Here is a 72,089-nt window from a genome sequence, read left to right on the forward strand (position 1 = left end):
GAGTCCCCCGAGGTGGGCCTCCTTTTAAATGAGGGAATAATGTGATTTTCACGGTAATCCGCTTTCCTTTTATCCCGATTACAGAACGCATACGGATGAAAGTTCCACAGTAAATCACCCTGCGCACAGGTGCAGGACACAGATCGGCGCTGGAACACAACTACGACAGGAACGTTTCCAAACGACTCCCTACGTGACCGTCAGCAGAAGTTCGGTAATCACAAATTGTGGAAATGAGACTGATATTTGAAATAAAGCAGCCAATAAACCAACAGGCGACGCAGGGGTTTCAGCTCATTATCCCTTCAATATTACAGGGACAATTCAGTGCGCATACTTTTGGAACAGAGTCTCGCAGAAAACGCGGGCTTGCACATCCACAGGAGAGAAGACGAGCTCCACGTCGCCCGGTGTAACGCGGGGCTGTGCGTGTTTGTCCACACTGAGTCTAAAGGGACACGTGCGATGGACATTAAACGCTCTCCTTTCTCTCCAGATTCAACAGTGCCGCTCTGTGCACGAAGAGGACAGAGCAATTCTTCATTCAGTTTGAACACAGCCAGAGAAAGGCACCGCTCCAAGCTGCTCGCACCGTCACTTGTGTGCCTGCTCTCTGTACACACGCCATCCCCGTCAACTGTTTAAAGGCGTTTCTCCAACAAAATCACGGCACAAGTTTCTGCGCATCAGTGAACCCCAAGCTGGATTCGTGCGTAAAAGGAACAACAAGGGGGAACGTGTGTTGAAAGGAGAGTTGTGCCGCTGCGCTCAGTGCGCACCGAGCTCCCGGCACCGCGCAGCGACAGGCAGGGCTGCGCACCGGGGCTGGGGACAGGGTGTCGTTCACTCACCTGGTTGAGAGGAGCTCGACCCAAACAAGAAGCAGGTCAGCAGGAAGCCGAAGCAACATGGGGTGGTCGTTGGTTTCATCGTTGTGCCTGGCGATTATCTCCTTTAAATTCACATGTCCAGCGGCGTATCCTTCCTTGAGACGACCGCAAAGGATGAGCGGCTCGCGTCTGAAAGCCTCTTCAGCCCGGGACTTTGGGGACTTTTGCCGCTTTGGACTAAGTTTACAGTTTTGTTCCGACCGCTCTGCGCCTCGCTGCTCGGCGCCCGCGGGCTCAAGTTGGGACTGACGTGACCGAAGAAATGGTCAACAAAATTAGTTTCCAAAACGCGCGCACTGGCGGGCTCGTCTAAACAGTATAAAGCAGTACACTCATGCCATTACTCCCGGAGTTGGATACAGTATGCAGCTGACGACTCGTGTTCCTCAGACACACCCCCGAGCCCTTTAACTCCTCCTCCGGACGCTGTGATTGGCACAGGTGCCCGACCATCACCCCGAATCCAACCAGACTCCGCTCCAGACGCGCCACCATTGGCTGAAAGGGAGACGCCAAAAAAAAAAACTGAATTTGTGCGTCGGCCCCTGATGCACCTGTCACGCTGAACACAGTGGAGATAAATGCTGAGAGGAGGATGTAGAGGTGTAATAGGTAAAAGGGAGCTGGGTGATACTAATAGGGGGCTTTGCATTAGCTTGTGAGGATCTAATCCAGAGTCCATAGACATTGGAAGTGCGTAAAACTGGATGTGACTGCTGGTTCTGTACTTTTTTGAGAGCATTGGCAACTCCAACATCACATATATATATATATATTTAAAGTGACTCAATTGTTCATTTCCTGTCCTCCCTCCACTCTAGATATTTGCTCCTGTACCCTAAAGTCACTTTATTGTGTAAAAGCTGTGATACAACATAATAAGGCAATCAAGAAAACATATTTTGACAGCCCCCCCCCCTCATGCTGCTTGTTAAAGTAAGGCTTCCCATTTTTCCTCACTTATCTGAGTGCATTACCGTTGAAGGCAATATCTCTCCATATATCCAGGGTAATCATTTCCCCGGGGGTTGGCTCGGTGCAAATGACACAAATAGAAGTCAAATAGAACGTTCAGATAGTGGCATCGCTGGGCTCGCCGAGCTATCTGTAACAGTTTGAGAGCAGTGACTTTGCGGTGACAGACACAAAATAATAACTAAGTTAATGGGAGCTTAGGAAACAATGTGACAAAAGGTTATTACTTTCTGAACCAGCTGCTGCTTGTGTCGAACTTTGGGAGGGAGAAGGTTGAAGGCCTCCCGGAGTTACAATATGTCCGCACATCTGGATGGAAACCACGCACTCTGACTCATGACTGTCCCCACCCCACCTTAGGTTCTGTCTCTCCTCTAGCTGCACACATACTAAGTAGCCAGCATCTGCAAAAGGCAAAAGACATTCATTAATAAATAGCTTTTTATTGTATCAATTTATCAGATTAATAACATCGAAGCATATTTACAGGCAGATACGGGGAAATATTTACCCTGAAGATGAAGCCAGTTTTAGGCCCAAACACATTAGACCGTAACGACAGCAGGTTTTTAAGCACCAGGAACCATCGGTTGGAAGTAAATTCTGTCATTATGGGTCTTTCAGGAGACACGAGGATGATATTTATGTCCCTTTCGGAAGCAGGTGTTCACTATAACTGGAAGAGGCGGTTTACCTTCCTTTTAATTTCACATTACATCAAAGTGAACGCCTGGGCAATAATCTACTCCAGTCCATAAACATCCTTCTTTTAGCTATAGGCAGGTCACTCCTCCCCAGGGACCTTTCAAGGCTTTTCGTGTGCTTCTAATAGGGAGGGAGACCACTCGCGAGCACACACACACACACAAACACACGAGCACACACACACACACACACACACACAAACAGACGCACACGCACATACACACAAGCCAGGACCAGTGCTTTTTTCTTGTCCTGGAACAGCCAGCTCAACGCCCCCTCCCCTGCCAGATACCTTACACTTTGAGAAAATGTGATGCAGACATTTTTCACTTTGAACAAAGTCAAACGTCTCTGTTTTTTTTTCTTCTTCTTCTTCTTCTTTTAGCTTGGTTGCAGAATGAATAGTGCACTGAACTGTGAGGGGCACTTCTTGAACCTCCGCTGCAGTATTGACCCTCCGCCAGTGGGGGGCAGTCCATTTCCTCACCTCATAGGTCAAAGCAGCGGCGCGGTGGCACAGTGGGGGAGGTGGGCAAATCCATGCTGCCACCTTCTAGTTTCCTGGCTCTCTGTGTGACATTGGCATGCCGTCACACGGAAGCGTTATTAAATATTTCTCCCGCAGAAATGAGCTTTTAATATCACTGACACCACAAATTTATTAAGAAATGTAGAAAAATGAGATCTGGCAGCGCGCTACGAGGAGAGGCTTCACTCTGAATATGCCCCCAAATGGCTGCCGTTTATCATTTTTAATACCAAAAATGCAATTTAGCGGTGTTGTGTATTTTCATTATACATTACGCTTTAAGAGGCACCTCCTGACAGCATCATCCTAATGCTGTCAATTAGGTAATTTATTCCGGGGGATTATGAGAGGCAACGAGACGAGGTTTCATGTGTTCTTCCCGGCGTTCCCCGGTGCCTGCTGTACGGCTAATCTAATACATAACCCCCTGATTTGTTTAATGGATGAGACTTTGCTGCTGCAAGAGGAACGCCAATAAAAGCCGGGGCCCCTCCAGAGGCTATTGTGCCTCATAATGATGCCAGACACACAATGTGAGAGTTATGAAGCAATTTTTTATCATGCGGCACATTGTTTTGCTCTGTTGGTGCCGTGCGAGTAAAGGCAATCTCTCCCCGCAGCACAGCACTTCTCCCCCACACTTAGATAAACCTTCAGTATGATAAACTGTCCCAGCCACATGTTGCAGAGATGAAGGAAGTTTAGGATTGAAATATGTGCCCCGTGCTGTTTATTTGCTGCCGAGACTTTTGTTTTTAAACTGATTTTATTGCACTTATATGTTGGTGTTGGAATATTCTTTATGTTTGAAACTTACAAAACACACCTCAAACTCCAGATCTTCAGTAGACACACCACCAAAAGAGATGTACTCATTTGGGGAAAGCTATGTTCCTTAGAAAAGTGTTACCGCGATGGAGAAAATGAAAACATGTGGTGATACTTGGTTAAAGGTCCAGTATATAGGGCCTGGGGTTATCTAGGTAGAAAAGGAATATTCAGATATTACATACATTACATATATGACAGGAGTGCAATATATATCAGTTTTTATTTTCCATGTGCAATATTGCCATTACTGTGCAATATGTGTAGTATGTTTTTAATTCTTTTTTAATCAGCATATTATTATTTCAGTATCATTTGCAATATCCCATACAACTATAACTCATTTGACTTTACTACTGACTGCCAATTTAGTTTAGCATTAGTTTCACTGTCTCACATAAAGACATACTTATAATATTAAATTATATTCACGTCTTTTTTTCTCTGTATTCTAATTTAAATTGTTGTTATTTTGGGGCAAGTTGGTTGAAGATTTAAAGTCTTATTTTATCTTGACTATATCTACTGTATATTATCCATAACACATTAATTATTCATGTTTTTTCTTTGCCTTACAATTAGTTTTTCATATTTACGTCTGGAGCGGGTCAGTCTCCTACGAGTCCTCCATCTTGCACGGCCATGTTTCTACAGTAGCCCAGAAGGGACAAACCAACCACTGACTCAACCTGAAGGCCATTGTCCTTTCTCCGACACGCTTGGACAGGGGAAGGTGAGGGGAAGTATTCATTAACAGCCTCCATGGACCTTTGTCTACATCCACATGTGACACCTTGTCCTTCAATTGGTATGTGAAGATAATAAGACTGGAAATTCAAATGGATTCAAACATGTGAAAGCCACCACTCTCCACCACACTGTTTTGTTCAGGACAAAAGCAACATTCAATTCACATGCGCCTGTACAAAAGACCTTCAGATAACAGATCGCACACCAACACGTCTTCTTTCATCCCTCTGCGAGTCCCTATCTTTCCAAAACAAAAAGAGAAAAGAAGTTGAATACTTCTTTTTGTTTAAAAGAAAAAAGAGGAAAAGAAATGCATTTCCATTCGGTAGACGCCGCGGCTGCAAACACTTACGGGCATTTGTTACTGTCAAAACAGAATGGCTTGTTGAATCGATAACGCTGAAGTTGTCTGAGGAACGCAATAAAAGGGCTAAAAGACTATCACAACACCTCAGAGTCTTTCAGTCTTTTTACACAGTGAGGGAATACTAAATCAATACCAGTATGGCTGCCTTCTCTAATCGCTGCAGACGCTGATAAGAAAAAGTTCCATCAACATTCACCTGGTTTTTTGACTCCTCCATCCCATTAAAAAATATAAATGCTCCTCTATTCAAAACGTGCATTTATAGAATTATTAATCATGTTTTTGATCAGATGTGAGGCCGCGGACAGATTCTCATTCTATAATGACAAGTACAAACAGCAGTGGTGAACATTTTCAGGTCGTAGATTGCCTTTGATTGTATCTGTGTCGGTCGACGTCTCAGGCTGCCGGCTGTTCTCCAGTCAGAGACGACAGTGGAGAGATAAACAGAGGTGACACATCATTTGACATGCTGACTGATAAAAAGGAAAAAAATCAATCAGAAACACCTCCCCGCTCATTTCCATCATATCATTATTCATCGTTAATGGACACTTTTAGGGGAAGATGTGACTGTAACATATCGAGTCCCATACATTTTTTTTTTTCTAAATCAGAATCAGTTCCTCAGATTTAAAGTGTGTTTCGAGAAAGTCTATTGCGACCTGCGTGGCAATCTTTAAATGTCAGAATCGCTGGCTCCTGGTGCTAATGGTGGCATTTGATTCTTTTGTTGGGGTCGCATTGTTAAAGGTCCAGTATGTAAGATTCAGGTGAAAGGGATCTGTTGACAGAAATTGAACATAATATAATCCTACTGATGTTTTCACTAGTGTGTTTCATCTAAATTGTACAAATTGTTGTTTTCTTTACCGTAGAATGGACCCTTTATATTTAAATACGTAAAGCGGATCCTCTTTACGGAGGCAGCCATGTTTTTTACAGTTGTCCAAACTGGATAAAGTAAAAACTGACGACTGAAGGCTGCCACAGGTTCGATCTCATGTTTGGAAGGGGAGGGCAAGGTGAGGGGTATTCAGCTGCAACTTGGGACATCAACACTAGATGTCAGAAAAAAATGCCACACACTGGACCTTTAAGCATGGCGTGAGTGCTGCAGCCCTAATCTGCTATTTCCCTGGGAAACTGAATCTTTTCATTTATCAGGTTTGGAGTATTTTAGTGCATTTGTGTCTTCTATCATGCTCTCTCTGCTGGGATGTGATTGAAAATAATTGTTCAATTGGAGATTTTAAGGCCTTAAATGTTTTGGGGCATGTTAGCCTATCAAACTGAAATTTATTTTATTTCTCTAATAATTTTTTTGACATTTGCTTGCTTCACCTCAGCTCGGTTCACTCTTCCTCTCTAGTGAGTCTTCTGGGCTCCAGCTACTTATTGAAGAACAATGTCTCTACTCACCTGGAACCCCTGCTCCTTTTTCAGTGACACCCCCCAACAATGCATGTGACTTCACAGAATGGAGTTAGGATGAAAAGGACTGTATCAACGAACAGGAAACCTAATATGGATGTTTATTTTTCATTAGAAAAATAATCCTCTTAACACCATTATTGATTGTTCAGCTTAAAAACAATGGTTTTTCAGGTATAATTTGAATTTGTTAGACGTCGAACTTTTTTAATTAAGTTTCTAAGAATTCATTTTTTACTGCTGGTATTATGCAAATCCATACTGCCTTTATGATCCTTTGTTCCGTCTGGGCAATGACAATTAAGGAACAAAATGAAAACATGAGAAACATTAGAGGGTTTACTTTGTTCTCACATTTTTAAACGTAATTCTAAAATGGTATAAATGCAACAAATTCGCTGAATAGCTTTGTCTGTAGTGAGAACCACAGTTTGTTGCTTCCTTTAACCAGAAGAATCTACTCACTTTAAAATAACTGACCATAAAAATATATATAAATATTTCCCAGACGACCACTTTGGACGTTGCCACTGGCTTCAATCTGAGCCTGTACGTTTCATAAGGAAGTCCCACCGTTGCTTACCCGTTGCATCAGCTTTGTTATAACTAACATGACATATGCAAGATCAGTAGTCAGACCAGGAAATGTTCTGTAACGGAGCCTAAATGAGAATATTTGTACAACAAACCAGTCTGAACTCTCGCGGGGGGGGGGGGGGGGAATCAGGAAGCTGTGTGATCCACAGCAGCAGATGAGGTCACATTCCAAAATGCAGATCAGCTGACAGCGTGCGGACATTGGGCGCAGTCAATTTAATTATGTCAAAGTGCAGCTGCTGACGACAGATAAGTGCGTTATCGGAAAAGACGCACTGATGTGATTAATTGTTCTCGTGCAGGATTGCAAGGCCTTCGACTTGTTGCATATGTTCAGGGGCATGAAATCCTCAAACGGCAACATTCAGGATAGCATCAGTTTATAATGTTTTTCGAAAATAACCATTTCTTTTAGGGCTGTGAAATGATTAAAATTTTTAATCAAATTAATCACAGGTTTCTATGGATTAATCATGATTAATCACATTACCGATTTTTTCGGAATATTTTTGTGAAAACAAGATTTATGACATTTAACTTTTCTTTTGTGCTGCAACTCAGCAGTTCTTCAGCAGTTATCATTGCTTTTCCATATGGAACATTAATATAATCTTCATCCTAAACAGAATTCGGGTTCCTTAGCCATTGTGTGGTTGAATAAAACTTTTTTTTAAAAATTAAACAGAAATTATTTGAGCTTCTTAGCCATAGGATGGTTGACATTTTTTATATTTTTTGTCACACAACCATTAACCACACCATGATACAATCTAATGCCTCTAAAGGCCCTCTTAGCTACTCGGTCTTTAGCCAGTTGGTGAGGCAAACTAACTTGTTCAAATTCTCTGACAGTAAAGCTAACCGCTTCTTTTGCACAATGTGTCCGGCGAGTGAGTCTGGTTTGGCGCATTCCACTTGAACGCCCCTCGCCGACCAACACATGCTTCGCGTTGCGGTGGTTAGGCGGGTATTGCTACGGTGAAACGATAACGTCTTCTCGCAGAGTGTGCATATCACCTTGGTTTTACTGAATGTTCGATCTTTGTTTTTTTGGAACACGATCTTCCCGTCCAGAAGGTCCTCAGGTTCATCAGAATTTTCCATGTTGTTTGTTTGTTTGAATGGCAGCTGCCGTCTGACTGCATTACGCCGGGTTCACACCGGACGCGGTAGCGACGCCGAAGCGAGGCGTAAGCGCAGTGCCAATCCTCTGGCTCCCATCCACTCCCATGTTAAACCGCAGCGCTGAACACACTGGAGGCTGAAGCGTAGCGTTGTGCCGTGGCTGCCTAGCGCCGTGAAGCGATCGTTTCGGCGTCGAGTCTATTTTTTCCGCTTGACGCGAGCGTATCGCGACAGGAAACACACTGAAAAATGATTTTAAACGATATTGATGACATATTTTATATGACATAAATGATCAAATATGCATCCCATACTTTGAATTCCCCTTCTGTTGTCTTGGAGTTTTAATTTTACCACTTTTACCAACCACATTATTTAATGTCCCCCTCTGCCCATCCACTACAGCCACACAAGCAGTCATAAAGATAAAAAAGAGAGGGGGGGGGGGGGCTACGTATTCTCCACATAGGCTTGAGTGGAGAATACGTAATTTACCCTCGACACCCGACATTTACCGGAGCAAACAGCGGAGAAGTTCTTCAACATGGATGACATTAAATTAATCATTGAAGTGGAGAAGTAACTTGAGTTGTTGATTCTCAGCATATGTTGTATAAAGACAACACCAAAAAAGACACATGTTGGGACGCTGTTGCAGTTAATGTTGGAGCAACAAGTAAGTATATGCTTGAAAAAAATGATTAAATGCCGTTTTTACTGCAGGCTGATAGCAGCAGAAGTATGTGATATTATTAGTAATGCGCGGCGCTTCGGCGTCGCTACCGCGTCCGGTGTGAACCCGGCGTTAGAGCGGCGACTAGTGCAGAGGCGGCGGAATTGGAAGGTCCTTCTGCGCATGCGTTAAATGCGTTAAAAAAAACAAAACAATTAATCCTGTAATTTAATCATAACGCGTTAACGCGTTATTTTTCACAGCTCTAATTTCTTTATACATTTGCTGAACTCCGACGTCACTATTTCTCCATAAGCTGAAAAGGAAATTCTGCATTTTTTAGCTGTTTGCAAAGGCTCAAACAAACTCTATTGATTATTTTGTGTTAAATAAGTAAAAAGGACATAAAAAATGTCAATATTACACTTTGACCTGATGGAAATGATACACTACTTCTACTCCCATCTGTGTGAACCCACTGGGATTAAGACAACTGAAGCAGTCTGAGTGGAAATGAAAGATTCTTTCACCAAAGCTGAAAACAATAACCTGCGTAGATGAGAAATTTGGGCACGTTCACGTCAGTGTAGCAGTCCAGCTGGATATGAATCATAAGAACAGGTATTGATTTGGCTTTGAGGGAGAGTTATTTGCATGGAAGCATTGGAAGTGACGAAATTGCAAATTTCTCAGAGGTGTACCCTTGTTTCCCTCCTTCTCATTTCTCCTTTCCACGAAACTCTGGTAGTGGCTGAAGAGTCGAGTCTGACTCAGTGAGCAATAAGCAGATTTAGCACATTACACACACATGATTATGTGGTCATTTCCTCAGTGAATGAGTCTCATCAGAAGTCACTGAAGAAGCCACTGAGTGTGTAATTGTTTCCCATTAGGGGTTGGGTGTGTGTGTGTTAGTGTGTGAGTGTGTGAGTGAGTGGGGGGTGGGAGGGTGTCGGCTGCCATCAAGTCGCATCTCGCTGCAGTTTGCTGACGAATGCCCGCTGTCCACTGAGTGTGTCGGGCTAATTCTTCAGTGGGCTGTAATGGAATTGCTCAAAACCCCAAAACCTCAGGATCAGTTTTAGGGTGAGGTCCATGCATCTTGGTTTTTTTTCACCCCCCTCCTATCGAGAAAGCAAGTGGGGTACAGGAGTTCAGAGATTTGTTGATCCACTGTGACCATGAACATTATCATCAGTCATGTGAGTGTGTGGATGTCTCTGCAGCTCCGATGCAGTCACTGACCACGTGGGGTTTTATGAACCGTGTTTTATTATGTGCTGCTTTTGCTGTTTTGACAATTATAATGTGGAGATGATCACAATTTTAAAATGCACACACACACACACACACACACACACACACACACACACACACACACACACACACACACACTTACAGAGAGTTCTGCACATCACAGTGATGAATGATGGTTGACACGAGCCCTTGTGTTGCTGTTGTAAACTGAAGAGCTGACATTGCAGATTACAGGCCGGTCAAAAGTTCAGAGACCGTGTCCAGTGAGACCCGAGGAGGAGGCGCAGAGGACTTATTGTGAAGTTAGTAATGGCCTGAAACAGACTGCACTGTGCTGCTGCTGCTGATGGAGATGAGAGACACACTATCCTCAGTGCGGCTGGGGGCTGTGTGCTGTACACTGCTGCCATCTACAGGAGAGAACTGGAAACCATCACTGTCAGACTGGGCAGGTGTGGGAGTGGGAGCTATGCGCTATGGAACCTAAGCTAAAAACATGGATGGATGAATGAACACACGACAAGTATAGACATGTTAACATATATTCTAAAAATGAAAACGTGATCAAGATTGAGGTAAAATAAACCAGTGCAGATAGTTCACTGGTAATAACTTTAACTTTATGGTTCATGCTTTAAATCTCATGTGAAATCATTTAGAAAAAAATTACAATTTAATAAATGTAGTTGTTAACTCGTTTGTTTGTTTATATCAAAAGGCTTGATCTGCTTCGGTGTGGCTCCCTTACATTTGATTGCACAAATTCACCACTGGATGGCAGTAAGAGAGAGCGTCTGAAGTCGGATAGTGATGGACATGAAATGGTTTCTCTCTCTCTCTGTGTGTGTGTGTGTGTGTGTGTGTGTGTGTGTGTGTGTGTGTGTGTGTGTGTGTGTGTGTGTGTGTGTGTGTGTGCGTGCGTGTGTGTGTGTGTGTGTGTGTGTGTGTGTGCACGTCTATCTAAAGTTATGAGGGACAATTTTGGATCTATACCATCATTGTGAGGACATTTTGGCTTGTCCTCGCAAATTCAAATGTCTTTTTGAGGGTTCATACTTGGTTTTAGGTTAGGTATTTAGTTGTGAAGGTTAGGGTTAGGGTACGGGGCCAGGGAATGCATTATGTCAATGTGTACAGTGAGATGTGTATGTGTGAGTGTGTGTGTGTGTGTGTGTGTGTGTGTGTGTGTGTGTGTGTGTGTGTGTGTCTGTGTGTGTGGTCCCTGACGTGTGTGAACAAATCCAGATATGTTAAATCATATTAAACCTCAGCCTTTAGCTGAAAAAATACAAAATGTCAATGCTTTCATTGACATGTTAAAACACTGGCGTTTTTGTGTTATGTAGAAATAACTCACCGGTTGAATTAATAGGACTTCCTTTTCCTGTTTTCATAGAAAAAAATGCTGTCAGACTTATTGTACTGTGCAGAACCACACGGTTGCTCATGCAAAAATATTTCCAGGAATATAAACTTTACAGAATGTGACGATCATGGTAAAAATCACTGTGCTTAAACAGCAACAGCCCAAAATGTCCTCTCTCACCATAAAACCTGTACAATAACAGAACAGGTTAGAAAGAGGTAAATAGATTCATGATTGTGTTTCTGGTGGCGATGTTTCAAATCCAAGCAATTTCAATGGATCAGCTTTAAACAAACCATCAAATGTTGTTCCTGGCCAACTATTGCGTTTAAAACCTGTATAACCAGAAAAGATATGAATATATCATCACCAAAAACAGACTCTCACCATAAACTGGCTTTAGAGGATTTTTCCTCCATTTTCCCTTGTCTCTTTCAGTGCTTTATGTGACAGGACTGAGGACATAACTGACTTGACGTGATGTCTTTTAAATGTTCTGTCGTGGTGGATAACTTTAATTAAACTGCAATTTGAACACAAGGAGCAGTCGTTGCTGATATCACATTAATGACCAGTGCATTACATTCAGTTTCTCTGTTTCTTTGGTCTCAGAGAACAGTGATGATAAGAGCGGTGGCCTTAGTGCAGGAGGGTGACATCAAGTTTAAAAAGACACCACAGTTCAGTGGGATCTTCTTTTTTGTTCTGGAAGAGGCCCGGCTGGCTGAAGGGCTCAGTGTGTGTGTGTGGGTGGGGTGGGGGGGGGGGGGGGGGGTTAGAGGTGTTTCAGTCTTCACTCTTGACCCGAGAGTCTGCCACCACAAGAGAAGCGCTGACATTTGAAAAGCAAAAAGGTGAGAAGCGTGCCAAAGGTAAGGGCACCGTTATTTTTCTCGACTCTCTTTCTCTCTCTCTCTCTTTTCCCTGAGTTGCAGGCTGAGCTGAGTGAGTGAAGCGATGGTTTCTCCATTACATGAAAGTAAGATAATTAATTAACAGCAGGATCTAATCTAATTACTATGGAGTCATTTGATTAATAATGGTATTTTTAGAACTTCTCAATCAAATTTCAACCTTCTCAAAAATGACCTCAATGCGGTTTACATTTATATTTAAAGTTTTGAGAAATCGGCTTTATGAACACCATTTAAAAAATTTTCTTTTTCTTTTGTTTCAGCACGTTCAATCTAATCTAATAACAGTCCTTTGGACCTAAATAGTAAAGCCCTTCATGAACAACATAATGGCTGGATCTGTCGTAGTGATATTCAGTTTGAGTCTAACTTCTGAGAAGTACAGTAATGTATCACCTGCTGTGTTGGTTTCTTTCACACGGGGAAAACACGTGAATGCACGACTATAGAGTGTCTGACTCACTGGATGTACACTGTTGGAATAAGGTCACACGTACGAAGAAGTTTCTACTCTGATGTAAATATGCAAAATCTCTCAGTCGACATGTTTTTCACCCTTTTTTTGTTATGTTTTTTTTTTTGGGCCCATTTTTATCATAGAGATAATAGTCCCACTTGCAACTCCTACTAAAGCTGCTATAAAACATGCACTGAACTCCTGACATTCTGCCTAAATCGTCTGGAAGCACTGTACGTGAAAACACAAATGTCTGAGTAAGTTGGACCTTTTCTGAAATGTTTCCTATTTCCCCCCCAGTAAAATGTTTAGAGAACTTATGAGTGAGAATGCAGAAGGACTTTCTGCAGATTCACAGTGAGTGTGGACGTGTGGATGTAGTTTCTAACACGCGGCAGACACAAATCTGAATGACTACACATATTTAAGATATCAAGATTTGACAAGCGTGACATATACAGGATATTTTAAAATCATGTCCTGCCTCCTGCACGTTCTACCCAGGTGCCACCTCTTGCCTAAATGTTCTGGAAATGCTCCTGTTGTTATGAACGGGTCTGACCCACACAATCTCATACGTTTCTGCATGCGTGAGAGGCAAACTCAGGATTATGTCCGGCTCCATTTCTCCAGACATTTCCCGGAGTTCCAGAAAACTGCTTAAAACAAGTCACCTATCCCTGATACTGTTCTGTAGGGGAACATCTCTGGATCCTGAGCTGGGTGATCCTGATTCCACAGCGTTGACACAGTGTGAAGGAAGCAGCTCTGGTTACGTGAGACTGACTGTAAAAGTATATCTGTTTTTTGAAGATAATGTACTCTAAAATGAGCTGAAGGGTTGAGGCTGCTGCTCATTAGAGAATAATCACATTTGCTGCTTTCGTAAAAAATCGTAGGGGGCGTTCCTGATTGGAGGCCTGTCGGTCCTGATTATTGGCCCAAATAATCCTGAACTTGTGGTATAACCTTAATGCCACCTATTGAGTCTGAGCCTCGCCACGCTTCTGGGTCAGAGCTAATCAGCTCTGACCCAGAAGCGTCACCGACCAGATGTTGTGTACTTGTACAGCTGCGAATAAAAAATACCTATACATTTCCAACTGCCCTCCAGCTCGCACTGCAAAATTTATAATTCCACCTTTTTTTTACCGCTGCACAATAGAATACATGACGTCGGTCCTCCTTCACGTTTGTTTTTCTTCTGAAGTCACGTTCAATCGTGCAAGTTTTCCACACTCCAGTTCCGGAAGGTGGTAATGCGTTTTGATGTTGTTTTAGCAACCGCCATAAAAAAAACGGAAGAAGAGGAAGAAGAAGAAGAAGAAGAAGAAGAAGAAGAAGAAGAAGAAGAAGAAGAAGAAGAAGAAGAAGAAGTTGGCCTTACGTTCTGGCCAAATCATCTAGTGTGTAGTTCTGACGATTATAAGATACAAAAATGGGTTAAACCGGACGTCTTTGGTCTCCCACCATTTTAAAATGGGTCAAGAGTTGGAAATGTGTGTATTGTGCAGCGGCCGCCTTACAGGTGGGACAGGAGCTGCAGTTTGATGGAATGTTGAGTCCTTGTTTGCAGAAAACTGCAGGGAGAGGCCCACGCGTTGTGTCTCCCCGGCCCACATCCAGCAGCAGTGAGTGTGATGCAAATGGAATAACATGAAGGGCTGACATTTACTTTGACTCTTTGGTTTACTGTACGTGCATTTGCCCTTTGAATCACTTGTGATCATTTTAAACACGACTCCTTCCGTCGACCCCTTTGAGGCCCCCCCCCCCCTCAAAAACTGCTACTATAGTCTGTGGAGGAGCAGCAGCTTCGACACAGTCAAACCGAAAAATGATTAAAAGAAAAAGTGCAGTTCAAATCTATTATTGGAAATGACAGTGACCACCGGGGCCTCTCAGTCTGCGGCTGGCGCCTAGATAAGACTGGATCCATTTATTTGTGTGAAAGATAGGTTCACACTTATTTCCTGTTTTCAGTTCAGTTCATTGCAGCTGTGTATCCATTTCTGTCAAACCACCAGTGCCCGTATCCCCACATCCCAACGTCAGGTCCCTATAAAAAAAACAAAAAAAAACAAACAAACAGTTGCTGCTGTCTGGTTCATGACAGCCCTCAAACTGTAACTCACTTCCCAGGGTATTCTCACAGCGCGGGCTGATCAGCAGGTGTGCGCCCGCCCTCCAGAAAAAAACCCACTTTCTCTCTTTCTGACACGTTCTCCGTCTTTCCTGTCTCAGGCGCAGTCATCCCTCTCTCTCACTCTGTCTCTCTCGGTTTCTCTATTATCGTTCCTCTCTGACTGGCCTCCCCTGAAGCCTCCGATGAGTGCGCGTCAGGGATCACTCACTTTCCCAACCTAGCTCTCTCGTGAACTGCGGTGCTCTTCTTCTGACTTCCCCCTTGTCTCCTGCAGCTGCTGTTCTTTTTCCGGCTCGGGGGTCTCTCTCTCTCTCTCTCTCTCTCTCTCTCTCTCTCTCCAACTGCTCGTCTCTGTGTCTTCACCCCGCTCCCCACTAGACAAGGCTACACGACGGGGGTAATCAAAGGAAGGAAAGTGGAAGTCCCCCCCCCCTACAGTCCTTCTTCCTCCCCACATGAACATTATTGCAACCTCGCGGGCACTCTGACCACAAACCCCACTTTACCCAGAGGCCTTTGCAGGGAGCCGTCCTCACCGCTGTCGGCTAGTGCACGGCGTGTGTCGAAAAAAAGCAACCTCATTTCCAGCGAACTGCAAACATTTCATTCGCTCTGCGACCTTTTGACTTTTATTGGCATAGCTTTTAAAAGAAGAAAAAAAAAAATGTGGAAGTCGCTCAAATAACAGCAGCCCTTCCACACAAGGTGTTGCATCAGCCCAGTGTGCTGGTTCAGCCTCGGAGCCACAGATTAGGCACCCAGTGCAAAAAGCCATGACTTTCCCCACAGGTTCTTAAGCTCGGCAGCACCACCTACTTCCACCTTACTTCGCCTCCAGTGTTTCAACACCGACATTACGAAAATCAAGAAATGCATTGTTTTCCCAGGCTCTCACGTTACATCAAACTCAAGCAGCGCAGCCGCTTCACTCAGCTACTGTGTGTGACACCGGACGTCCACAGCGTTTCGACGGGGCTTAATACTCTCTAAAATATGGGTGTGTGACAGAAAACAAACTGGGCGTGAGAGAGTGTGCGTTGCTGCTGTGTACGTGTGAGAATGTGCATGTCTTTGCTGGCTTGTGTGAAGCTTTAAGGGCCAGGCCCAACATCCACTACTACCCGGCAGGAAAAACAGGAATGGGACCTGTCACCCGGGCAATTGCACAACCTCGCCGAGGATTCACACTCGGCTGAAAAAGACCTGGAAGTGCTCCCTGCTCTGTAACCTGAAACCCCGAGGACAGGTTGCTCCACTTGTGACTCAGACACAAGGAACACTGATTCCAAGGAGCTCAAAAAACGGCCGTGACAATTGCCACTGTTTATATTGTTTTTTTAATTTAAAGAGCAATTCTCACTTTTCCCATTTGTGCGAAATATGTCTTTATAAATCTATTATATGTATTTTTACACAAGTATAGAATAGGACCCAACTCAAGATTAAACTTCTTAACAGTCATTTTTCCTCACAGTATTTTTGTCGACCTGGTTTACTCTCCACTTGCCGTGTGTCGCAGCGGAAGGTTTGTCAGACTCCCGCGCCACACTAAGTGTGTCTCAGTCTCTGAGTGTGTGAAGTGTGTCTGTGTGTATGCACAGTGCATTTAGAGTGGGGATGACAGTACTTTCCAATGTTTTTGACACCTCCAGTTAACACTTATCAGCGAAAAGGATCTGCAGAAGAAGTCACACGGGCCGTGGAACCCGACAGAGGAAGTGTCTCAACCAGAGCCACGAAGCTGTCTCAGTCCCGAGGAGACAGAAAAAAAAGAACCACACACTAATGGCACACAGGCTGAATTCTTTCCTGCTTGCATTCACTGCTCCTCCACGTGACACTTAACACTCTGCTGTTATTCTAATTAATCCTCGCCGGCTAAACAAACACGGCAATTCTCATATCTGTAAAGCACAAGTACAAAATGTTCTGCACCCTTTGAGAAAATATTAGACATAGAAGTGACTTTGGTTTAATAATTAGTGCTTCAGCGCCGCAATTCTTCTTCTTCTTTCGTTCGGTGTAATGGCCGGTGGCAACCAAACCAACGTCAAGGTGGATTTCGGCCATTTACTGGTTCTGCCTTGAGGTGGGCAGGGGGTAGAGGGTGGGGGGGGCACAGTTTACACAGGAGCCAATCATATGTCTAACATCCGTGCACACTTCCTGATTCAGTAAGTGAACATTTAAGTCATTCTTTCTTTACTTTAGCTCAATGGCTTTGATTCAAAGCCACTTATTATTGAAAATATTTCAGGAATTGTTCCTTGTTCGATCACATTATGTTATTCAAATAAGCTTTGAAAAATATATTTGTTTCCCAAATTCTCATATTTATTGTTAGAATTGTAATTAAGTGAATATGTTTTAAAATAAAAGACTACTTACAGGATAGTGGTACTTCGGGGGCCAGTGCAGGAGCCAGTGCCCCCCAGGGCACCGGTTACCTGGATCTGCCCCTGAGTTTCCAGTATGATGTGAGGAGTCGACATTCAGACATATGTGTTATTGATCCACCAAGTCAGACGTTACAGGTTACTGCCATGTGGATCCAGCAGGTTCATCCTCCCCGATGGTTCAAAAAACACTACATCGACTCCTCAGTTGTTTTTTCAGATCTCAGCGATAAAACACTTCTAAGTATGTACCTGTCTGACAGGCAGCTGCTAACTTATCTCTAAGAGCTTTGGTATTTTCAGAGGTTTTAAATGCAGAGTGCCTTGTTTTTTTGTGCTCAGCGAGATGGTCCATAATATTAAGCACAGACCGTCCTCTGCTCTTGTCTAATATTGATCTTCTATAGTGCATCAAATCCTCATGTGAGCCACAAGCCACAGTTGACACTGAGGATTATTTGAATGAAGTGGTGATCTAGCCCTCAAATGATTGACTCCTCCGCACAAAGAACAGTGTTTCCTTTTTTTGTATTCTCTTCTGTGACAATGACAAACCCCTTCAATCACGTTTACAGTTTTCAGAATTATTATTGCATGTTGCAACAATGACAGAACAAACACTGTCAGTAAAGTAGCAGTAAACCCTGGTTAATAATGTCTGAAAAACGAACGCAATCTCCACTACCTCTTCGATGTCTGGAAAAAATGGAAAGGCTTCTACGAGAAGAACACCACCACAAAGCGAGAGCAGGTGTATCACTCCTGTGTTGTGAGTCAAACTGAGATATGATCTGGAGGGGAACAAACAATCAACTGCCAGGCAGGTAAATACAAGAACCTGAAGATGAAAAGATACAGTTTGGGGTCTGCGCAGGCTTTACACGTCTCAGTTTTGCTAAACCGCCCTCAGGCAGCTTTGATTTTTTTGTGTGTGTGGCTGTGCAATTAAGTAGGTGTGTGTTGATGTGTGTGTGTTTTTGTGTGAGAGAGAGAGCGTGTGTGCAGTACACAGATTAAAGAAGTAAGGGGGTGAGGAAGACTGTTTTGACATTTAGAGGCTTCAACAAGCTCTGGCGCCCACCTGTTCATAGATGAAGACTGAGGCAGGAACAAACACCAGGCATTACAGAGCAGACCGAGCCCAGGTTTGAAGGTTTGTGAAAGGCAATAAATAAATAAATAAATAAATATATAAATAAAGAAATAATTAAAAACAGCCAATCCACTGACCTCTGTGAAAGGCCAACAATGTATATATATATTAAATAGTCTAAATATCTAAAACATTTATCAAGTAACTAAAATGTATATAGTTTATTTATTCCTTTTTTGGAGATATGATTTGTGAACTATTGATAAATATGGCTCAGGTGTATAAAATCATTACCCCCCCCCCCCCCCCCCCAACAAACACACACACACACACACACACACACACACACACAAAAACATTAATATATCTGCACATCACAAAAAACACAATCTTTAACTTTTGTATTGATAATAGTGTTGCTGTTTATGGGGTTTGTTTTTATTGGGCTTTACATGTTGTTGTTGATTTATTGACTTTCATCAGTGGTCATGTATTCTGCACGTCAACTTTGTATTTATTATTTGCACTGTGTATTGATTCACTCATTTGTCTCACTCTCATCACTTTTTACTTCTCACGATTTATGTTCAGGGTATTGACCTTTTATGGTTTCAATTAAAATTATAAAATGGAATAGAAAAAAGATTTCCCAGAGGGTTATTTTTTTAAATCATACAGTCAGTGTAATTGAATGAGCATCTCTTTTAACCAAACACCAGAGACAAAGAAGTGACTTTGGACCGTAGTGATAAGGCCACATTTTCTGATTGACTGTTAAGCACTTCCATTCAAATAAGACAGGTGGAATCTCAAACAAGTTGTAAATGTCTCTTAATAACCTCTTCACTATCTAATCATGGTGGATTTTCACTTCATTGTGCAAACCCGATTTTTTGATATGGTCTAAGTCACAGATATAACAAGTCAAAATCAAATACGAGTGGCAGAGACGTGAATTAGTGTTCAAGTGACGTCGAAAGACACATTTTACCTTTTTAATTCCTTTTGTCCCGATTTCACACGATTTCACCACTGCAGTTTTTTTCCACAATAAAATCTTTTAATTGCAAGTAAGATACAGTTTGCATGTTCTGAAGAAAACTATACAACAATATGTCTCACTTCCTGTTTCAAAATTCACAAAACAGGAAAAGAAGTAAAATCATGTCTTTAATAGAGAGAAACCCATGCCTCCAAAATATACATTGTATTCTTCACTGCAGTGTGTCTTCATGTACTGTTACTGATGATGAAAAAAAAAACAAAAAAAAACAGGGGCTGAACAATCCTCCAACGTCCTTCACCACATTCAGTACTGGACTGATTTAAGTCAAGAGAAATGATCAAAGAATTTGAATTCATTTGCAACTTTTTTGATAAATAAATCACATATTGTAGGACATGGAAATACACAACCTATGCAAATACCTGAGAGCCCTCACATCAGTAAATTGTCGTCAACATCCGAGATGATCAATCGGCACGCTTTTTTTGATAAAGTCAATGTTCAGTGCCAAAATATACACCGGCCATATATTATTTCTTAAAAAATACAATATACCTGAACCCTGCCTTTTACATTGTTGTAAACATTTTTCAACTTAAAAAAACACACAAAGTTTTTCCATTTGTATGAACATTTCAGCAGAAAAATAGACATTTAGCACATTCACTTTCAAAATGTACAAAAGGAAAACATCCCCCGCCGTGTGAAGCGACACCAATCTTTTAGATTTTCAAGTAAACTCCTCACTGACAAGGAGAGCTGACAGAAGACCTTCTTTTTTTTTAAACTTGTTTTTGTTCATATGGCTGCAAAGGATGTCTGATAACAACATGAACAGGGGGGGGGGAAATATTTAATGTACAATTTAAATGAAAAATTAGGGTGATAACGCCCACATTCATAGGACATGAGGGCTCAATGAGTAAATCATTATAAATAGAAAATTTGAATCCCTTTGTTTTACCTTTGGATAATTCAAAAGACATTTTATACATCTTTTGTTTGATTGATTCATACATCATTAATATAGTAGACGAATGTATGGAGTCAATATTACAGCTGCGAGTTGTAAACAATTTCCAGTGCCGATACAGGCAGCACGTATTTTATGCCAGCTGGGCACCATTCGCGCAAAAGACAAGCAAAAATGTAAACAGAGAAAAAGCTGCCTTCTGATCAAAGGTAGGAATCGAACGTCGACAAGTGGATCACTGAGTTTAACGCTAAGGAGTCAGAAAGTGTGTGTCGTGTTTAAAAAGCGACCAGTGTCAAACGAATAAGGTCAAACCTCGATGGGGACCCGACGGGAGGATCAAAGAGAACGCCTTCAGCAGACAGCCAAGCAAAGCCCGTGTGGTGTCTTATTTCCCAATGTGCAACCTCAATATTGTTCTTTTTAAAACAAAGGAGCTGTGTGTGTTCTATCGGGGGGGACGGTTCTCCACTCAACCTACACTTCAATGTGACATAAAGTGCATGGTCCACGAAGCACAGCCACGTCCCAGTCCCTTCAATGGGAGAGCTGGTAACTGTGGTGGAGCTGCAACTGACCCTGTGGTCCAAATCCGAATACTTCAACATACAGCAGAACGACTGGACAATATGAAACCCCCCCCCCCACTCGCCATTTCCTTGTCACACTCACAAGCTTTTAATGTTTGATCAGGTTCACAGAGGTGACTAGGTATGCTAAAGTTTTTTCGGAAGTGCCTTTAGAATAGAACTATGCGGTGGCTCACAATTCCTCTCGATCGTGCCGCCTGTTAAAGGTCGTACGTTAATGTGGCAGCATTGCGAAAAGAGCAAGATTCAAAGAGTGAGGGAAAGTTCAAGTGTTCTGTGACGAGCGGAGAATGAGCAGCCAAACAAGAGCATGTTGATATCAAAACCAGTATCATGCAAATACACATGAAGAACTCTCCCGCTTCCTTCGATACATTATAAGCCTTCAGCCTCAGTTCGAGCTGTGCAAGGCAACATTTTAAGGAGCCAAGGGACAAAGTAGGTCTGTGATGTTTTGCTGTGTTTGTCTTGAGGTACAAATAGGATGAGAGACGGCGTTCACACCACACACACAAGCAGGTATTTCACGTAGTAGAAAATGACAAAAAGAAGGCCAAACCGAGCCCGTTTCTATACCCAACACCCGGAAAAAAGCGCACACACAAACCAGTCCAGCTTACAACAAAGTGGACAACATTAAAGAGACAGACCTATGGCATAAAGTGAGGTACCTTTAAGTTGTTTCCATTCCCAGAGACCATCATAAAGTTATCAAAAGAAAACTGTTATTTAAAACACCCTCCCCCCCACCAGCTGCCACTTTCAAATGAACTGGGATACTCAAAGTTCAACGATTTAGCTGGTTCCCAACACTGCAAGCAACACAGCCCTTTGTGTTCTATCCTTTCAATGGGGTTTTGCTTCTTCATTAACAATTCAACCTTTTAAGTGCAAACTGATTAAAGGATGAATACTGTAGAGGGAAATAAGTCGTAATAGAAGAATTAAATTTAGTCTCATGAGTGAAAAATATTTGATTTACAAATATATGACAATCAACCTTTTTGTGAGATTATTGAAATATTTTAAACATGAATTTCTTTTAAACCTTGGATTTATTTAGAAAGTTGTCTATTGTATTTGACTACATTCAATACAACACACAAAATCTAAATAATTTCCAAGAGAAAAAGCCTCATGTTTAAAGTCAAGGTTGATATTAGTGGCAAAAAAGCCTTTGTACCAGCCAGTGAAAATTGAAAAATATATTTCTTTGCCTGATTTGTGATTGAAAAAACCCTAATGTACACTAAAGTACTTAAGTCGAGATGTAAAAATGTATCAATGAAGGCTCTCCCATCATCTTCACATCTCAAAGTGGTTGCTGAGAGGTAGTTGTGGCTTTCTTGACTTCAGCTTCAAATTCACAAATAAGATCAAATATGCACTGATAATATCTAGCAGTAGGTAAATAAATGTATATACAAATTGTAGATTGTTGATGGAAAACTACTTTCTGAGTGTGTTTCTTCATTTGCTACTCGTACCAACACTTCTCATAGATTTCACCTGAAGCCTCAGACTTCTCTGAGCTGTTCGTTTCAATTGGTCGCCCACAACTGCTTGTAGTTAGAAAACACAGCAGCAGATCTCCAAACCATCACATTGATGTTTAAAGAGAAAAACATTACTGGTCCAAAGCGATGTCATAGACAAAAAAAAGAAAAACTACACAGAGGCTGTAAAATACCCCACAAAAAGTTGCCCAATCCAATATAATAATAGTATTAATAATAACTACCGTTGTTATTATTATTATTATTATTATTTATGAACTAAAACTTTAATCTCATCCACCACATGAAGCCCACGAGGTGATGAAGGAACAAGGAGAAAAGGAGACATTTCCAAATAAGGCAACATTAGACAAAGAAGAAGAGGAAAAAAATAGTCAAAGTCATCTTGACAGCTGCTTTATACAAAATACACGAACTTACCTTCCTTCTTCTATATTTAATCATCAATTAAATATGTAGAAAATGTGTCTTTGGCCCATACCTTCATATGATTGATTCACAATAAGTAGCTTTAAAAAAAAGTCTTTGATTGTGCTACACTTGTACACAGTGCTCTTCAGCTGTGCAGTCTCAGAGGTCGGGGGAGAAGAATGGACACCAGGCTATTGCTCCTTTCCCTTCTTTGTCGTCCTCTTGACGCCCACGCATCCTTTCAGTGGAAGGTGTGTTCACCACGGACGATGTGAGATGAGAACTCGTAGCGATCTTTGCTGCGGTGGCCGCAGATGTTGCACTCCAGTGGATCCCTGTAGCCGTGGCAACCCATGTGGATGGTGTACATGACGTGGTCCAGGAACAGCACCTGGCAGTGCCGGCACTGGAAGGCCCGCAGCTCCTGCCCCTCTCGAGCAAACACCCGCACCCCCCTCTGGCTCACGGGCCTCTCCGCGGCCACTCGCATCTGCCCGGTCCCCCCCATCCCCCCTCTCAGCGCTGGCTCCGTCACCCGCTCACCGGAGCAGATCACCGCGGGACTCGCCCGAGACCTGAGGCCGGGAGGGGGGGGGGGCCCCGTGGTAGGCCTGCCTCTCCTGAGGGCTGCTCCGAGCCGAGTCGGCAGAGTCCGCTCCGCTGTTGCTGGGCGATTCCTCGTGCCCCGACTGGGGGGGCTTGTCCTGCCTGGTTAGGGCGGTGGGGCCGTTTGAGGTGGGGTGGCTGGGGAAGTTACGGGACTGAGGCCGATGTGGTGGCATCGAATCAAAGTTTCCCGGATGCTCTGTTCGCTGGCCCATTGGCAGGACATGGTGGTAGAGGGGGTTGACCATGGGCACCACGTCAGCCATAGAGAGAGGGGGCCCCGTATGGTGGAGCATGGGCCGAAGGCTGTCCGATCCTAGGTATGTGATGGCATTGCTGATGGCCTGGTCCATCATGTGGGCTGGTATCAGCTCATTCTGCTTTTCATACTTAATGCCCATCTCATAGCCAATATCAGGGTAGCTGTAGCGAACCATCTTTTCACCTGCATGAAACAGACCAACTGTGTGGATTTAAAAGGGTTTGATGCCAATTTTAAGTTTTAAGACAAAAACATAATCATTTAAACTGCAAAAGATGTAAAGAACGAAAAAAGAGCGATAGATGATGTTCTAGCCCCTCAAAAGTACATCTTTCTGATATTTCAGTGGTTGTTTTTCATATTTAGTGCACAATGTTCTGCTTATGTACAATTCTAATGAGGTGGAAAGCCCCATCCATCTACCACTGCACTGTTTAACCCCTCCGGAACAGGGATGCGGTGAGCTGTTTTCTCTCGATAAGAGCAATGGCAAAGCCACAGGTGTGCCTAACCACAGTGAAAAAAAAAAAAAAACATTTCCTTGCCTCTCAGTCATGTGTTTGCTCTAGTTTGCTCTTCTTTCTAATAGTGTGGCAAATAAAACCAAATACAGAAAAAACTCTCTGTGTTCATAAGTAGGGCAGGGCCGCTGCGTGGTATAAATTATGTAAACACAAAAACCAAGAATATTTCAACTTAATAAGAAGATTTCTGTCAGTTTGTTTGGAGAGTCTGTTAAGCTCAGTTGAAGTATGTGACCTGACCTGACAACATAATAATGATTTGCATGGAAAACCATCAGTGCAGGACTCAACATGCTTCTCATGGAGTGGATCTCCACATTCAAGATGAAGGTTAAAGGTAAAACCACTGAATATCAGTCGTTTCTGTTCTGAATACCCACCCACAAACTTCTGAGGCGTGGTGCTCTTCCTCTTGCCCACGTTGCTGTGCAGCCTCTCAATAACGGGCGGCCTATCGAACGCTGCCATGGCGTTTGCCTCTGCCATGGCCCTTGGCTCTTTAGGACCTTCAACTTGACAGGTAGAGAGGGGAAGAGAAAAGGAAGTGTTAATGGGCCTTTATACACTGCAGCTTTTAGGACCTTTCCAGCTTTTCATAACTATTTTTTTTAAAATCATAGCCAAAATTTCATCCATGAATTTACCTTGACCTTACATTTGTGCCACAAAAATTCCTTATTATAGCTAAATTATTAAAGTTGTAAAGCTTGAACACTTGAAAAACTAAAAAGTAGTAAATAAGAAAACAAAGGAAAAATACAAATTATTAAAGTAGCAATGTATTTAAGTGTATCTGATCTGTCTTTTTCCTTTAGGTCCTTGTTTAAGTTTATTTCTCCAACCTACATTAAATCATACAACTGTATCATTTCCAATAAATTGATAATAATAAATGATAGGGTTAGGGTTAGGGTAAACTATTGTCTCCTCTGAGAAGCAGCTGTTACAATGTAATTCATGGGACTGTATTTGTTTTTCCCATTACACATTAAAACCACCATCATCTCCTCCTTGGTCTCAGATTTAGTCGAACAATTTACCTGTGTAAGGGCCGGTGTGGGCAGTGGGATCCAGGCCGATACCTTGCAGGTAACTGTGGCATCTCTCTTTGTGCTCCTCCAGAGACGTGCGCTGCTTGTAGCTCCTCCCACAGTAGCTACACTTGTGCGGCTTGCCAACTAGAAGACATCCAAGGGAAGGCACATTATTGTCATTCAGTGCGTGTGCAGTGCGTAGTAGTGAACAGTCAGTGCACTACAAACAAACCAGAGAGAGCGAGGCCTCTGAGATCACGGGTGTTCCACTACTACAGTGTGAGGATTCCACGCAACAGTTGCCAGACAGAGGATGGAGTTGTGGGCGTAGTTACAAACAGAAGTCAGCAGACACTTTTGCTCTCTGAAGCAGAAAGCTGACTCCCACTGCTGGGGCCCAGCAGCGTGAGTGAACACCAGAGTCGATCATCCCATTGTGGCGGTAGGAAACTCACTAGGTGGAGTGTGATTCATTGTGCCATTTTTTGTTCTATGCAATTCCTTCCTACCGAGACAAGTGGAAAAATGTACAACACGACATATCCTTCACATGTGTGTCAGCACTTAGACGAACAATCTCTGTGGGAGTAAAACAAAAATGACTAAAATATGAAAAAGAGAAACGGAGAGGGGGTCAAATACCCAAAGAGATTGTCACCTTATCTAAACAATGTAAAACTATGTAAAGTGTCTCTGAGTTCATTGAAAAGCAATATGTAAATTAAATTAATCATCAGTATTATTGGTAGTAGTAGTAGTAGTAGTATTGTAACAGACACAGGCCAATGATTCCTAATGATATCACCAAGCCTGGGCATTTTCGTATTGAGGTCAAAGTTTATATAAAAAAATGTGTAGAAAATCGATTGCACGTAAGCGAATCTCCCTCAGACAGACAGTGCAGAAACTGGGTCCTGTGGTAGAATATAGGCTACTCAGAGCTAATGGAATGACTCATAAAGGGACTTATGAGAGTGAGCTGGAGGCCACGCATTGGTGAACCAGGCACCGCGATGAGCATCGATCGGGCAGTGAGATATTCGCTGGCATAATGGTGACGGTGATTACTAGAAGCTGACGAGCTGTGAGAACAGAGGAATAACGGAGCAAAAACCAAAACCTGTTGTTTCAGTCTGAGGCAAGAAGATGGTGACACACATACAAGCACAGGCCCACACACAATACAGGGGTAGAGGTGGAAGTCTGCACGTGCGTGTGAGTTTCTCACACAAGAGGATGTTGCGTTTCTTAAAAAATAAAATAAAAAAAACTCTCAATAAGTCAAGGAAAATCCAGCTGTAAATATTCGATTCTCTTTCCAGGACAGTGTCTTAGTTTTTTTGAGAAGGTGAAATGAAACAAACTTTTTACCGAGCGACACCATCACTCCATTTATTTCGGCTGTGAAAAACGTGTCATCCATTCTCGTGTGGTCTGTGAATCAAACTGGAGTGTCTTCTGAGTGAGAACAGATTAAAAAAAAAATTGTGGCTAATGACAAAAGGGTTTCAATATTATTACAAGTTAGTTCAGGTTTTACGGTACCAGTGATGTCATCGCACTTCTACAGTCAGTGTAAGAGTTTGGCTGCTTCCAAGATGTGAAACTATGCAGAGTGTTGAATCAAGTGTCAACGTCTTGTTCACACACACACACACACACACACGCACACACACACACACACACACACACACACCTACACACACACATACACACACAACCACACACACACATTTACTTTTTCATATTTATATTAGCCACCCACAACACGGTCTTGTGCAGATGCTGGATGGGCCTGAAGACTCCTCCTCTCATCTGCTATTCTTAATCATGCAAATGGCCCACACTGCACACTCACTTGACTGATCGTATTTGGCTGATAAACGGGAACTGGTTTGAATTTTTCCCTTGTGTCTTACAAAAAGCTAAATCATTTGCCTGTGACGCTGCGATTTTCCTGTATTGTCATTTCACACTTCCATTTACACTCGCTCTGCTGTTCCTCTCTTCACACGGCTCCCACTCTTGTCTTGCATTTAGTTTCTTCCCTCACCTGACCTCCCCACTTCTATGCTTTAGTTCCCTCCATTGCAACCACCTGCTCTCCCTGGCAGGGCACCGGGCCAAAGCTGCCAGGTTCGCAGCCCCCCCCCCAGAGACCAGGCGGTAGCTGAGCAGCACCGCTGAGCATCAGTCAGATTCCTAACTGTCCTCAACGACCAGAGACACACAGGAGTAACTCTACACAATTTTTTTAAAAGTGGGAAATAAAAAACCCCATCGCTGGAGGATGCAAGAAACAAATTCATCTGAACAATAAAGGAAGTGAAAATGGGGTGGGGGGGGATGTCGTGGTTGATGGTTTTGTAAAGAAAAAAAAATGATGCCAAGAAAAGTGTAAAAATAATTTTGGAGATTACAGTCGTTCAAAAGGCAAAAACAAACAAGTCCAACTCGCCCATGCGTTTCCTCGAACAGGAGAACTAGCATGAATGAGTAACCTTAACCCCATGGGGCCATCAGAGGTAGAAATGACTTCATGGCCCGACCTTCATTTCAGAGGGGAGAGCACATCTGATCTCGGATATTTAGCAAAGTGGGTTACGGTTTAGACAGACAGGCAACACTCCCCCCCCCCCCCCCCCCCCCCCCCCATGTTTCTCAACTGATAGTTTCCTCCTGAGCGAGTCAAGCAACCAAGAAGCAGCATGTCCTTGGTACCTAACCACAAAACACTCACAGCGCCGTCTATAACACACACACCACTGCATCTATGTGACAATACAACACAGAGAGTCCCCGACCAGCTCGTATGGCTGTAGTTCATAGAAACGAGCCCACCGAGCTTTGGAAGGAAGACATGTCTGAAGGGGACATCTGAGAGGTACTTACAAAGCCTGTAGTGTTTTATTTGTATGACAAATACAAAAAATGACATTTAACACAAATACTTTTATTACGTTTAATCAAGTAAAGGGCCTACACTCTTCCTGGTGCAACATGGTTTGTCTTTCTGCATATGTAAGAGGTCTGTGATCTTCATTTTCAAGATACCAGGAAGGCCCGAGTCAGGCTAGGGCGATGAAGCAGACTAAGGATTTGAAGAGGGCGGGCATGATTAATAGGAAAGAAAAGATTTGGGCGAGGGTCCGTCTCAAAAATCTCTGAAATCAAATATCCCGGCATTAAAAGCATCATGGGTTGATCTCTCAAGCTCTTCAGATCAATGAAGCCAGAACAGAAGTGGATGATAATAAAACAAATGAGAGAGGATAAGAGGGCGAGGAGGAGTCTTACCAGCGTGAGTTCGCAAATGACCAGTGAGGGCATCGCGCCGCCGGCAGGCGTAGCTGCAGAAGGGGCATTTGAACGGCTTTTCGCCCGTGTGCAGCTTGATGTGTCGCAGCAGGTTTCCCTTCTGAGTGAACGAGACACCACACTGTTTGCACTGGAATGGCCTCTCACCTAATGGAGGCAGGCACAGGAAGTCAATACTGCACACACATCGTGGAAGACGTTTTTCAGAACAACCCTCACCCAACAGCCCGGACAACAAAGACGCTTTTTTTTTTTTTTTTTACTTGTACATTAAACTTCTCCTTTCTCTGTTCTTGTTGCTGCGGCAACCATAAGTGAAATATCGAATCTATCAGATTGTCCTCGTGTGACTCATTCAACAACTTCCTGCAGATGAATACTGATGGATATCATGAAATACTATAAAAAAATGCTGTGAATTCATTCTGGAGACATGCACATCAAATGAAATGGGCTTAGTGCAGATACAGTATGTGAAGCACTAGTGACACATTTGCTCTCACTGCAGAGAGTTCATCTCTCCTGCAGAGAACGTACAGGTGGATTTCATTTCATGGAATGATGAACTCCAGTGCACGCAGTCACTGTCTCCTGATGTCAGAGCAAATCTTCTGATCTTCAGGCAGATGGAAAGGAGAAATGTGATCCTAGTGCCGTGACTACCGGAGCAGCCGTGGCGTCAGCCGGAACAGGTTGCGGGGGATTCCAAGGATTTTTTTTTTTTTTTCCTGATCAGAATTCCATGTCTAACCCATTGTCTTTAAACAAAAAAACCAAACAAACCGAAAAGGAACACACCCATTGTCGAGGAAAACCAAATGATTTGTGACTCACTCGGGGGTGAAGTCACACACCGCCCTGATTTTAATGGACCGAAAGAAGGAAAATTGTGCGGAATGTTAATTACCCCTATTTTACCAGACAGCTTCTACAAAGCATTATTAGCTTTTTAAAGGCATTTAGAAATATACAGATCGGTACCATTTGGTTGCCGACCTCCTGAATCCGCCGTCGTGTTCAGCTCGGATAATCCGTCCTGGGCGTTGCTCGGACTGCCGCTCATGGATTCCTCCAATACGACTACTTCATCCCCCGTTTGGCTTATTTCTTCAAGTGCCGGGCTTCTGTCGTCAGTTTCCTCCGCTGTGTCTTCCTCTTGCTTAATCGACAGTTCTGTAAAAGCAAAAACAAAATAGTAATCCCGAGAGGCAAGATACTGGGAGAGCCATGCTTCTACGTTTCAGCCTGCCTAGGTTGGGCCTGGGTTGCATGATGGAGTTGAACTGGTTTAGGGTTGTACTTGACTGACTGGAGGTATAGGAGAGATTGATCTGCACTGGACATGTGTTGACTTAACCGGGATAGCTGTGCCAGAGATAACACTAATGGACGTGTGGAACGGGGGGGGGGGGGGGGGGGGGCAATCCTTGTAACTTAGCAACTCAACTCACAGAGAGATGGATGTATGGATGGACGGAAACGGTGACAAGAGAGAGAAAAAGAGAAAACAGGCTGGTCTGGTTCCTGGTAGAAAGGGAGTGTCAGAGGCCCTGTAGCTTAGAACGCCTGACGAGCAATGGGAGACCGGCTGGATGACAAGGGCAAAGGATTGTGCGTGTGTGTGTGTGTGTGTGTGTGTGTGTGGGAGGGTGTGGGTGGTTGTGGCGGGAAACTATTTACCACCTGGAGTTTCCAGTTATCAGTCGCTAACACTACAAACGATACACACAAAAAACAACAGTCCATTATAGGAAACAATGCGCACACACAGTACACGGCTACACCTGGTTACATCCACCTCCGGTCTAATCCCGATAATCTTGTGGGATGCATACATTGCAAACATTTCACTCAACCAGAAGAACGATATACAGAAGCTCCCTCCTGAGCCGACACGTCAGGGTGTGTTGATCAGCTTGTAATGTCCTTATTCTGTACATGAGTAATAGGAATATGAACAATAGCACCTCAATGTTGCCCTCTGAGATAAAGGCATTTATTTGTCTTGGAATTTAAAGCCATTTAACACACGAGTACAGGAAAAAACTTCAATTTTTACTAAATCAAGCAATATGAAGTACCCCATCATTTGAAAATCTGTCATGCAAAAAAATAGAAAAATTTAGCATGCTTCGTTTGTTTGTTTTCCCATCCTTCAAGTAAAGATTTGTAAGAATCTTACTAATGAGCCTGCAGATTTAGCGTCTTACACTAAAATGGGGATCTTGTTGTTGTTAATAGGATTAAGATGCACGTGAATGGGGATGGGTACTACCTACCGAACCTGATGATCAGGTTCTGGGATTCACAGGGGCAATAATTACATTGTGAGCATGTGTGGTAGCTTTACTAAAGCAGATTTCATCCATCAACTGTCCCCTCAGGCTTTGGAGGAAGCTGCATTCGTTTAACTCTCGCAAGCCAGTAAAAAGAAATGAAGGAATCCAGACAACATCTCCTTTTCTGCCGTACAGACTACAGAGATAAATCTCCACAGAGAAACTGCATTCTTTTAACTTATGCTTTGAGTTTCCAATGCCACATTTTGTGCACAACACTTACACCAATACCCATGTCTTCAACAGCTGTCTCCTGGCAACGCAGAGCAGACCTGAACGTCCTTGCTATTCAGCTCTTTGCATCTTTATATCTGTCTCTCCGGCGTGGCACAGAATGGTCATATGAGGATGCACTTGAAAGGCTTGTGCGACAAAAGCAGTAATTTCGTTTATTTACGCTGCTCTTTGGGACGTGGTGCAGCAGAGTCTGCGACTCGTCTGAGTCTCCACATAATCCACAGCCAATCGGAGGAAAAAGCTCACCATTGATTTGAAGGTTGAATGGTAGTAACACACCTTTCGTTATCTCACCACCCACGGTGTCACGTGGTCCCAAGGGAGCAGGTCTTCCCTTCTACGACCAGACAGGATTCACACCACAAGGACACCTGCTGCTCAGTTTGTTTTCCAGTTTGCAGGGTTTTGGAGTTTGATGGCCCTTCGTGCTCATTTACAACAGACGATGTGATGCAGCCTTTCTTTTGCAACAAAACCTCAACTGTTTAAGCAACGTCCATAATGAAAACAGGTCTCATCAGCTAAGAGTATCACCCTGTGAAAACTGCCACCTCGTGCTACCCTGTATCTCTAAACTTGTGGGAAACAAGTTCTTATTTTTCTCCGTGGTCTCCCCTATCTCACTCTGTTTCCCTTTTTCTTACATTACAGCGTCGAAGCTAAAGCAATTCTTAGGCACATTGTGTTTAGAGGGAACCAAGTATTTCAATTTTTATCTCAATTTCTTTATTTGAGACAACTTCATTCCTGATTCCTGAAAAAATCGAAATGCACTAATATAGGACTTCTTCACAGAAATGAATGTACATTGTGATCATTCAGTAAAGGCAAGCTACCATGCAAACCACTGACGTAACATCCCAAAAAATCTATTTCAAATCACTAACCCTCACATTCAGGGGAAACACAGTAATCTGATTCCTTCTCTGGAAGGCTGCTGTTGAGAAAGAGTTGCATAAAGTGTGACTTAACAAAAATAAGGAAGAGCCAAACACAATGATCCTGTTTTTTGTTTTGTTGATTTGCATTTGCTCAATCCTGATGAATACTTGAACACAGAAAATTGCTCATCCGCACAGAGTCTGAAACAGAACAACAAAACCAAAAGACGTCACCCACCCCCCAAAAAGACACAACAGAGGTTGTTCAGAATGAGAAACTGTAAGTGTGTGCAAGCTGTTGCTGTACCATAAGCATGTTTCTATTGATTGAGCACTCACCACAGGGGGAATTGGGACCCCGATGAACTGTCTCTCCATTAGGTGTTGACATGTCCACTAAAACTCTTGCGTTTTCCTTACGAGGAGAGCATTGGCCGTTACCTGGGAGACATTCAGAAAACACAGTATTCTTCAGTGTGACGCACAATACTGTGATATGCAATGAATACGTACAATACAAAGCTGCTATGTGGAGAAAAGAAACTCAAGGACTCATCAAGCACAGGACACGGTTTCAGGAGTGAAGACTAGGATGAAGAAAATAAATGATGAAAGTGAGAAACAGTTGTTTCTAAAAACAGAAGCTTTCCCTCCCTCTCAGGTCGCCTTCTATATCGATACCTGTTTTAATACAGGTCACACCACAGAATGCACAAGGCAACTAACTAAACTGTCTTCATTCACCTATGGGATCATAATGTCCAGCAGATGTGGATCAGATTGCATCCTCTCAGCAGTCTGTACAGAGCCCGGGCTATGGATAGCCTTGTGTCCACTCAGAGGGAGAGCGACTCGATCCCTTATCCCCTTACACACCAGCCCAGTCAGGGTCACTGGAACAATACAGCAGCAACAGGCAAACACCCCTGCTGACCCAGGTGTCAGATCCCTTAGGAACCACAGCGAGCCTTCATTCAGCACCAGCACACTTAGAAGGTTTTCCTAAACCATACTGACAACTGTGGAAATCGGAAAAACAATAAAAAAAAAGCTGCAGAACTTTTTATACAAATTAAAAGGCTGTGCTACTTGCTACATTCAAAACTGCTGGAGAAAGGGCCTCGCTGCAAAGTGTGGGTGCTGTATATGTCAGCAGGGATCTGTCATACATGAAAAATAAATCTGTGTCAGATCTCCTCATGTTGTGACAGCCCCGCTAAAACTGACATGCTCCTGTGTGGTATTGTTCCATTGTGGCGGCAGGTCCGCGGAGTGGGGCATACTGGGAGACGCTGTCCATGACACAATCCCTGGGTCTGGACTCAGGTTGCACCGGTTGGGGTTGGAGGAAATCTCAGGTGACCGACACTGGCTATCCCTTGGCAATGCTGTCCTGGAGACAGGAGTGGCCCAGATTTGTCATGAAGGATTTTCCATTACTGTAACAGACGCTGTCGGCTGCCTAGCAGCACCACAGCTGAACTGTCTCAGGCATAGACAAACAAAATTGCTGTGCTGTCTGGGTTTCAAATTGCTCAAACAATTACCAAATGTGAAGCATTTTAGCACAACTTCTTTTCAAAAAGAAAGGAAAGGGCCATGGTCAATTCCTTCACACGTCTACTTCACACACCTCCTTTTCAGTGTTTGGTTTATTGGCGGGTGGCAACTAACGTCAAGGTGCATTACCGCCATATTATATCTAAGGACATCAGTCTGAGTCTTTAGAGAACCACCAGCAAACAGAAGAAGACACATTGAAACGATGTTGGTTATACTGGTCAGACCACACAGATAGTTAAGGCATCTTTACCCACACAAAAACGGACAGACGTGCTTGAATTGACTGGATTTAAGTTTTGCGTTGGTGCCCTGCATCCGCTGAGTCAATCTTGTCTGAACACTAAGATCAGGATATTGAGCAGTCGAGACACGCCGGGGGGGGCGTACGTTGAACAACCCACCAAATTGAGATTATTCACTGCGTTGGCGAATGGAAAGGAACAAATGCTTTCACAAGTTGTAGGTATAATAAACGCTGACTGCCTCACTGACGCCAAATGAACGCATACCTTTGAAGTTACAGTCAAGTTCTCCGCAGTCTATGGAGGAGTCCATTCAATTTCTGGTCTGACAACTCATTAAAAAAAAAAAAAAGCACCTGCAATTATAAATGGTATCTAATTTCAAGAAAAGACAATGTGCTCTGACAAAGGCTCTGAAAAGAACCCAAAGAAACCAGGGTCAAGCTCCATTCGCCTGCTGGTGGAGCTGGTGGACGTGAACAAGCTGCAGAGAAATGTCTCGACAGCGCCCAAGTCAAGCTGTGAGAGGAACTGGATTTTATTTTCCGCAGTGACAAGGTCCTCCTTTCTGGCTCGTTGGATACACACCGTGTGGGAGCTGGTTTTTCCTGTCAAACCCTTAAACCTTCCTGAAGACACAGTTTGAAGACACGCACTGACCCAGCGAACAGGAAACTACACAGCGTTGAGGAAATAGGAGCGTTTGTTCGCCTACTTACGGTTACTTTAGAAACAGTTTTACGTACACATCTTATTTAAGGAGAACCACATTAGCACCTGCTGATAAGCTGGAGAGCGTGGTGTGTTCCATTTGTGGTAATCTATATGTGTGTGTGTGTGTGTGTGTTTATGTGTGGGTGTGTGGGGGTGTGACTGAGAGACGGGGAAACATGGTCGAGTCCACATCTGCAAATAACTAATCCTAAAATCAGTAAAGAATTCATAATTATAACTTCGCCCCCCTGGGATCTTTGAATCATTGAAGTGCACTCTAGAGCTAAGATGTTGTAGTTAGCCAGTTATTCTCCGTCATGCTATTGGACCAAACATTGTTAAATCAGATTATTACCAGGGAATGGTTATAATCTGATTTGTTTTCTAGAAAATGATGGAATATGTAGGTCATTAATCATCTCACACATACAGCGTTATACTCCCCTCTTACAATTCTACCCCTGTTGATGTTCACAGTCATATTCCCTCACTAACATGACATCTAACCATGACATGTGTCAAACTTCATGTACTTTACATAACTCTTGGCTTTTACATTAGTGGTCCAGCTGAATCTTTGGCTGCTGTTTTGTAAAATCCACTCTCTTTGCTTTTTGTCTACAAGTGCACTATTCCTGTTTGGTTGAACACGGCTTGAAGGAATGAATACTTGGGTAATGGAGTTTGGACATGTTGAAGATTTCTTTCAAAGATAATATGGTTTCCCTTTTGGATTATTGAGAAAGCTCCGGAGATGGGATCATTTTTGTCCACAGGCCAAAGGGTTTCATTGATGAGCTGAAACTGAACTCAACCGACATTATTCCAGGGTTAAGATGTCAGAAGGTCCAGATCAGTAGTTTGCCGATTATGTGGCCAGCTCATGCAGCTCATTATTTTTAATTAGCTTTATCCGTTCAGTCAGCTACCGTTAGCTTTGATAGGTTTGCCCCTGTGTGTACCATAATGCCACCAGCGTCGAATTAAAGCAATAAACAGGAAATCAAACCAGAACAGACTGTTTCTTTTTTACTGTTTAAAAGAACTGATTGAAAACAATCTCATTGCAATAGGTTAGTGTGGGGAAATATTTTTCTAGTAGCAGTGTAGCGGTCGAAGGTTACTGACTAATGACTAGATGAGAGAACAGAAGGTCGTATCTCCCAATTAACCCTGAAAGCAATTCAAACATCCGAAAGGTCATCAGCTTCGAAACTCTGAAATGGCACTTTCAGGATTTGCGGTTGTGAGGTATGTTGTTTGATCAGTTTGCAGAACTAGCCTAAACTCAAGTAGCTAAGATTTAGAGTTATTAGGGATTGTAGTTAAACTAGCTTTTTGTCAAGATTAACGACGACTATGTGGACGATGACATAGAATCATTAACTTCAGAAGATCATGACACTTATTTTGAACACTTTGCTGACTAACAGGAGAATTTGTATCCTTTAAAACCGGGACGTGATTAAAACTGGATCGAACGGAGGTGATACATACGTAGAAAATGTGCAGGCAGATAAAATGACAGCGAATGTGAGAGAGTGGAACAATCTACATGAGAGAATAACTGCATGTGCGATGCATCATGACGGTGCATGGTGTGATGGAGAAATGTGGTGTGTCCTTATTGTCAAAGATAGCTCCTGCAGTTACGAATAATACTGTTTATTTAAGAGGAAAGGTAGATTTAAATTGTTGCTCATTATAACGTATCTCATACCTGCTGCTGTAGATGTTGGAGCTTTAAGGAAATCGGTGCATTTATTGGCTTCAGATCATGTCAGTACAATCCAGTTTGTTGTGGTTCTGACATTTTTTTAAGGAAATGTAAGTTATATACAATACTGTAAATTGATCGGATAATGATATTGCAAAAAATATCATCACATATAGTTCCTACACTCTGTTATCCTATTGACCGTATATACCATTGACCTATGATCATTTATGTGTGTGTGTTTGTGTAAATGGAGGTGAATTAAACTTTCACAGTCAATCCAAACAATTTCTGCATGACTTACAAAGACAGCGTTGGAACAAACTACACCCTCTGATGCATTAGTAGGACAATGCTGTACTGCAGGAAGTAGCAATGCACGCTGCTATTAGAAGGCAAGTGACAAAGGAAGACGGACTGGTTGGTCAGGAGTTTATACTGCAGCAGCATTAATACCCAGGACTTAAGAAGATAAAAAAAAACTTCACATGATGGAAGAGATTTCAGTCTAGTTTGGAGAAAAAAAACTGGATTGATGTGTGAAAGCAAAGCAAAGTACAGGTGTAACAGATTTATGGGATCTTCTGCAGCTTGGGATCGACTCTCAGAGTTCAGCTACTGAATGAAAAAAGAACTGAGATAAAAACAAGTTGGATAAAATAAATGATTACCAATTTGTGCCTTCCAGGAGGAATTAGACCCCACTCACTCTTTGAGTTACTTTTGAACAAAGTTGTGCCACCTTTAAAATGACCTTACATACACTTTCAACTAACTTTTTCCATCAATTATATATTCTTTTTTATAAAACACCACTTTTACTATCTTACTTTCTTTTATATATTATCACAAATTAGTCAAATGTATGTACAAGAGCTTAGTTGTGTATGAAGAGACCCAAGGATTCTATTACTATGCCTATCTGTGTGATCTATGATGATGTTATGATTTTTTTCTCAGTTCTCAGTGCCTTGTTAATGCATTGAACATATAGTACGATACACTGAGTAATACGTGGGAGGGAATAGGAAGCAAATAGTGTCATTCCATAAAGACATGTGTGTTTTTCCGCAGTTCCATCATTTCAGAAGCTGCCCACAGATTGACAGGGAGAGGCAAAGCTACCATCTCTTCCACCGCCGCCACCCCTACCCCGCCTGCCGTGTGTTCCTACAAGAACAAACCCCCAATGGAGACCCAAAAGTCCCCGCTGGTGTCATCAACAACCTGCTACCTGCCATAAAGTTAAAGCAAAGTATCAAAGTGGGGGGGCAGGTGTTACTTTTAAGAGAGCAGCCCAAAGGAAACTAGCAAAGGGCAATGGAGCACCACAAAGTGCATATCCAGTATCTGCTGCATTCAACAGGAAGTGGCTAATGCATAGTTTTAAGGCTTGAACAGGAAAAAGGCTGCACCAGGGGAAAATCCCTCGATTTTGTTGTGATTGCAAAAATCTTGTTTTTTGTGTCATCCTTGTGTCAAAAAGTTGAAAAACAATGTCAAAGTCAAAGCCAGTCACGAACACTAAAGCCACAGTAACACAATTACACACAGACTCGGTCATTGTCATCATCATCGTCATTATCATCAGAACAACAGACTGCAGACCCATTTGACAGCGTACAGACTCTGTCCTTGGCCATAAATTGTGGGTCAGTGAGTGTCAGCGGGAATTGATTGTAATGTGTGAGCAATATGAGGACTTACTTGCACAGTGGCCATCGGGAGCCTCCATCTCAAGTGCTTAAGGAGTCCTGCAGGGGACAAGAAGGATGCGTCTTTAAGTCTCTATGACACAAAGGCCTCTTATGCACAGATGCACACGTGTCATGCGTGTGCATCTTGAATTATTTAACTGAATGTGTGCATTTCTAAAGCTGAGCAGCCTGAGGTGTGCGTGTGTGTGTGTGTAAACAATGTGTGACAACGGTGCGCAGCTACAGGATTGACCTTCATCAAGTATTCACACAAACACCATACATCTGAAAATATGAATTAGTTTAAAATCCCATGAGTCTTAGAGAAGCTATGCAGTTGTATGATAGATGCATGTATTTGAGGGGCTCTGTTACAATAGAGGCACTGTTCTGTGCCGTGTCTCGTATATTTAGCATGCTACTCTCGAAAGTATTCTAAGTGTGTGGTCAGCCACTTCATATCATCTGTGGAAGGTGCATTCTTGTCCGTGTAGAAGTTGTTACACAATCACCTAATGCTGCAGTTACACTTTTTATTAAAAATTGTAATTAGTCAATTGCAAATTTCATTGACGCAGACAATATGTCAGTGATTACTTCAGCCAAAGTTTTTCCATTAAAAAAACTGACAATATACATGTAATCTAGAATCACTCTATAAATAAAGATCAATAGCTAGACTGCCTCAAAAACTTAAAACAGGGGTAAAATGAAATCACTAAAGTTCTGACCAGTAACTGCAGCAAATAACATCAACAAAGGGCATTTGACCTGTGCAGAGATTAACTCAAACAAGCACCTCGATTTTAAACCTCTTTAAAACCTTTTTATCATTTACTAGCACGTTGAAAATAGATGGTGTCCACTGTCACCTTTTAAGTTGTTGACTAGTTGTACATCACTTTTAAGTTGTAACTTTGGTATTTTCACGAGTTGCAAATTATCTAACCCTAACCCTAACCCATCTTTATCCTTCTGACCCTTTGTTATTGTTGACTAGAAAATCAGTTGAAGCCCAGACATAAAGAGACCGTGTTTCGATTTGGAAGAGCAATACAAGTTAATGACATAGTTATTTTTAATTGACGTATATTCTGACGTATATCACGCGACTAATTTGTACCACAGAGCAGTTGCTGGCTTCCTTGAAGAACGTGACACTTAACCCTTTTATCATTGGGAGTAAAGAACATATTGTATATGCCCATTTTATATGGCCAAATGCCCACATCCTCATTTTGTTCCTTTTAGATTCACTTTTTCCTTATACCATTTTACTGAGCATTGAAGATTATGGTTAACTCAGAGCATTTAAGAGTTCTTCAATGAGCCCTCCTCTTCCTCAGCAACTACATGTAGAAAACTTTGCCCATGCAAAGTTGTATCGTAAACGAATTCAAACCAAACAATACACAAAACTAAACAAGAAAGTAACGCGTCATTTTAAAGGTGGATTCACATAATTACCTTCAAGTGTCTCCCCTGTGCGAAGAGAGTCGGGGCTTTCAGTCCAGGACGAAGGGAGGGAGGGAGGGGGGGTGGTTGAGTTCTCTCCACCTCCCTTTCAAGAAACGAAAAAGTCAAAATGACCTATTCCGTCCAGTGATATCACACTGTAGAAGAAGGAAAAAATGTCTACGGTCAACAAGATTCAACAACGGCCCACAGGGAAAAAAAATGTGTGGCAATTCACGTGGGCAGGTTAAGAGAGGCAGAGGAGGGTTTAGGAGGAGCTCATCCACAAAAGTCCCACAGGTGCGTAAAAGACGCGTCCCGAGTCGAGTTTCGACGCTCAAACCGACACCGGCCCACCGAGCGGTGCCCTCACTCTGCCCCACACTTGTGCCATCTCACCAGGCGTCACGCAGCTCCACCACCCGAGCCCTCTCACTAAGAACTTTTCTTTCTTTCGCTTTACAGTGGGAGCACCGAGGGGGGAAGACTCAACAGGTTGGTACGGCAAAGAAAGAAAGAGAGGGATGGATCAAACTGGATCCACCGGTTCCTAAGGAATTAGCCATAGCGGCAGGGAGCAGCCAAGCTTTACTCTCACCAGTCGAGGGACTGGAAATCCGTGGGCAGGCAGAGTTTTTTTTTTTTTTTACAGGGAGATGTGACTCAAGGTCCTGAACCGGCTGAACCCTGTGCGGGCTGTCACTGCTCTTGCTGCGGGGAAATTGGGTGATATGAATATGGTGGAGCAGCAAATGAAACCGTGCGTAAACGGCCGCCACCTTTAAAACACATCTAGCCTTACACAACTATTAATCAGACATCTTTTAAGACAAAAACACCGCCTCCACTGATAGGCCTGCCACCTTTGACACCATGTCCCACTGTGCCCACCATGACTTTACGGCTAATATTAGTGTCATCAGCAGAAATAAGATCCAATCGTGCACACGTAGAGACGCATGGAGCAGGGAGGACGTCAGGTGACAACACAACAACAGCACATCTGCAAACAAATAAAACCAGCAGCTGCAAAAAGACATGCGACTCTTTCTTTGCGAGGCTATTGTTTTGTGTTGTGCCGGCACGCACCTCCTGGCTTTGCTGCGGTCTGTGTCTGTCGCACGGCTCGGCGCTGACTGACAGCTGAAATTCAACAGGTTATCCGATCACTGCAGTCTACAGGCAGAGCCCCGTCTGGCTTTTCCATTCATCACACAGACGCTCCATCGTCTGTTGCTGCTGCTGCCGCCGCCGCTGCTGCAGACATGCGCCCCCAGCAAAGTCTGAAGCGTCGGTGAAACCTGTTCACAGCAGATCGGTGCCAAACGGTCACATTAAAGCCCAACGGCTCCGTTAATACAGGCAACGGACTCATGCACGTGTCCGTCAGTCGCTCCCATCCCCTCTATTGTTGTTCTCGTTTACCTTAAACACGCAGGAGTTTGTGTATTCCCACCAACTTGCACACTGATCCAGACTGAATGTCTCGCCCGGGAATAGACTTCATTCTAGCCCGGCGTGCGCCACGCAGCGCCGGCCGAACGGCAGTTGGGTTCCGCAGCAGCGACGAAAGCAACAGTTGTCAAATCCACCGCTGACTTCCTCCTCCATCTCCTCCAGAGCAGCGCGGCGCAGCGCAGCGCAGAAGACAGCCCGCCCGCCGGAGTGGCTATTCTGGGAAGTTGGTCTGACACAGAGAATCGTATCCAGACAGAGCGAGGACCCAGTCTGCCTCTGCACGCCGATCGATTAGGTTACAAGGGGCCTCTTGTTTCTGAGGCTGCAGCCAGGTTACATGAGTGGCACTCTGCTCAGGTATTTGTGCAGGGAAGGGATCACAGTGTTCCCGACGACATACAATATTAAATGGATTCATAATTAAATATGTGAATGTGTATATAACATTTTAAACATTAGTATTAGAAAGTATTAAATGCATTTTTTCTGTTTTGGTTAAATAATGGCGATAGCACCGGGGTTAATATCAGATTATATTGGTTTATTAATTCTTTGGTGTTGATATTACATCATATATGTATTATTACTATAGAATACACACCACATCTTGTCGTCCTTCAAGACCATAAACATGGACATGTACCATGGACTCATGCAGACATCGCTCACATCGCACACAAGAATGCAAACTATTAGACCCACGATCATTTTAATAACGATAGTGTGATTGACAATGAGTGACACCAATATCTAGATCACTGTGATAACATTCCTGCTGCCAATATTCAAATTTTTTTTCACATGAACATAACTTTTTCCACCATCCCTTAATTTAACGAACCCTTGCTTATCACCTCCAACTAGAGGTTATATGTTATCGCCCTGGTCCTTTGGTTTGTTTATTTGTTGGGAGGTTCATGCAAAATATAATAATACACTAATCTTGTGAGGATATGTAATGGGCCAATTAAGTATCCATTAAACTTGTAATGTGGATCCAGACAAAGGGGAAGAATTATTTTCCTAAACATCTTAACAAAAACATTTCCCCCAATTTCTCAGGTATAAATTCAAGGATGTTGACGAAAAAATAACCAAGCATATTTAGGAAACATTATCGTTGAGTGTGTGTACATTCAGAGCGGCTTGATTGAATTTGAAAAGGACTCCTGGGCATTGTGACAGTTATTTGCTCTGCAGGGTGCCTTTCTATATTTTTTTTCTGCATTTAATGTTTTATTTTGTCAACATTTGGCAGCTAAGGTGTCCCCGTCCCTAAACCACTGCAACATTTATCTGCTTCATACTGCGATGTAGTAAAACTGGCAGATAATAATAAGTCTGTAGTGATTAAGACGGTAATGCTGATGTACCTATGGCAGTAAAACGTTGCAGTTTTGATTGCGATGGTGATAAAAAGCCTTCAATTTCAAAAATAACAGAAAGTTGTTAGAAATTTGAACTTTCATGTTAATCTCATTTCTGAGGAGGGTCCAACATGACCTCATGTTGTATCCTCACTTTGGTCAGTGAGTTTCAGGGGAGTGATTAGAGGGAAACTAATTCAAAAGCAAATTAGGCTGTGAGGCCTGGTAGACAGGGGAAGTGTTAAAGTGAATAATGTATATGTGCAATATAAATGTAATATAATGATAATGATGATCAACTCATAAAGATGTTAGAGGCACAGGAGAGGGAATATTTCACTGGAGCTGACCTGGTATTTCCTGTGATGTACTGGGTCCAAGAGCTCCAGAGTGTGTTGGTCCTCAGGGCCCTCAAATATCGAAAAGACAGTTGACAAGACCAGAGGTTCATATACCAGCAATAATATTCAACAAATAGAAAATTGTTCTTTCCTGACATCAGTTTTAGAGCAGGTGATGTCACTACTGTGGTAGAAAATTGGAAAATATTGGCTAATATCAATTATTGAGTAAACCAGAGCTTCTCTATATTTTAGAGGTGGATATATCCAACATCATATCAAAAATGATTCTTTTAAACTTTACTTTGTTATATTTTGATTTTCCGGAGAAATGGGGCATCAGGGAATTCCAGCCTTGGATGTTGAGTTGAGGTCTGAGTTTTTCAGCCGAAGGCAGCCGATGAGCTGCGACCCCAGCTGCCCTGACTTCAGTGGGGAGTTCATTCCACCAGAGGGCGAGGACAGACAGAGGCCTCCCTGACAAGTTTAGCTGAATTCAAATGTTTGAACAAAGTGTCTGGTTGGAACAGGGATAGACTTTCCTCCAGTCGACAGGAAACCACATTATATTGTCCCCATTTCTGTTCAGTTTCCTGTCTTTTCGTTGGAGCATCACCTCGAGTCGTTCATATTTGTCTCGAAATAGTCCAGTGGTCAAAGTCCTTGGGAAGTGGCTAAGCTAGCGGACGTAGCCACGCGATGGCACCGTGAACGCTTCCCGCAGGAGGATATAGAGACTTTTAGGCTAAAAACACGATGTAAATAACACTGTTCTGACTGGAATATGAATGTCTGGGCTTGTGGACACTTGGATGATATCACACCAGCGGTATGGAGGCATGTTATGTTTACCCCTGAAACTCCTCAAGTGTTTTGTGGACTCAAACAATTCACCCAGCCCTCCTTCGACATAATGGTGAGTATATAGTAAGTACATTTTCCTTTTTTTCGGTGAACTATCCCTTTAAGGCCAATTGCTAGTCTTATTAGGTCAGAAGTCACACTGCAAGAAGAAAATAATCATCATGTGATGCTTGGTTCTTTGGTGACTATAAGTGATGAACTTTGATTCTTTGTATTAGACAGTTGTTACAGTGGCTTCAGCTCTCTCGGAGTGACGGCTTCCATTTCACAGCTTCAAGGTTTAGGATCTTTTTTAATTTTTTTTTAAGTTGAGTTTTGTCCCTCAGATGAATATTTCCTCATCCTTATATGTGATAGTTATCCTCCACTACGGTTCAGAGGCATAAATTGTGGTTTGTTATGCTTCAGCTAATTACCTTTCAAATTAAACTTTCATATTAGAGATATTATCAGGTTATGAAAGAGTAAAAGTATTGTTGCTTGTGGTGCCTGACTATGAAGCAGGGGTCTCCTGATTATTTCTCAAATGGTCCCCTTGAATTAAACTTTTTCAATCTCAAAGAGGTCAAAGTTCACAATAGCTCCCAAACAGAGTAATTATTCATTTAAGAATTTTATATAACATTTGGAAAGCCTAATCAAAATGTATGTAGTAGATCATTTTCTTATTCTTTCCACTATATAATCTCACATCCTTTAGATGTAACCCATGACCCGTTGGTAGGACCTGATCCCTATAGGCTGGTAACCAGTGGGTTAAAGTGGTGGAAACTAACTCACACAGCTGGAACCATAAATTGCCACTCATGCATTGATGTGTGTTGCTAATGTATGCGTCACGTCCAACTACTAGAAACAGTACAGACGCGTGTAGTGTTATTAGTTGCTGTATTTTTTTTTTGTGTCACTTTGTTTTCACAAGGTCGTTTCACCTGAACTGTAAGAATCCATTCATCATTGCTCACATCATTTCCATTCAAATGTTGTCTTTAGTTTCCAGTGTGGTGTGATGTCATGCAGTGCTGCACATTGCTGTAGATCACTTCTCCTTTAGCTCCCTCCTGTGGTAAAAAAAATATATATAATCATGATTTTAGGTTTATTGAGCAACTACAACTTTAAGGTAAACCTGACAATGCCTTATAATGATTTTACATAACATCATATAAACTAGACTTATTGCCATTAATCGTAGATTCTCATTATATGTCCCTCTTACTGTAAATACTTCTGGGGCCATGTAACTGTGCAGCCTCTTCTGGTTTTGGTAGGTAGTCTGATGTGCTGAGACTAAAGAGCCCCTGACAAGTCAGAAATATGTTTCTATATTTTCTATATCTGTCTCCTCAACCAAAAGACACTGATCAGCTGCTAAATGGTGCCCCCTGGTGTCTGTGTGCCGACAGAAGATTCAAACACATCTGGTAACAGGGCACCAGATGTGTCATTTCTCAGACCTCCTCCAAACCAAAGACATTATAAGAAACACGAAATTATAAAATAGTCTGTCTGGCTTTTTCAAACTACAGCAAACACTGAAACTTATGCAGTATCTTCTTCCTTTAGCTTTTTTCTTCTCGTACCTGCCCACACACACACCAGACCACCAATATTAACAATAAGAAGGGCATTTTTTTTAACGTTAGCATTTGTTATAAAATATTGTTCTATGAAAAATACTTTTAATCAATGCTGAGGGAGGGGAAATAAACAACTTTAGAGTTTTAAAAATGGATCTATGGAACTATTATTTGACCTTTCCATCTACTAATCTATCCATCCAATAATCTATCCAAATATCCATCTATCCTTCACTACAGTTCTTACATTTAGGAATAGAAAGTTGATGTCTCACCTGTTTAGTCCCATGAAACCCAACGACATTCACATGTGAGAAAACTGGTTCAACAGCTTAACCGTGTTTAGAAGCTAGAAAAACACAGAAAAAACACTATCAACCATGAAATCCCATGACAGGCATTTCATAGTTTACCAGAATAGTGGAATACATGTGTGACTTGACCTGAAATGTAGCCATCAATCATCCGTCTTAAAAGTCACCGACATAATAATGTTCTGCGGGAAAAATCTAAATTTCAAACTACAACATTATAAAATTTACTTTTACTCTTGTGTTGTTTTTTGTCAATTTATTGACTCCAGTTTGACACAAAGTACAAGCGACTGCAGACCCTAAAAAAGATGTACAGTTCTTAGTTCAGTAGGTTGCAGATCAGAGATGACATTTGCAACAGTAACACAAACTTGCATCAGTCAAAAGTGTGAACATGGCAATGAGTATATGTGCAACTGCTCATATAGCTCACGTTGTCACTGTTTAATTTAGTGGAGAAGAAAACAGGCAAACAGAGATTACAGAAAGTAGAAAGCCATTTTCAGTTTCACACACAAGAACAAAGACTAGAAGGTGCCTCGAGACCTTTTCACCTCACACTGCCTGCACACCCACAGGTTTCCTTATCACGAACATGTGGCGACTTGTCGTGTCCCTACAACTACAACTGAAAATTCATCTCTCAAAAACATTTGTATCAGGCTTGATTTACACAATCCTGATTTTCTTTTGTTAAATGTAATATTAAGAGCATGAGCTGGTTCGGTTTGAAACAAATAAAAAGAAGAATATTTACAGTGTCATTTAAACTGAGACGGTTTTACGTTAAATGTGGTTTCAAATGATGCTCACCAAAGGTTAAGAGAAGAACTGTTGACTGAGGAGCTCTGTCATTTAGAGGAACTCTGTCACTTAATCACAGATTTGTTTTCGTTTCAAGTTAAGACAGGGCTGTGACAGGCCTTTTTTAGAGCAAACTCAAAAATCAAACAGTATTTATCAATATATGATTTAATGAAAGAAAATATGCTTCAATGTTTACCACAGTGTTGTTGTCATGAGAGAAAGCAACAATGCAATAGACTTAGAATAAAAATGCTACGTCCTCATAAGACTATGAGAAATTACCTAGAAGCCTATTTAACCTGCAGGAGAGAACATGAAATATGTGAAATCCTGGCTGAGGCTGACAGAGGGCACTGGTGTTCTATCAAACATTTCTACTTAAACAAGCAGTGTATAACGCATTCAGGTAGTGCAAGGCCATTAAGCATCCTGGGTTTAGGATCGTGACTGTGTGTGTGTGTGTGTGGGGGGGGGGTAAAGAAGGTCTTTGATTAGCGGAGTAGAACCAGCGGAGCAAACTTAAAACATAATTTTAGTCTGAACGCTCTTTTGAAAGGAGTTGGCCAGCTCTGAGATTTGCATCATGGTTGCACACAACAGTCAGACCAGAAACCTGGGTTTGTATCCGGAGTCCTGTGTGTGATTAGGTTTAGAAAACAAAAGCTCATTGGTAAAGACAAGGTTATAGTCTTGGTTATTTATTGTAATTTGTAAAGGGACCATGTACAATCATAATAATAAACATAAATGTTGCCATTTGAGGCATTGTACCAGAGCTAGCTTAAAGCTAACTTGTCACGACTCTTTCAATGCAGCAGAGAGCATTGGAAATCCAAATGACGCCAAGGGGTCGTGACCAAGCGTCCGTATGAGACACCTTGAGACTGGGACTTCACATGTGGGGTCCGACAGGTTTGTGGTGATCAAAGTGAAGGACCCTGGGAAGTTTAAATGGCTGCAAAGAGGTTAAGACTCATGGTCAGCTTGAGGGAAGGTTAGTTAGAGTTAGGTTTAGACGTTCAGATGTGATAGTGAAGTCTTGGGTAGTGGCTAGGGAACACATTTAGATCTAGATGGATGGATGGATAGATAGAAAGATGGATGGATGGATGAGCGAAGTAGGAATAAAGCAGATACGAAGAATTAAAAGAGCTCAAAATAGAGTGTAATAAATATAAAATGTAAGAAAGCTGTACATACTCCTTAAGAAAATGATACATAATGAAGTCCTAGATTATGCAGTAAAGTACTAAATATAATAGAACAAAGAATATGTCTATGAGAGAAAGTAGCAGAAAAACGTTTTGAAAAAGTTTGAAAGCAACATTTAGCCATTGCTAAATAGGAAAATGACTGGGAAAGATACACATAAACAAAAGAATAAAGTTACAACAAGGTGCAATTACAAGAAAACACAACTGGAGCTGCTGTAGTCGTCCAAACACAATTAAAAGATGTGATTTAATGATGTGGTACTAGTTTCAATGGAAACTGGTCGACCCTCTGTTTACTCTGTGGAGATATTCAGTGCCAGTGTATTTCTGTTATGGCTCCACCCACTAGGCTCTATGCACACAGTAGGAACATGGCTGCAGAATTTCAGAGAAGGAGAGAGAGCTTCAGAACCATAAGTGCATCACTGTGCGGATTTATAATGCTTCATGAATTGTAATAACTCCTGTAAAAGCAAAATGTTCAATACACATTTTTCTTGAGTTGTAGCAAACACGGCAGACACAGCATCGCAGCAGGTGGCTGTTTTATTTGACAACACTTGTGAGGTCATACATGAATGACACCTTGAATGTGAGGCAGCACCTCACCAGAGGCGGTTTGGACTCAACAGTACAAAAAGAAATTCTCTGCAAAATGTTTGAAGCTGTAACCCCTCAGTACAAACGTCAGCTTGGTGATTGGTTACTTTTTCTGTTGAATCAAACTTGAATTATGTATCAAACAAATCACTTGTCATTCAAAGAGCTTGACAAGCGATTGACAGAAGGTAAAATAATTAATACGTTGTAAAAGATCACAACGTAAATGATGATAAAACAATAAAATGTTAATTAAACAAGACATAATCAATAATAAGAAGAATGAAATGATAAAATACCCCCAAAAATAGAGTTCATTACATATAAAAAGCCCTTAAAAATATAACAGACAACATGAAAGCCTGGCTGAAAAGATGGTTTTTAGTATAGGCCTGAAAGACTGTTCCATCATCTTGAAGCCTAATGGCTGAAAGCAGCATCACCAAATGGTTTTGTTCTTCTCTGGGGAACAGCTAAAAGGATCTGAGGGGCCTCCCTGGTTCCTAAACCAAAAAGCATCTCTGCCAGGTATTCAGGTGAGAGGCCATGTACTCCTTTGTAAACTGATAAATTCACTGTGAAAATGAACAGGCTACAAGTGTATGGATTTAGTCGCTGTGTGCTCTCTTCTTAGTCAGCACTCTTTCCTTAGCAGAAATCCAGATTCATCAGACCAGGCCTCGTATTTCCGTCTCAGATTTCTGGTCTTGGCCGACAGCAGTGGAACTCCAAGGTTCAACCTGTGAAAAACCTGTCACCTCTCTTTAACAAGGTGCTTTCCATCCTCACAGGATTCTTTCGCACCATTCAGAGTAAAAATAGTCTAGAAACTGTTGTGTTTGAAAATTCCAGGAGATCAGCACTTTCAGAAACCCTCAAACCAGCCTGTCAGTCAAAGTATCTGAGATCATAATTTCTTTTCCCATTCCGACATTTGATCTGAACATGAAGCTCCTGACCTGGCTCTGCATGCTGCTTCATGGTTGACATATTGTATGATTGCATGAACGTGCAGGTAACTCAGGAACTCCTGAAATGATCATCTGAAAGTAAAACACCTTTCAGGTGGTGAGCTCATTAAAGTGGAAGAGAGTCTGCAGCCAAGCAAGCAGCTCTGTCATGCTGCGCTAACACAGATGCTAACATCAATGACATCATGGTGGCAAGTTTTTAAACTACGCAGCAGGAGAAAGAAGATGATGATGCTAATGTCAAAGCATTAAAAGATGCTAATAATAATGAATGAGTGTGGTTTATAGATACAATAAAGATAAATGATGGAACATGAGGATCAGGGCAAGTGAGGCATGGATACGTTGATGCGAACAATACAAATTTTCTCATCCAAAAAGACATTATTTACTGCACTGGATCTCTGTGCATTTAATCTCCAACTTCAATTTTTCATGAATATTTTGCAAAATTATGCAATATAACAAATCTACCTTAAACTGGATACTTATCTCCAGAACTGTAAGTAGAGTGTAAACTGTTGATTTCCCATCCGGTTCTCATTTGTTAGGCTGTATCACAGAGGTTTCTTTTGCTTTATCATATCATTCAGCCATACACAACGAAGAGTACTTCTTGCTGTTTACATGGGTACTAGATACATAAGGGTAACCTCCATTATGTATCTAGTACACATATTATATAACTGTGTATACCCCCTTTAGAGCACGGATACGAGTGTACAATCAGCATCTGTCTTGGTGCAAGCAGAATCCATAAATGGGGTGGGGAAAGTGCTGTAAGATTAAGGTTCAACTATTTAACACTCAATTATTTATACATTTATTGCTCAATTTGTACAGTGAGGGTTAGGGCTCTGCACAAAACTTGTTGTCCTCTGACGTTTATTTGGTGCCGTTTGATTACATTTTCATCGCTTGCAATTCATTTTAAAATTGGATGCAGACAAAGTCGGCTCAATAGACTGTTTAATTTATTCTCGCCGTGCATGTAGACCCTGAGCTGTGAAATTGCAGAACAGCAACCGAGGCAATACAGACACTGTGAAAACATTCGGCGCACACAGAGTTCATCTGCCTGCAAAGCGTACCTGTTTCAAACCCCTGCCCCCCCCCCCTTTCATTAAAGCCGTTTGTTGTTGTGAATGTGCACTCCAAATTGTGCAAACGCGCGGGTTGTGTGCGGGCCCCGGAGCTCACACCTGCACACACGCTCTGCACCGACACAAGTCAGTCATCCTTGACCTTTTGAAAAATTGCTTCACAGATTAGAGAAGGGGTTACTTGGAGACATATCATCCGTACGTCAGGGTGAACTACATCACACCCCCCCCCCCCCCCAGTCACACGCGGTCTCATTGTCACGCCCAGAAGAACTCTCTGGATCTCACCGTTTACTATTAGGATTTATAATCACGGCCGCAGTGCCCCGCAACAGATCCAGCTGGAGGCTCGGATAGCAAACAGACCGAATTACCATGCGGAGGCAGCAGGCAGACAGTTAATCACGACCAAGGTCAAGAAGCTCTTCAATTTTTAAAAACATGAGGTGACCGCCCACTCTTTGTCATGAGCATTTTCTTTTTGTTTGTTGAAAGGGGGGGGGGGGGGGGGGGGGGGGGGGGGGGACCTTGGAGTCCGGCCACAGCAGAGTGTCTCACCTCGCCCCTCTGTCACGCAGCTCTGGCAGTGTTCATTACTTTGTCCCGGATTCGTCTGAGCCCTCTGTTGACAGTGCAGCCTTTTCATTTCTGTTGATCACTGCTTTCCACCTCAAAGAGCAGCAGCTGTAATGGCACTCCAGCAACACAGCACTCCGCTAATGGGATCCAGTAGTTTAAGACATATTTATGCGTCTGCTCTCCCCGTCACAATGAGAGGAGAGGGTTGTGACAAATGAACCACTGCGGCTTGTAAATGTGTAGATGAAGGTTTTGGGGTCAGAAAAAAACAAAACAATAAAAACCTTTTATTCAACTCAGACAGATAAACAACAAACCCCCAATTCGACACGGCCTCAAAAAGACATTTACATTTAGCTCCATCAAGGGCTTGACATAAATTTTCCTCTACAATGTTATCAGATCGGCGACACAGCGGAGGGGAAATGTATTTCGAGAGGTTGGAGAAAAATCTCATTTGCCACGCACAAGTCAGCGGCAGTAGCTCAAGGGCATGGGATGAGCGATGTCATTACACGAGCACGGTGAATCCGATTGGTCACAGCTCATATGTGGCAAAATGACCTCAGAGGGCTCCACTGGTTAGTCGTGGGCCTAAATGAGACCAATGAACTCTTATGAACGAGGACATTACCAACGGGATGACACACTGCTGTTCAGGAAACATAGGATTAAATATTACAGTAGCACATGTGTGATATACGTATGTGGAATTAGGTCTGAAATTAAAGAAAAAAGGTAACCAATTAAGAAAAGAGTGTATCATCTCCTGTCAGTGTGCTAACATGCTCACAGTAAGAATGTTAACACGCTTAGTGTAACTGTTGCCACTATATTAATGTAATATGTTATAAAGGTTTCTAATGTTTATTTTGTATTTGTATATATCATTGCTGTAATTAGAGATAAGACTTTTATTTTGAAGCCTCCACTGAGCTGCATGTTTGAGAAGAACCTTCTAGAAGAAACACGGAGAAGTAACACGAAGAAGAGACACGGAGAAGCAGGCAGATGTAGTTACGCGCATGTCTAAGAGTTTAAGTAAGAAAAGATAAGAAGATTCCTTTTCAAGAGCATGCAGCCAACGAGGTATTTTGTTTGTTATTTATTTGAACTTTAACTGTAATTATTGATACTGTGTTTTGCTAGTTAGCTAACGCTGTATGTGTGTCTTTTGTTGCCGTGTGTGGCGCAGTTTTCACGGTTTGATGTGGAGAACAAGACTTCATTAAAGACCCGTGGAGGAAACCATTTGCTGTCTGACTTTGCTTGGGAGGGAGTCACGCTTAGTGTTTACCATGCACAACGTTTTAGTTTTGACTCTTAGCAAAGTCAGAAATGACTGTGTGTAAGATGTGATGAACATGAAAAAAACAAGTAATGAAGCTTATATCAAGTTTATTAAAAAAAAAAAACTGTAGACTAATTTGAATTAAACCAGATTTGAATTATTATAGCTTTGCATATCACACAATATTCTTGAAAAAATCTCTAAGGTGATAATTAACAATTAAAAAACATCACGGGTGTCCACAAGCTCACCTGGCAGCGCAGGCACCTCTCACACTTCATAAAGCAACATAAAAAACCCACTCATCTTCCTACACGTGTTTTCAAACTGGTAATTATTATTTGAAATAGCAGTCCGCCTTTCCCGAAGTGTCAGATGTCTTGCCACCACACACCCACCACTTTTCTCTAGAGGTGTGAAAAGTAACAGAGGTAAAAAGTTGACCACATCACTGAATGTCTCTGTCGAGAGAAATCACACTTACACCAGCGTGCGTTCGATAACCACGGAAAGCTCGTTGGAAACTTTTTGGGCCCGTTTACAGTCTCTGGACCACCATTTCCCTGCTACACAACCTGGAGGGTGAACTGTGGAGACAAGTGAAACCTTCTCACGTTCACTCGACTCCCCCTCTGTACCCACAATGGTTGTGTGTGTGTGCAAACTGTGCACGTGTGCGTCAGACTGTGTCACAACCCACATCTGATGCCACTTGAGCAGATGTCTCCTACTTAAACATCTGATTCTTAAGTAAAGACAAAACTTTAAACTAAAAAACGATCATTACATCATCCCATTTACAAAAGTACTTTAAAGGTCCAGTGTGTAAGATTTAGGTGAAAGGGATCTATTGTGTGTTTCATCTAAATTGTACAAATTGTTGTTTTCTTTACCTTAGAATGACCCTTTATATTTAAACACTTAATATTTACATCGGAAGGCTGCCATGGTTTTTACAGTAGCCCCGACTGGACAAAATAAACACCTTTTGAGTTTTTATGACAACTGAAGACTTCAACAGGTTCTCTTCAATGTTTGGAAGGAGAGGGTGAGGTGAGGGGTATTCAGCTGCAACATGCAACTTCACCACTAGATGTCACTCAATTCTACACACTGAACCCTTAAACTCTTTTCAATTTCACTTTAGCCGCAAGCTGCCTGCTGGATTCTGACATATTAGCGGGGAACAGTGGGATCGTACACGGATAATCTGATTAATGGTTGGAGCAATGGAGGTGTTCAGGTAATCCGTTCATCACGTTCCACTATTCTTAATCCTGGTGAGATCATTCCTGGGCTGCGGCAAAGCTAATCTGATCAGTGTCACTACTTATCTATCTGAGATATATTGTCATGCAGAGTATTAAAATAGAGAAGTTAAGAGGCATCAAAAGTTCAGTATCAATGTTGAATATAGTGAAATTCAAATTAGTCAAGAAATTCCCACTATGAATCGTGTTTAATCAGTCACTGTGTGCGAAGACCACACAGTTTGATGGCTCCCTACACACCTCTTCCCACACAATCAAAACCCACAGGACTCATGAATGCAAGGATACATTTCCAGCTAGCACTGTATTGTAGAAACCGGTGCTCACACAGGACTCCAGTCGCCCCACATTTACTTTACCCATTATCATATTAAAACAGTAGTTTAGCAGATTTCACGAGGCAAAGCTTCCCCAGTCCTGACAGCAGCACCTCACTGTGAAAAATAAATGAGTTCACGTTCCTGCACAGACTCTGATTGCTCGCTGCAATATGCAAATCGAAGGATCCCTGTGCATATATTTGTCATAAAAACCGACATATCAGCTCGTTGGTTACTGACTGCATAATGCTACGACTCTTAGTTAATCACACCTCGTGGTTACGACAGAACAATTCATCTCATCCACCCAAACAGTAAAATAACTCTACAAGAGAAATGCCACCAAATGTGGTATTGTTGTGAGCAGGGACATATTTTTAAGTTGTATGTGGGTCAAGTCACGTGCTTTGCAATCTCGCAGCCAATCGGCTAATGTCTGATTTGCCTCAGGGGGAAACAGGCAATATTTGGAGACTTCCGGTGCAGACAGTGGAAATCAGGGCCAAGACTCTCTCTTCTGTTCACCATTAACAGTCTGACTGGTTTCTTCATCGGATGGGTCGCATGTTTCTCCAAACACTGTTACTTTTTTCAGTTGTTTTAGGTCCAGAAAACATTTGTACTAATCGCTAATCAACAGCTATCTGCATATGAATGTAGATAAATTAAAAAGCTGACAGCCAGTGCATTTCAATGTCTTTAGCTCTTCACATGGACTGTTTACCTGCAGGCAACCAAAGCTCGCTCAAACGTGATTGGTCAAGAGAGAGAGAGAGAGAGAGAGAGAGAGAGACTCAAACCCATAAACACAAAAGACAAAGGGAGGGGGGAAAGAGTCCAACAGATAAGGACAAACCAGAAGACTTCCCACTCCAAAAGATTTTCTCTCACCTACATATTTTGCATATCCACATGCACAATCGGTTCATAGAGATAAACCACTTTCTGATGTTAGATAACATTTACCAAACATCTTAATCTAATATTCCCAACCATCTATTATCAATACAGCCAATACTTAGGAGGTTTCTTCAATCGATCTTCAGTCCCAGCAAACATTGGGTGTTTAGACATGCTGCACCATGGCTCGCCAGCACATACAGAGACAATCACTCACCCGAGGACAATTGAGAGTTTTCACTTAACTTAAGCTGAACGTCTTTGGGTTGTAAATGGAAGCCGGAGAAAACCCACGCAGACACGGAGAGAACGTGTTTACGCAGAAAGGCCCTGGCCGCCCCGGAGGATCGCAGCTGAAACCTTCTGGCTGCGAGGAGAGGTTGCTAACAACTTCAACATTTGTCCAACTTTGATCCAATGTGATATTTCAAAAACGTTAATATAAAAGTTGTTTTGGTTTAAACCATATCCAAATATAAGTTGTAAAGGCAACATTTAAACATTTAATTTAAATTGGTGCAGGATGAATAGGTTTTCCAGCAGATCAGCCGGTAACAATCGAGTCAGCGACCCATAAACAACAGACGCTTGCTCCTTTCACCAATCGTTGTCTTCAGAAATCAGATGTAAGGTCGGGGGAACAGCCGATCGGTTGCTAATCGACGTTACCTGTGTGCTCCCTAGCGTTCTTGAATCACTCTGTTTAATTACCCCGACTGATTTTCAATTTCTGCTGAATGCATTTGTGGTGTTGCATGCAAGCCGCAGCTCCGGCACATCATTAAAGTTTCATTAAAGTTAAAAGGTGATGTATCATTGGCACAACAGAGGAAAAACCAGTCATGTAAGAAAGATGACAACGTGTGTTCAGTCTCTCAGAACATGGCAACATTTAAAAGAGAATATAAAACAAATAGAAACCAATAGACCCAAGGGCTTGCTTGCACAAATCCTAACACCACACAGAATAAATAAACAATTACAGTGCAACGTGAGGCTGTTGTTGTCAGTGATGAAATGATAGCGCTTTGGTCCAGTGGACCATTTTTATATCTTTGATCCAGATAAACGGTTGGATGTTCACTGAGGATTTGATGGAACTGAAAGCTCTGCACCATCTGAAAGTCTGAATAAACATTCTTTTTGCATTGTCTCCACAATAAATGTGTTGTCTAGCCGAAAACAAGGTAAGGTAGAATTAAATAAAGACACCCTGCTGAGGAGTCTCACATGAACTGAGACACAGCACCAGGAAAGGAGCAGAATCTAGACGGGGGAAGAAGACGTCAGAGCGACCGGCGAGAGCCAAGCTTCACATTCACATTCCTGTCTGAGAGCGTGGAGAATGAAGACCTCATGAATCAAGTTCTGTCAGCTGTGATGGGAGCAAAATGAAGCCGGGGTTCCTGGGATCGTCTTTGATTGAAATGACGCCACTGTTTCAATCATCTGCAGACGAGGGAGCAGCAGCACTGAGAATCCGTTTTTTAAAATTCTATCAAATACCTGTTGTCTCCTGTCGAACACCGAAAAACATGTCGTGTGAAAAGAGGAAAAAAAAACACACATATGCAATGATGAGTCATGTTCGAATCAATGTGTTAGTCAGCAGTGTTGGAGCTAATCGACTTTTCTGACAGGAACGGCCATATGTTAGCAGCTTCAGCCTTTCAGGGCCATGTCTCCAAAACACTGCACGTAAGTAATACGCCACAGCTGTCGGTGTTACCACGAGGTGAGACACGTAGCGGGTTGGTGTCACATTAGCACACACCCTCTGTCTCCTTCATCCTGCTCAGACAGATTGCTACAGTGTGTCTGGTGTACCTTTCTCTCCGCGGCACTGTCAGCTCCGGTAATTGACTCTTGCAGTCTCCGCTGAGCCGTCCACTACACGGCCTGTAAGGCTCCACTCCCAATTACAGGCTACAGCTGCCTGACGGGCCGAGGTGGATGACCAGGGGGGAGAGAGAGAGAGAGAGAGGGAGAGAGAGAGAGAGAGAGAGAGAGGCAGGGTGGGGGTGAGGGAGTGCAGCATTATTAGTCTTTGATGTGGAACTGAGGGGGAGTTGAATATAGGCTCACCTGTACGCACCAGCGGCATACCCTTGTAAAACCACTACAAAGTTGGCACAGGCGCCACCGCTACCGGCGTCAGGATTTTGACGCGTCCAATCGCCACAACCAGGAAACAGTATCAACTTATCAGTTTAATCAGTTAGCCGAGTCACTCGTGTACACGTTAAGCGTGAAGGCAGCCACAGTCGATGTCCTGCTCCATTTGCTGGCTCTGTGAGGCAACAGATCGGGCTGAGGAGAGAGGTGTTTCTTTTTGTGCCACCAGGTACAAGTCAGACAGCCGACGACAGGGCACCATTGGTCAGTGGCAGCCTGTCACAGATAATAACCCTCACTGTTATGGCTGTGTTTGCCAGAGGGAATGCCTGAGCAGTAGTCTTTTGTGCTTTGTATGCATGTGTCTCACTCGCCTGCCTCCAAGAGAGTCGATTGAATCTTCCGCCAGCTGAAGCCGCACTTAGTGTGAATTTCTGGGTTTACCACAATTTGTGTCTTTATTTTTGCACTTTAGAGCAGGGAACAAGCAGGGTATTAATAACGATGTAAAGATGATAAACATTACATCATTAAGATAAAACATAATCTTGGCAATTTGACTGTGTTCGCACACAATTACAGTAAATAAAGACCAAGATTGAATGAAACCAGAACTGTAAAGTAACAGTTACCGTGGGCAGGATGATGACAGCAGGATACACACACGTCCCTGTTGTGAAGGCCATATCAACATTTGAATTGCTATATTTTACCTTAAATCGAAAAACTTACAATGAATAAAGGCAGGCTTTACTTCCATTCACAGCCACTCAGGGCCGACTCCCCCAATCCACAATGCTATACTCCCTGTGAGCCGTGCAGGAGATAAAAGAGAGAAAGACCCAAAAAGATTAAACAGCCAATCATTTCAGCTTACAACATATGTGCGCCGCAGATTGCACGGGAACGTTATTACTCCTCGCTGGACCATTATCGCCGCCTCTATCAGCCACCCTCAAAAAGAGAAAGAGAGCGCCAGAGAGAGAGAGAGAGAGAGAGAGAGAGAGAGAGAGAGAGAGAGAGAGAGATGTTTTTAGTTTAGTTGTGAGGCCTAATGCTCCATCTAAGATGTGCGCAAACCAATTAGCCCGGCCGACCTCAGAGATGGTGTGTCAGCTTGTCAATCTTGAGGAGAGGGCGGTGGGGGGGGGGGGGGGGTCTTATCGCTAAGAGGTCAGATGACTTGGTGAGGGGAGTGGAGGGAGCGGCGGGGTAGATGTTATTGATGGTAGAGTCTGGCAGAGTGGAAGGTTCAATTAGGAAAACCACAAGTGGCACCAACCCCTGAAGGAAAGAAAAAAAAAGATCCAATAAGAACTATTGTATCAGCATGTAGGGAAGAAAATCCCTATTATCCTTCCACTGGACAGAAGTTCTTAAAACTTTATTACCACCACCTTAGAGCTGGCTGCCGGCAAATCTGACAGGACTTTCAGATAATTCCAGCCTGAACACGGGGGCATGAAGGGCCTAAGATTATAAAGCACGTAAGTACTTTTTGTTAGTCTGACTTTTTCTTCGTTCTTACTATTTGTAAGTCTGGCAGAACTATAATCCAGATGTAAAAGAAAAAAAAAAGTCTCCATAAAGTTTTTTAAGATAGGCCTACTTGATTTGTCCAAAAGAACTTGGTAATTTTAAAGACTATGCAAAATTCTCTGTGTTTCAACAACCGTTTTACACATGATTGACAATGTGAACACAGGTTAGAGCAAATATCTGTTGACATTTCCCTTAAAAAGAAGTAAATTAAAGCATCAAAGTGGATTTGCATTCGCAGCACCTGCTTAATTCTCACTGTTGTCGGATGACAGCAGGGGCCGGATGCTTCTACAGGCCTCCCGTTGTTCAAACAAATATGTGCCAGCATACCTGGAGTCGCTCAGCCTCATGATGTCTGTTCAGCGGGGCGTCAAATCGTCAGTTACTTACATGGTTAAGCAGGAATTCTACAACAAAGGTTTGCATCGTTTAGTTATTGATAGTGAGGGCAAACTCCACAAGGTGCCAGACGCTCATATCAACAGATATTTGTATCTTATGTCAGGAATATGAACTCTCCACTGCAGAAAACAGCGACTTCTGCAGAGCTGTCCACATCAACATGCTGGTAGAGAACAACAGCTCAGTGTTATTCCCTGATACATATTGTTTTGATTGTGATGCATAGATTATTAACCTCATCACTGAGTCCCCTGTCACAACAGAACTTCTACTATGTACAATGGTGGAGAGGCGGTGGTCTAGTGGCAGAAACTTGCACTATGGGCAGAGAAGGTCTCTGGTTTGTCTCTGGTTCGACTCCACGGAGAGACAACAGAAGACGAACCTGAATTGATCTGTCCAAAAATCCAAGAGTCTCCCTACCCTGTCTAGTGCCCCTGAGCAAGGCACCTTACTCCCCCAACATCTGCTCCCCGAGCGCCGTACATGGCTGCTCACTGCTCTGTGTGTACTGCACCAGATGGGTCAAAAGCAGAAGTTAAATTTCCCTACCTGCATGAGTGTGCCTTTGCATGTCTGTGCATGTGTTTGGGACTAATAAATGCATCTTAATCTTAATAGTTCACCCATGAACCAACGCATTTAAAAGCTTTTGGTGACTTATCCTCAAATCGTGGATCTGTAAGTTAATACTTGAAGTGTATATAAAGATGGAAAATGGGTCTCCACCTCCATTTATTAGATATAAATTAAGCTAAACCATTCTGGATGCTGTGTGCGCTGCCATCTTGGACTTTTGATGTCCCTCAGAACCAGAGTTTGTGCAGGAGGAATTGGGGAGTAAAGCTGAGGCATTGAGGTCCCACTGATCTCAGTGCCACAGCTCAGGGGTCAACCGTGACGTTTTGACCTGTTTGTAACTAATAAATTGTTTAAACACAGAGATACATCAGTGTGATAACTTCTACCTAAAATTACAGAAACCCTATTTGCGTAGTGTGGTCCATGTCCCATCCACTAACAGGGAGAAGGTGGGGGTATATACTGCAACCAGCCACCAGGGGCTGATCGAGACACTTTGGGTTGAACTTTGTCCTGTCATCTTCATATTCAGTCTATGATTTAAACAAACTGCATGTTCCTTTCGTTGTTGATGTTTAAACTGCACCTTAAGTCAGTATTAAGGGTTTTGTGTGATAAAAATATGTACTCGTTTATTTCAATAAGGTGGACATATCTAACCTGAGCGCTCCGAGTTTTTCTCCAGGTTTTTATTCTTTCAGACCCATAAAAGCCTCCGAGACACAGTAACAGCATTTGTACTTTATTTGGTGGTGACACTGATGACACCATTAAAATAAAAGAGAAATATTGACCCAATCAGAAAACCACTACATCAGGCTTATTGCAGCTCACTAAGGAATACCTTGCTGGAGTCCCCCCCAACCCCCACACAACTCCCTTCTCTGTCTCTGTGTGGCCGGTCCCCGAGGGCCCCTTATAGACTTTTCTCTCCTTGACCATGACTCTTGTCAAAAGTAGAAGAGAAGATAGATCATTGTTAAGACCAGGTGGTGACAGAGTCATCTTCACTGTGCTGGTTGTTAGCACATGATGTATCACTGTTGTCCCGCTCTTCCTGGACGTGGTGCTACATGTGTGTGTCTTCACGGTTAAACCCATGAACACAAAAACCTGCAGCACCAGGACATCGTCTTTATTATTTTGTGATTGTTACACAGCAAGGATATAAGGGTGTAATATAATGAACAATGCTATATTTAGAATGTCTGACATGCATAAAAGGACACAACAGGTCAAAAAAGATCATCAAACGTTTACAGACAAGTTAGAAAATATTAACTTATAATATATATTAAGTTATCAGACAATTCAGTGATCACACAATGGTTATTCTGGATCCTTTGACATTATTTAGCTGACAAATATCCAGGATCTTGCTTCTACCTTCATCTGAAAGTCATTCAGACCAGTGAAACAACAAATGAAACCAGAGGACCCCTTATGGATTGTGATTATTAAATGGCCTTATCTAAATTATCAAAATCCAGGACTATTGGCAGAATCTGAAATGAAAAATGATTAGTGATTTTTTTTCTTATTTTAAAGTTTAAAGCGTCAAAGTGCAAAGGAAATGCAAGACATGAGCATCTTTCAGATTTGTGAGTAGGGGGGAAAATGTATACAGCCTCTCAGAGTTACTGACCTCACATCAGCTGAGAGAAATGCCCACATGTGTGCTGAGGCTTAACACAGAAGTGTCATGCAGAAAAAAGAAGAAAGTGATTTCGCACTGAAAGCAAGTGCTGATAGTTTCTGTGTTTTTCAGCCACATATCAGGCTGAAAAACAACAATACCACTGGATCCTTGGCCGTTCCCTATGATTTCCTATTCATTTCCCCCCAAAAAGAAAAAATAATAACACATATAATAGCATCTCAATAACATGTCAGGCAGAATTCATTTCGTTGGGTAAAAGGAAATAGAATGAAAAACAGCAAGATATATCAAAGAATGAGTCAATATCGAGAACAAAGATGATGAGGAGAGGACGAATAATGAAAGACAAAGGGAAGTAACTTTGGTCTTTGTGAGACAAGGACAGCAGCACTACAGAGAACCAACGTCATGCAAGTTGCATTTCAACCATCTTTCATTCTGCATTCTCATCAATGTTCATAACTCAGAATACCTCAAGGTCACTACTTTTATTTTGTAAAATTATGTGAGAAAGTGCAAAGGGGCCAGATTTTTCTAACACTGTTAAACGTAAGTGATGTACACAAATGTCTTATTCCTGCCCGAGAACAAGTAATAATAATATTAATAACTTACATCTTTATAGCGCCTCTCAAGGGACCTAAGGATGCTACATGTGTGAGGGGACAAGGACATATTCAAGCGGACAAAGACGAAGGTCACATCAGGTCATTTGAATGTCAAGACTGATTTGGCATTGTGAAATTCTGTAGGGGGGTTAGGGTGGGGGGTGGGGGGGGCATCATGCTGGAATCTCTGTCCTCAAAATCCATCTGGTAATGGTTAGCAAACTATGGTAAGATGGCCACAGAGTCCTGGGCCTGGTATGAGGTGGACGACAGTCAGATATGTATGGCTGCCATGTTTCTCACTTGCAACAGAGACAGTACATCTCATTCCCGACAATGATGCAACTACCGAACCACAAGATGAATTTGAACAACAAGTACTTCGAGTTTTACTTTTTGAATCCTTGGTACTTATTGGTACAGCAGGTGCTGTACATGGTTTTAATCTGTGTTTGACAGAATCAGCCAGCAGCCCAGATCTGAACCCTCTCCACTAATGTATGCTGATTATTCTTCACGGAAAAGAATCCATGACTCATTCTAAATGCCTGATATTAACTTAATGACGTGTGGTGCTGCGTTGAACATCTGGTGACTCCTGGTTGGACTAATATCTTGAAAATGCAGATGAAACCGACTCACACACGGCCCTCCTTCCTTTGCTTCACTCCCTCTTCAACATTTTGCATTTATGAGCATTTAAAAGTTAAGAGTGAAAAGCCATTTTCCAGGTGCTCTTCTGACACCATAATAACTTCAAGCATATAACTTCACGTGACCTGCTGTGGCATAACTGGGACTCCACAGTTTACAGGCCTAGCATACAGATGTCGTTCAGGCAATGATGCAGCACTTCTGCTCTTCTTGTGGCCCGAACAAAATGCAAGGTGTAATCTGGGTGTGAACCGAAAGTGGCCCATGTGGTAAATGGTGGATATGGCCCTAATAGTACCAAATAAATGTGGGCCACCTTTGGCACCCTTGGTTGACATGCTATGGCTAACCTGTGGCCCAGATCTGCCAAAAAGGGGCGGACCATCCAAATACCAAACTATTTCTATATGTGGGAGAGTAAAACATTAAACACAACATTAAAAAGCCTTATAGCACCTATACACCAACTTTAAAATCCCGCTGCTCCTGACTGTCTGTAGTAATGCAGTATGGCTATATTTACAACAGTAAGGATTCACAATTCTCAATGCATGAGCAAGTACAAATCAAAACCTTGATCTTAATAATTAATTTAAAGCTAAGTTGTAAGTAGATTACCCTTTTAATAGTGTCTTTATGACGACTTTTACAGAAAAACACAATGTCTTGTAAGGTCGGTCATGGAGGGTTTGTGAAGTTGGCCAGTGCATGCCACATGAATTCCTGCTCCCTGGCTGTGTATTGCTTTTGCATTAGAAATGGGGCGGCTGGTAAACAGACCAGAGACCAATTCACTGCATTCTAAAAGGCAAATGATGCACTGCTGCTGGAGCCCAGCCAGGAAAACAGCTCAGAAGACGCAGGGGTCAAACAACCCCACAATCAGCTCACAGGCAAGAGGGCGTATGGGTTACATCTGATTTTATTCAGCGAACGTCTCCGTCCAGAATGTATGCATCCTCAGTTTCGTGAAAATATTGCTTCCTTCAATATATCCTTTGTCAAATCATTTGTCTCACCTTGCTGCAGTGCCACTCTATCGCTGGTCTTGGTTATTACTGCAGCGTGTTAGAAGAGGGTCAAAGGAGAGGTGGGAGAATTGACATTTTCCACCAGCCACAACAGCTTACCCAAAATGATGAACCAGCAGAGTCCAGGACTTCATAAAGGTGATGAGTCCCATCCACTGTGTGATGTGTGGCCTGAGGACTAAATGTGGGCTGGAGAGAGAGTTCACTCTGTGCCGGGAACCCGACTCATTAGTGGATCAGTAATTTAAAGGCGCGACTATACTGCATTGCCATTCCATTCTCGCTGCCTCGCGGCTGTCCCTGTCACATGTCTCTAAATGCATTAAGTGTATTGTTATGCATTTCACAGCAGACATTTAATCAGAAATACAAAAAGGCTTGTCAATTGAAATGCAAAATGTTTTGTACAGAACTATGCTATGTCGAGTGCCATGTCAGGTATAAGGCTCTCATCCATTCGTCTAGACCAGGGGTATCCAATAAATATTCAGAGAATTCAAAGGCCCAGAACATCTTGTCTACTAGCGTTATGATTGAGTGCAATAAAGATGGAATTATTAGATGTATCAAGGTTCTGTGTGTCATTGACTGACTGTCAATTCAAAGATGATATTTTCAAAAAATGTATTCTCAATTTTCACATTGAAGTGGAGGGATTAAAATATAGTATACTCTAATAGTACTCTAATAAAAAATAATGCTCCTTTCTCATGTCGAAAAAAAGTCCATAACTTTTTTTTCAAATGCTTACTATCACTTTTTCTTGTCTATCTATCTTTTTTGAGAGTGCACCATATGAAGTTTGTTTTCCTAATTTCCTCTGACTGACCAATCAACGACTATGCTTCCTTCTTTGGTCTGTCAGGGTCTAAACCCCAACTCTGGTCCGAATGCTCATCAGAATTCACAGACTTGAGTGTCATCTCATGAGATGGTTTATAATGCATGAAAATAGTCTGTAAAAGGCTAGTAAAGCTACACTGGGTAAAATAGAAACACTCGACATTCTCAATGATTAATTGGCTAGATGTTTGGGTCTGGATAGAACGGCGTCTGGGTCCAGTCTTAGGTTCGACTATAAGTGACCTCTTCTCTAGCCTCTTAAGTTAACATTTCACTAGAAGCAAAAGTATATTTGCAGCTAAAACAATTTCCAGAAACTGTAGCCACCGATACATTTTAGAGGAGGATGTAGTTAACTTAAGTGATTTAGGTGATAACGTCTTTTAATGAACAGGCCAGTGAGACTGCTGATGAAATGGAAGCGGAGAAGACAATTATCATAAATTTCCTTTGCCTCAGCTTGATTATTATAATAATTAGAATCCTGTTTTTGGCTAGCTTTTACCACTTTAATGTGAAGGCTGAACAGGACTAGAACGAGAATGAACCTGTAACGTGTAATTCTACATGTACAGAATATTATATTATCCCCCCCATGTGTAAGTCTGTTCATTTGTTGCTGCATTGGGCTGCATGCACTTCTTTGCTCTGATTGACTTTATGTTTTGAGTATATGATCCTCAGCCATCCTCAGCCATGTGCACTATGTTCTTATGCTCGCTCTGCTTATTTCTTCTGTCTGTAATTCTGGAGTCCCACTGCTCAGGATCTGACTCTCACCACACACTGGAACACAAGGTGATGGGTTACCACTATACCATTGGGCTACTAATTAAGATATAGAATAACTGTTTGACAAGCATATATTCTCTACATCATTAGGATGGGCACAGAAATGCTAGTGTTTTTCACACTGTTACATTCACAAATCCATGTGACATAACTGTCATGTAACGTCATTTAGATGTGAAGCCACACAGGTTTAAATGCCTTCAATTTCCCATCAGTCACCAGCACTCGTGAAGAACAAACAAGACTTAAACTGCATGTAACAGTTGCCTTTGGTTAATTGTTTCAGTTTCCCAAATTACCCAAATGTCTCCATGTCTTTCATGGAGCGCTAATGACGGGCTGACGCTGTCAACAGCCCCAGCATGACACCGTATTGCTAACACAAAGGAGTTTGTGTGAATCGGATATTTCCAAGTCCGGCTCGATCAACAATCTTTACATTCCAAATCCTTGTGGGGATTAAAATGAAAGAGGAGCAAAGATAATGACACTCAAGCCATCTGGAGAGCGAAAAGAGAATTGTAGAGTGCAAATCTGCCTCAAGGGCCAAATATTAGATGGCCTTGTCATCGAGGATAAGTTCACTAAAGACACGAGAGCCAGCTTCCTTCGTGCAGTCTTTAAATTAATCTGCTGAAGAGCAAAAAATGTAAAACAAGTGTTAAATGTTACATAAAAATAGGATCCACATGAAATCCAGGCTATTTTTCCAACATGAAACATTGTGTCATTGAAGTCTCCTCATGCTGTAGGAATGATTTTTTTTTTTTTACCCTTGACTGCCCTCAAATAATTAACAGTTGAATGACTACTTGTCCATCTAACGCTAAGTCCAACCACTTCTACACAGACAGTTCATGCATGGGTTAAAAAAAGAGCAGTAGCTGATTCAGAGAAACAAATAGGAGAGGGAGAAGAGATGGATAAAAAGTTAAAGGACAAAACTAACACATATTTCTCGGTTAGGCCTCGGGTCACATCGAGCCAAGGTGTGGGTTTGATTTTCTGATATCCTTGATACCACAATTCAATGTCGCCTAGGGCCTTTATATATATATATATGGTAGCCAACACATTTGTTGTTAATAAAAGTATTCCTGTCCAGATTATTAAAACCATTGGACATTACAAACTTCTTGATGGTGTGTCTATGGTACCAGAACACCTTCAGACCAGAGGTGGACGATCGACTTGGATGTGTCTCTTGTGAAGAGAAGAGCCGAGCTGTTAACCCAACAGCACCTGGTAGTGAGTTGGATCAGATGGAGAGGAAAGGCTGTGAGACAGACCTGGCAAACAGAAACATGTAGAGACGGTGGCCTGGGACTGTCTGACCTCATAAGGTCTTCAATCTCCAACTCAGGCATGAAATTCCCGTGCATCCCGAGGGAACTTGGGGACATGGAGTCTGAGTGGGTGTCTTTCAAAAGCCTTCATTTCTGTTTGCTCACCCAACCCAGTGACAAGTCTCGGAACCTGTCAGCAGGTTTTTGAAATAACATGAAAACCCCCTTCAGTTCTTGAAAGACAGGTTTTGCGCATGATTTACAGGTTTATATCATATGTCTGGCTAGTATGAAACAACTAAAGGGCTAAAAAGAAACGTTCAGGTGCAGTATTAATATCTTTTATTTTACTTCTTAACAGACCCACAGTTTGTTTATCTATTAGAGAGAAATGGATTCAGACCAACTTAAAGAGCAGAAGGGAATGAGGAGCTGGATACGTGTCTCACTGGTCCGTGGAAATAGCCTCAACATCCGTCATGCATCAAGTTATTAATACAAACTGAAAGTATATTTACACTAACTGAGATTCCCACCAGACTGGAAAAATTAACACAACTTGAAGAACAACACGAACCCTGTCCATCCATTGGCTCTATGATAAACCTAACCGCTTAAAGAGATACTTTACTTTATTGTGCCTTTTGAACTGTCGACTAAATTATGATTTAACATCACATGTTAATGAAATATATCTTAATTTATGGGTTGAACAGGGGTCAAAACACAACCTGGTGTTTCAAACTGTCTTGGACCTTGCAGGGCCAATGCTTATGTAAAGTCAATGTTTGGGCTCTCTCTACATCATAAATATATATATATGTATATTTAAAAAAAAGTATTATCGTTTTATTATCCAAAGCTTAATGATGAAGTTACTTTAAATATCAAATAATATTCATGTTAAAGGCAAAAGGCTTTCTGTTCTTCTATGAAACATGAGCCCGGTTTGTTATGTGTCTTTTTTTATTTTACATCTGAGGGACAAATGGTGACTGTGGGGTTCCAGTCCAGATCCTTTGGAAGGATGAATATAATTTCCCATCACCTGCTCCCCCCAGAATAAGAAGTCCAGCGATCAAATGTATAGCTTGTATAACACCACAAATTGAACTTATGAGCTGCGTCTCCCCCGGTTCTGTCCACACCGCCTCCCCAGCCCCACTGATACAGTATCTTCCCACTGATACAGTATCTTCCTTTGTCATTAAGAAAAACACTTCCCTTCCAAGTGGAGCTCTCTGCAGTTATCAGGACCCGGTCTCTCTGTGGATTAGTCTCTTTCTAGCTGAGGGCACCTCTTATCGTGACACTTGTTAGTAATATAACAAAATAATGGAGAACTCTGAGCAGCTGGGACAAAAAGCAACAACAAAGACCTTGCTCAGGAGATGCAGAGTCATAACCTGGGAATACACTGTGAGTTAATTCAATCTAATGTGGGGAGTTATTCAAACAAACCCAAGCACCAGAAGCAGATAATTGGCCCTATAATGAAATGCAATGTAAGTCAATAACTGGTCTGGTCGTTGAATGGTGTCGAGCAAATCAGCTTGACCCTGCTGCTCTGTTCTCATGGGAACATTGGACAAGGGGCACGGATTAAAAACAGAGCTGGTGAAGCCATTATTAAACCCCCTCCCTGCTGCTGTGATGTTATTTTTACATGCAATAGCATTTTAGGAAGTATAATAACAACAAATATGGCTGAGGGTTTCTTTATCGAAAAAAAAGCCACAACAGGTAATTTTTGTATATCTTGAAAGTTGTGATACAACATGTATTTTTTTGTATTTTGGAAAATCTGTAAACCTAGAGGTGGTCAACTTCTTTATGCAAGTTGGTATTCAAGCCTCTTAAAAAGAACCGATATCTATTTGTGTAAATGCTGCCACTGACCTGTGCTCAGGTGCTTCACATTATTCTTTAACAGGAGAAGGATGATGAGGTCCCTGGCTTCACCTGGCAACAAGACATCTGCCTGCACCCGGGCTGAAGGAGGTTATCTGGAAAAAGAGGCAGATATCAGATATTTGGTAAAGTAATAAAAAAAACAAGATCTAACCACCAAAGGGACTGGCAGGGGGCAAGAGCAGAATTTCCTGTAAAAAACATTATTTACATGGTGCAAAGATAAATATCCTAAGTCTGAAAGAAACAAGAAGGGACTTTATGAAGTGGGTGAATGTCTTCAGGGACTTTCAAACACAGAAACATTCATTCAGAATGTCTTCAGTGATACGTGCATACAATATCGGCATGCTGTGAGATGAATATAATAAATAAGGATTCTTTCTTTTGACTACTTGGTAACAAAACTATGTCCACTGCCCATCAGTCCATTGGCCTCCAATAGCATTGCATCAGGGTGACTTCAAAAGCAATGATGTGTTGAGTACCTCATGTCGGTAGAAGGAAGTGGAAATTGAATGACAAGCACAAAAACACAAACAACACTGGATAAACACAACACAAATAAATGTATTTCTATCACTAACACGTTATTGTGGCATGTGGAACTGATCAATATATTACCAAGGAATGAATAGGAAGGATTTATAATGTTTGATAAAATATCCTCCTGAGATGAAGTTAAAATGGTATGGGCTTCAGAGGTTTCAGGGTCTGAGTTTTTTATGGGGGGGAGAGGAGTTCCCCTAACTGCGGCTTTTGAGTTTCTTAATTATGCAAATCTTTGTCGTTATCAAAAAAATCGATAAAACACAATAGAGGAAGTCCTCTTTAACAACAAGATACTGTCGGATTAGTTTTTAACAATGCCACATGAAGAATTATCTTATCCAATTTGACTTTCGGGTTTAGTCCAGATATCCCCTCCTTGCATGGCTGCTCAAAATGCACATGATCATATTCCATGTGCTGTGGTGCAGCATAACCGGGTCTGTGGGTAAGGGGGTGTTGAGGACCAGCTGCGGCTCAGCCTGGTGCTGCTTGTGCCACTGAATAGTGCAAAGGATGAGATAACATGTTCTGGATCAAACACGTTGGAATGACTAAAACCAGTGGGTCCAACGAATACAGAGAGACAAACATGATCCCAGTCCCTCTCATCCACCTCCTGTAAACAATAGAAAGCAAGATGACTCATAACAATGTTAAAGTAACAAATCATTAGTGGGATTAGAACCTGTGACTGAAAATGTAACTGGATTTGTAAAAAGCAAATATATTATTGCATTAGCACCAGTGACATTTCATGTATGTTTACTGGGCTCTCTCATTAAAGCTCCGTTTCTCAGAGACAAGTCCAGGAGGATTTCCCAAAGGTCAACAGATGAGTTCTCTGTTTGAATATTCTGTGGATGTTATGTTGTATCGTGTGTTTGTTCAGATTGCCCACATGTGTGTACTTGTATATTCTTAACCTTTTCCTCAATCAGCCTAAAGCATCAAGAAAATGTCACGCAATTACATACATTGTATTGAATTCCATACCGTATTATTGTAAATTCCCGACAAATTATGCCTGTATGTTCAGTGCTTTGTTTTTTACTGCATTGATAAATTCTTACCATGTGATTTGACCTTGTTTTATCTGAACTGCCATTATTTAGAAGGTCACAGTTTCATTTTATCCGGATTAGGAACGAGGGAGCTGCCCTCCTCCTCATTGACAATATGTTTAAGGATTCAGCCAAACTCAACAGGCTACATTTAGATGACCTTAACCCCATCACTGGTGCAGATAAACACAGTTCTCGAATCCAGTTAACAACTCAGTTTACTCCAAATGGTCAGAGCTTTCTGATTTGGCACTTCCACAAAGATACATTTAATAATTCTTCAGTAAAATGTCTAAAATCAACTTGACCTATGTTGACTTGTTTACTTATATCATTCGAAATGTTTCCGAGCAGAGATGGACTAGTTAGCCAGTATGCAGTTTTTTTTCCTTCCACTGTTGGTATTGGTCACTTGTAATGGATCCCAGTTATTCATTGCCATTTGCTTGCACATTCCGTTGCCTAAGCTCTCCCAGCAAAGCTCAAATGCACAGGGGAACCAAGCAACCCAAGAAGACTCTGGGTGACAACAACTTAACCCACGCTGCTTCACCACATCTTCAAATTAGATCTTTTGTTGTTGTATATACCCCTAGAGGCCAAAGTTACATACTGTACCTTTAAAAATAATAAAAAGGCAATTGCATAATATTGTCCTTAATGTATATTTTCCATGGGATCATTAGGTTAGGGGTGGCTGTGGCTGAGGGGTAGAGCAGTTGTCCTCAAACTTGAAGGTCGCCAGTTCGATCCCCAGTCTTCCCCATCTGCATGTCGAAGTGTCCTTGGGCAAGATGCTAAACCCAGATCTGCCCCTCACAGAACAACAAAGTGCTGCTAATAAAGGCATTGTATGAATGTGTGTGTGAATGGGTGAATGTAAAACTGTACTGTAAAGAGCTTTGAGTGGTCATCAAGACTAGAAAAGCGCTATATAAATACAAAACCAAAACCATTTATAACTTTAATTCAACACAACTTATTGTGCATCATCTGTACTTAACAGGATTTAGTTTTCTCTGGGCGTGAAAAGACTCTTATTACCACCGAGGCTATTCAAAGGGCTCGAAGTTTTTTTTCGAGAGCCTGCAGAAAGAAGATCCTTTAGCTTTTTATAGTGTGTGTTTGTTGCCACTATATACTTCGTAATACCTTCAGGAGAGGCTTCTTTTATGAGACAGCTGGCTAAATCTCTTAAGGCCCTACACTTATTCTTTCAATATGTGCCAGCAAGGAAAGAGTACTTCACCGCACTAACTAAGTCTACGGTCTGCCAATTTCCACTCTGAGGACACCGATGAATTGAGAATCCCTGTGCATCAGAGGGAGACATGGCACCTAACTTTCCCTCCTGGGGTGTGTGCTTGGAGTGCGGGTAATGCAGTGCAGAGGAAGCTGCTTCTAAAGCCCGAGAAGCTTTGTACGACTTCATCGGAATCGTACAGAGAGAACTCATATTGAGGGAGGAGGGTTCTTATCTCGGACTGAGTCGGTTTTTTGTTACGGTTATCAATCCAACCCTGCAAACTCCAGGGGGTGGAGGCAATATCAGGAACAGTTTGTTTTATCTCATGCAATTCAACACAACAGCTCTTAAGCTGTTATTCCTTTTTGCTAGGTTTATAATGTTCAAACTGTCAGAGAGTGGTTCATCCAATAACACTGTGAAAACAAATGCGGACATCTATATTCAAACTGAAGGGAGATCTATGTAATCTTCATTGTCATAACCCATTTTGTGTGTAGTTGCACTGCAGACTTTCCTCTTTATGTGGGTTTCAGTCAGTCGGACAAAATGCTGAATCAGTCCTGTCTTTAATTACTGTAGCTAAATGCTCGAAATGGCCACACTGCCAGAATAAAAAAAAAAAAAAATCCATTTGGATTGTTTTGCGAAATCTCGGAAAATGCAATTGGAGACAGACAATGTCCAAAGCAGAGGTATTCATTTCCAATACCGGCTGCATTAGGGGAGAGTGTATAGATGAGCTGTGCGTGCATTGGAAACTTAACAGTTGAATTGCCATCACCAAATCTGAGCTGTGCTTGAAAAAGGATTTAATAACATTTTTCATTTTTTATAAGAGCCACTCTAGTGAAAAAAAAAATATAAAAAATATACCTAAATTAAGTACCTTCCTCCAGATATCTTTTTGACCTCGTTACTACTTGTTGGGTCCACCGGATACTGCAGAAGAGAAAAGGGACATTTGTATTTTAACACAATTACATGCAGACTGCATAGCCTACTGCATTAAATAGAATACAAAATAAACCGGTTGTCAGCTGGGACATACTGTTTGTGCAACCTCAGAGAAAAATTGTTTCTGTGTTTAAAGCAGCAATAATTGATTTTCTTTTCAACAGGGGGCAGCATAATGACACATTTAAAACACTGATATTTTGCAATTTGGCAGGAAGTGAAGATTGACTTCATCAGAGACGTTTATTGAAAACCACATCCAGCTTCTTTTTGGAAATA

The 72,089-nt window shown here is 42.1% G+C and overlaps 2 protein-coding genes across 3 annotated transcripts in view; both read right to left on the minus strand.

Moving 5' to 3' along the window:
- The window catches only part of LOC128456092 (receptor tyrosine-protein kinase erbB-4), a 301,537-nt gene extending 300,256 nt beyond the window's left edge, over positions 1–1,281 (minus strand). For both annotated transcript variants that reach the window (XM_053440141.1, XM_053440140.1), the window contains exon 1: positions 852–1,281. In XM_053440141.1, the coding sequence (XP_053296116.1) occupies positions 852–930 (79 nt within the window). In that variant the 5' untranslated portion in view covers positions 931–1,281. The remainder of the gene's footprint in view (positions 1–851) is intronic.
- Positions 1,282–19,540: 18,259 nt separating this feature from the next.
- ikzf2 (IKAROS family zinc finger 2) lies at positions 19,541–41,214 on the minus strand. Its single transcript, XM_053439503.1, is given in 11 exon segments — positions 19,541–23,594; positions 23,596–24,050; positions 24,772–24,903; positions 25,432–25,569; positions 28,723–28,890; positions 29,725–29,916; positions 32,540–32,641; positions 38,144–38,190; positions 39,601–39,746; positions 40,678–40,889; positions 41,014–41,214. Coding segments are annotated over 8 exon segments (1,569 nt in total). The 5' UTR covers positions 38,172–38,190; positions 39,601–39,746; positions 40,678–40,889; positions 41,014–41,214; the 3' UTR covers positions 19,541–23,240.
- Positions 41,215–72,089: the final 30,875 nt, after the last annotated feature.

Source organism: Pleuronectes platessa, chromosome 14 (genome assembly GCF_947347685.1).
Source record: "Pleuronectes platessa chromosome 14, fPlePla1.1, whole genome shotgun sequence".
In the NCBI taxonomy this organism is placed as follows: Eukaryota; Metazoa; Chordata; class Actinopteri; order Pleuronectiformes; family Pleuronectidae; genus Pleuronectes; species Pleuronectes platessa.